This window comes from Quercus robur, chromosome 3 (assembly GCF_932294415.1).
Source record: "Quercus robur chromosome 3, dhQueRobu3.1, whole genome shotgun sequence".
Classification (NCBI taxonomy): domain Eukaryota; kingdom Viridiplantae; phylum Streptophyta; class Magnoliopsida; order Fagales; family Fagaceae; genus Quercus; species Quercus robur.
The window spans coordinates 34,921,245-34,983,353 of NC_065536.1; the positions used below are offsets into that span (position 1 = coordinate 34,921,245).

Genomic DNA, 62,109 nt, shown 5'->3' on the forward strand with positions numbered 1-62,109 from the left:
GCACAGTTAGCCGTTGATGTGACAAGTAAATCGGTTTTATATTATTCCATTTCACATGTTACTCTTTTCCATCTACGGAATAACAAGTATCAAATTGAAACAACATTGAAAAGTTGGGGGCTAAACTGACACAATTGAAAAGTTCATGATTAAATTGAGATACAATGTAAAGGATCAGGACCAATTTTGTAATTTACCCAAAAAAAAAAAAAAAAAAAAAAAAGAGGGGGCTTTCATTGAACCAAGTACAAATTGCCATTTCAAAAATTCAGTGACCAATCCTAAATTTACATTGTACACGCGCATGCATACATCCACTAGTTTACTATTAAATCGATAAATTCAATGAATTATTTTAAAAACAATTTTTTTATAAAAAAAAAAATTAAAATTTAAACATTGAGGATTAAAAAATCCAGAAGGATTTTTATACCCAATTCATATGGCCATGCGAAACACTGGATTTGGATCATTTTATTTAACCTATTGTTCTCTATGTCCATATAAAATCATAGCAACCAGAATTGGAAGGTACGTGCACGTTTTGATACATAAAAAAGTAAACAAAAACCATAGCAAAGAAACATAATCCAAATTTTAAATAATCATCTCTGTTCATCACTATCCATAAGGAAACTAATCTTTAATTTTGACACATGTATTCAACTAATGAATAAAACATTAATCAAATTTGAAGACGGTTAACTGTTTCCAGTGAATATCGTTATAGAATAAGATTAGGAATTTTGAACTATATTAGAACACAAGAATATTTCTATTTCAAATATTCTTAGAGAACAATATTCAACAGACTGCTATAAATTGAGGGAAAATAATGTCAATAGATATCAAAAATTAATTAATAAGGGTTTTTCTGTTCTAAAAGATGAAAGAGGATTATGACGTTTACAGACAATATGGGTAGTCAGCAGCGGGGGTCAAAAACAGACTAAGCAAGCTTACATCAGGTGGCAATGTTAGTTTACTCGCATTCCGTAAGCAATATAAATAGCTCCTCATCAGTAATTGCTCCCATCTCCATTGCTCTTTCCAGTACACTAAGCCCTCCACCATCTTTAATTGATGGACGCGCGCCTCTGCATGACTTATACGTTAGGAGTTATAAAAGAATCTGACCAACAGAAAAGACAGAAGTTGCATTCTATCGCTTGGTCTGTCCCTAATAAAAACAAGAATCCTCTATTTGACAAGTACAAAAGCTGTACAGTAATTTTTTATATGATGCTACAAGTTAATCATAAGAAACAGGAGTTTATATTCATTACAGACAGTTTCTTAGAAAAAAAAGACTTCCAAAACTTATATTCATGACAGATATATTACCTTCTAAGTAGAACCTTTGCTAGTGGGTTGTTCCCTCTGGAGATGCAACGGTGCAAAGGAGTCCTTCCATGGAAGTCGCGCATATTTATATCCGCACCAAATTGCAGCAACAATTCAACCATCAACGGATAGCTACAGTCACATGCAAGATGCAATAATGAACAACCTTGAAGACAGTTCGCTGGCTCATTGGAGTCCTCGATTCCATCACAGTCTGCTGGATCATACTGTTTCCTTTCAATTGCATCTGAGTCTTGTGCATCCACATGGTGATATAGATTGACACCATCCACATGATCAAATGTAGTGTTGACGAGACTTACATCTGACATAACAATAAGGCGATATACTTCTCGCAAATTATTGTTCTTAACTGCTTGCCAGATATTTGTAGCATAGGAAAGAGTCCCGGCTTCAATTACTCCTCGGATGACTAGCAATTTCTCTACGTACTAATTTACGGCAAGAATATTATGCTTCATTTTAGACCTTAGATAGTGGAAGATGGTAAAAACTGGTAATTCAGATTGAGATTTATAGAACATGGATGATATTGCAGATATAACATAAGAATGTTTTCTGAACATTAAAACACACGCACTCAGACACAAATGAAGCTGTACATATAAATGACAAGGACTCTCATGGATGAACCAGTAGTTTGCAAAGCTAAAGGCTCAAATTTACTATTACATATTAATAGTTAACATCTTACCAGATCCACAAACAGCATGACAAAGTGAAAGCAACATGAGATCATATGACACTAGTTAACATTTATGTTACCCTTTAAGCCTAAAGAATCATCTAGAAGGCCAAGATACCTACAAAACATCTCTGAAGTTTGGGAAAACATGCAAAATCAATGCATCACTTTACTGTAAACTTCATATTGACTCATGTAGAAACTGAATAATGGAAGGATCAGCAGTGCATCTCCTCTCCACATAATGATTCAAGGATTAGATAACGAGGCAGTAGATGAGCTAGTGCCACTAGAAAGACACAAGGGATGGGGCTTTAATAACAACTTGATAAATTGCTAATTCATGAATCAAAAAGCATATTCTACATAAAACTATTAAAAGGAAGCTGTTTAAGAGGACTCAAGATGGCATTTGGTAGTGAATCATAAAGCACATTATGCAGAGACATTGAATCATGTATGTTTCAAACCAAGAGTTGATGTGCCTTTCTGGTCTAGCTGACTACTGCAATATGCATGTTAAGTGTACTGCTAGGACATTATACATGTATGATGCCCGGGGGAAAGGATTGGACATGATAGGGATTTTTTTTTTTCTAATTTTAATTTTTAAATAAGGAAAGCTATTTTATTAGGGAAAAAGATTACTTCATGCTCACGATGATGAACATAACATAACCTTAAAAAAGCTGGGAGGATGAAAGTTATGGCTTGGGGAGATGGGTTTGATGATTAATGGTTGTTCCGGTAAGGCAGCCCGTGTTTGTTAAAACAGGATATTGAAAAGTTCAAATAATGCAAATGAGAAAGAAACCATAGGGAGAGGAAGAAGAGGGGAACCCATCATAGTACCATACTCATAATGCCCCCACAGCACCATGATTTGTTTCCTAAAAAACTGTTGCAAAAGAAAAGTCCACTGCATTATTTACCAAATTTAGTGATGAGTCTATTGAACTAGAAAAGAAAAGGACAGAAAGTTAAGTGTGCAAGTAACTTTCTAGTTGGTCCAGCTAAGAAGGACAATATAGCTAAGTCCCTCCAAAGGAAATTGCGAGCTTGCCCATTATAATTATAATGACATTTGTCAAATCCCTCCAAAGATAACTGGTGAGTTTGTCCATTATATTTATAATGACATTTGTGATTTTAAAATTTTTAGTTATTATAATAAAATAAGTTTTGAATTTGACCAGAATAACCTTAGGAGGAAAATACAAAATGAATAAGAAATGCAACCCATGTTAAGGAAGGGTAAATGAAATAACACAAAGATATCAACTTTCGGTTTGATTTCAATTGCCATTTCAGATTTCATTGCAAAAAGTAGGATCTCATGAACAATCTTGGATACTATTGAATGACGCAACACAAAAAAGGAAGAAAAAATGTTACTATGTAAAGGTTGGAGATTATGGTGGGTTCCTTTTTTGTGTCAGTTCGGTGGCAAGGGGTGGGGGATGGTTTTATTTGGGCGTGTTCAAGGGTTTATGGCCCAAATGATAATAATGTGAGGGGCTAGATGTGGGATGAGTTGGTTGGCATTCAGCAATACTGGAACATCCCATGGTGTTGCATTGGGGATTTTAATATCGTTCGTTTTCCGAGTGAACAGTTGGGTAATTCTTATCTTACTCCGGCTATGGAACAATTTTCTGAGTTCATTGAGGATCTTAATTTGATTGATTTACCATTGGAGGGAGGGAGCTATTCTTGGTCTAGTGGTTCGGATCAGCCCTCAATGTCTAGGATAGGCAGAGTTCTGGTGTCTCATGATTGGGAGGAGCACTATCCGGATGTGATTCAACAGATTTTATCTCGTCCTGTTTCAAACCATTTCCCAATTCTATTGGCGAGGGGGAAAAGTCCGTTTAGGTTTGAGAATATGTAGTTAAAGACAAATAGGTTTATAGAAAGAGTTCATTCTTGGTGGAATTGACATTCTTTCTCTAGTATGCCTAGTTATGTGTTTGCCAAAAAATTGAAGGCTTTGAAAGAAGATATTATTCAGTGGGACCGTAGTGAGTTTGGTCATGTTAGACATAAAAAGAAAGAATTATTGGAGGCTTTGAAATTTTTAGATGCCAAGGAAGGGGAGTTTGGCCTCTCTGATGCAGAGACATGTGAGAGAGTTGTTGTGAGATCTCAAGTAGAGAATCTTCTTTCACTGAAAAAAATCTCATGGAGACAGAAATCGAGGATGTTATGTATTAAGAAAGGAGATAAAAATACTAAATTCTTCCATAAGGTGACTGATTCCCGTAGAAGGTATAATCATCTAAGTATTTTGGAGGTGGATGGAGTGATTTATGAGGAGGAATCTAAGGTGGTTGCTCAGGTAGTACAATTTTTATAAAAATCAGTATCAGGAGACAGAGGAGTGGAGGCCTTTTATGGAAGGTTTGGAGTTTGATCAGATAGATACGTTGGAGAGGGGCTGACTTGAAAGGAGGTTTGAAAAGGAGGAGATTCTTCTAACTGTTAAAGAGTTGGAAGGAGATAAAGCTCCAAGTCCAGATGGTTTCTCTAGGGCCTTTTTTCACCATTGTTGGAGAGTTGTGGAAAGAGATGTTTTAGCAGTATTTGAAGAGTTTTATCAACACAGTAAATTTGAAAAATCTTTGAATGCTACTTTCATAGCATTAATCCCTAAGACGAATGATGCTTCCAATATTCAAGACTTCAGACCTATTGCATGGTCGGGAGCTTGTACAAGATCTTGTCTAAGGTTTTGGCAAATCGCTTGAAAGTGATTTTAGATCAACTGGTATTTGAGTTTCAGAATAGTTTTGTGGGTGGCAGACAGATACTTGATTCAATTTTTATTACCAATGAGTGTGTTGATGAGTTTCAGAATAGTTTTGTGGGTGGCAGACAGATACTTGATTCAATTTTTATTACCAATGAGTGTGTTGATAGTCGAGTAAAGGGTAAGATTTCGGGGGTTATTTGTAAGCTAGATATTGAGAAAGCTTGTGATCATGTGAATTGGGAGACTCTACTAGATCTATTGAAGAGAATGGGCTATAGGGAGAAGTGGTGCAAATGGATTCGTACTTGTATATCTACGATTCAATTTTCTATTTTGGTCAATAGGTCTCCACCTAACTTTTTTGGGAGCACAAGGGGATTGAGACAAGGGGACCCACTATCTCCTATGTTGTTTTTGGTTATGATAGAGGTTTTTAGTAGGATGTTGAAAAGAGTTGAAGGTGCTAGCTTGCTTCGTGGTTTTAGGGCTGATGGTAGACGAGGTGGAGGGGAATGTGTCTCGCATCTTTTGTCTGCAGATGATACAATTCTGTTTTGTGATGCAGATGTGGAGCAAATCCTACATGTTTGGATGCTACTACTTTGTTTCCAGGCTATGACAGGTTTGAAGGTTAATATCTTGAAGAGTGAGATGGTTCCAATAGGGGAGATTAATAATGTGCATGCCTTGGCAGAGATTTTGGGTTGTAGGATTGGGACTTTGCCTATGACCTATCTTGGTATGCTGTTGGGGGATACCCATAAGTTCCCTACTATTTGGAATCCTATGTTGGAGAAAACTAAGCGAAAGTTGGCTGGGTGGAAGAAGTTGTATTTGTCAAAAGGTGGAAGACTGACGTTCCTTAAGAGCACGTTATCTTGTCTTCCTACTTACTATTTATCTCGTTTTACCATCCCTACAAGTGGCTAATAAAATTGAGAAGTTGTAAAAGGATTTCTTGTGGGGGATTCCAAGACACAATTGGTAGCGCGGGAGAAGGTGTGCGCCTATGGCGAATTGTGGTTTGGGAGTAAAGAAATTAACTACTTTTAATAAAGCCTTATTAGGAAAATGGTTATGGTGGTTTAGGGTTAAGGAGACATGGCTTTGGAGAAGGGTTGTAGCTTTGAAGTTTGGGGAAGAGTGGGGGGATGGTCTTACAACTGGGTAGGCCCATAGGGGGTATACATGGGTGTGGTTTGTGGAGAAGTATCCGGATGGGTTGAGAGATTTTTAACAAAAATATTCGGTTTGAGGTAGGGGTGGCATATAGAGTGAAATTTTGGACAGATCGATGGTGTGGGTATTTACCACTGCAACTGGCCTTCCCAATTGCTACTAGTAGAGAGGCATTGCTACTAGTAGAGAGGCATCTGTGGACTCTTCTCTTGAACGGTTGGGGATAGAGGAACGGAGAAGTTGGAATGTTCGTTTAATTCGAGAACCAAATGATTGGGAGATGGGTGTTGTAAATGAATTCCTTTGTACCTTGGGATTTAATTTACCTCCAACTGAGAATGGAGACCGTATGAAATGGAAGTTGACGAAGAATGAGAATTTTGACATCTGCTCGTTTTATAATATGTTACGAGGTCCCTTGCCCATTATCTTTCCTTGGAAAGGTATTTGGAAGGTTAAGGATCATCGGCATGTTTCTTTCTTTGTTTGGACCGCAGCTTGGGATAAGATTCTTATAGGCGACAATTTGCGGGGTAGAGGCTTTGATTTTGTTGATTGATGCATTATGTGTCGTTGTAATGGGGAGATGGTGGATCATTTGCTACTCTATTGTGAAAAAGCTTATTAGTTGTGGAGCTTGGTTTTTAGATCTTTTGGGATTTCATGGGTCTTGCCAAGATCAGTTGCAAATACTCTTTTTGATTGGTGGAATTGGTTTGGAAAGCACTCTTCTAGCATTTGGAATTTAGTTCTGTTGTGCCTAATGTGGTGTATTTGGAGGGAGCGAAATTTGCAAACTTTTGAGAATGGTTCACTTTTTGACTGGTCTAGAGCTTGGGGACTCACCTCTAGTGATTCTCTCCCTTTGTTCCTTAGTTCTCTCCTTTGTAAATAGCTTTTTCTGTCTTTTCGTTTCTTTTTCTGTAATCCTTGGTCTGCCTTATGCTTTTTTTTGCATGAGGTAGCTTTTTGAACATACATCTTTCTTACTTATCAAAAAAAAAAAAAAAAAAATAGGATACTACGTTGGTTAATAGTAAGAATTCATTCTAAAAATCTGGGAACAGTAAAATTGGTTGCTATACTCATTTACAAGGCAGCCATTGAATGGTCTATAACATGTAACTGCAACCTGAACTTGTATAGAGAGAATGTAGTATCAGTACCAGCTAAAACAAGACATATCATATCTTAAATTGGTGGTGATTTGTTTTACCACGAAGGCACATATCCCTAATTAATCACCAGCCTAATATTGGAATTATGTGGAAATATAAAATAGGCTAAAATGCAAAACTGACCCTCTAAGTTTTTTCAGATTTTATTTCAGTCATTTAACTTTGATTTCGTTTATTTCAATCCTCTAACTTTCAAGTTTATTCAATTAAGACTTTTCCATTAACTTTTGTTATATATTGTGCTTAATTTTTCAATTTTTTAAATTTTTCTTCAAATTTTTTAAATTAAAAAAATTCAACAAATGATTGAAAAATATTTTGCAGATTTTTTTTTTCAAAAAATTTTAATAAAAGTTGAAGGAAAATCCTTAATTGAATAAATTTGAAACTTAGAGGACTATAATGAACAAAAGTAAATTTAGAGAACTGAAATGAGATCTGAAGAAATTTAGAAGGTCAGTTTCGCATTTTTACACTAAATAAATGCTTCGTAAGCATACTAATTTGAAATTCCTAAATATCTTCCACATGCTCATCAGCAGTTAGAATTACATGTCTATCAATTCTCTATTTAGATTCTAATGAAGTAGAATTAGCATATATCAATACTTATCCAAGACAAAAGAAAAGACGTGCACATATCATCCTGCTTACAGAGTATATAATGGACATACCATTTTTGGTACATATATTACTTTCTCTGTCACATTTTGTTTTCCCTCCTTCCTTTCTCGGAAGTTCCATTAATAGATGTCCACTTTTAATACCAATACACAATATTTATGACTTTCCCGAAAACTTCATCAAAAAAAAAAAAAAAAAACAAAAAAGAAAGAATAAAGCAGCAAATGAAAGAGAAATAATGCAAAAAAGGGTGGAAGAGTATTATTTAGAAGAATATTAAGAAATCTTATTGCAAGTTTCAAAATATCAAAACAGAAAATTTATCACCAATGCCAAGACATGAATTTCCCACATACACAAGATGAGAGTTTAACTGATCAATAATACTTCTATGTATTTCCTTTTTGGGATGTTTCATAATATATGTTGATCTTCCAAAATCAAAGCACAAAATATGTATGACTAACGTAATTCACAAAACCAAGACTGGTGCAACACAGAAACTGAAGAAAATAAAAAAAACCTACGAATCAGAATAAGCGCCTAAGGTCGCATAGAATCAGCATCAAGCTATTGAAGGAAAAACTTCAACAATAAATTTATTACTCAAGGAAATTGTCTCTACTAAAGTATAATAGTGTGCTTATATAGACTAATATTTTTTTTTGATAAGTAAGAATGTTATATATACGAATGGCTGCTCTATGCATAAAAAACATAGAGCAAACCCAAAAAGTACAAGGAGGAAACAACGAAAAAGCAAAAAAGAAAACCAAATCACAAATTAATTACAAAGAGAGAGAGAGATAATGAAAGAAGGGAGAGAATCACTAGTCGTGAGTCCCCAAGCCCGAGACCAATCAAAAAGAGTCCCACTGAAAGAAGCCAGCATCTGATCACCGGAGCTAATCAAATCCTCAAAAGTCCGCCGATTCCGTTCCTTCCAAATACACCAAAAGATGCACAACGGAACTAAATTCCATATCTGAGACGAGTGTTTCCCCAACCAATTCCACCAGCCAAAAAGCAAGTCTGGGATCGAACTAGGTACAACCCAATACAAGCCAAAAGTTATAAAGACAAAACTCCATAACCGATAAGCCATCTCACAATGAAGAAGTAAATGATCTACCGACTCTCCACAATGTCTACACATAATGCACCAATCCACAAAATACACCAGTCTCCTCAATCTTAGGTTATCACCCGTTAGGATCTTATTCCAAGCTACACACCAAACAAAAAAGGAGACTCGCCTAGGGGCCTTTACTTTCCAAATAGCTTTCCACGGAAAGACTATTGAAGGAGAATTCCTTAATTTGTTATAATATGACCGGATATCAAAATCCCCATTAACCTTCAACTTCCACCTCATCCGGTCTCCCACATCCATAGGAGGAATATTAGCTCCCAACATACAAAGAAAATGTAGCCCTTCCTCCATCTCCCAATCATTAAATTCTCGAGTAAAACGAACCTCCCAAGTTCGTCTATCCTCCTCCCCTTGCCTTGACAAGGAGGCTTCAACAGATATCTCCTTATCAATAGCAATACCATACAACCTTGGGAAGGCCAAGTAAAAAGGTTGACCCCCACACCACCCATCCTGCCAAAACCTCACTCTATTCCCCAACCCAACAACAAATTGACAATTCTTACTAAAATCCTCCCAACCCATGCGAATGCCTCTCCACAAACCACACCCATGAACTCCCCTACCCAGTTTTGAGGTCCACCCCCCCCACTCTTCCCCATATTTTGAAGCCACCACCCTCCTCCATAGCCGATCCTCTTCCTTCCCAAACCGCCACAACCATTTCCCCAATAAGGCCTTATTGAAAGTAGTAAGTTTCCTTATCCCCAAACCACCATTAGCTATAGGCGCACAAACTTTGTCCCATCCTACCAGATGAATTCTGCTATCACCCCAAAGAAAATCCCTTTGTAGTTTTTCAATTCTATTAGCCACATGAGTAGGAATTGTGAATAGCGATAGAAAATAGGTAGGAAGACTAGATAGTGTGCTCTTAAGTAGCATCAATCGACCCCCCTTAGACAAATATAGCTTCTTCCACCCGGCTAATCTCCGCTCAAATTTTTCCAGAATAGGATTCCAAATTGAAGGGGAATTATGTGAAGCCCCTAAAGGCATGCCAAGATAAGTCATAGGTAACTTTCCGACTTTACAACCCAAAATTTCAGCAAGGGCATGCACATCATCAACCACCCCTATTGGAACCATTTCACTCTTATGCACATTAACCTTCAAACCTGTTACCGCCTGTAAACTAAGTAACAACAACCGAATATGAAGGATTTGCTCCACATCCGCATCACAAAATAGGATAGTATCGTCTGCAAACAGTAGATGTGTAACACATTCCCCACCACCCCTCCTACCTTCAACTTTAAAGCCACGAATCAAACCGGCTTCCTGCACTCTTCTCAACATCCTACTAAACACCTCCATCATAATCAAAAATAGCATAGGAGATAGCGGATCCCCTTGTCTTAAACCTCTTGAACTACCAAAGAAATCAGCTGGAGACCCATTAATCAAAACAGAGAACTGAACTGTGGATATACAAGTACGGATCCATTTACACCACTTCACTCCAAAGCCCATTCTATGCAACAAATTCAACAAAGTCTCCCAATTCACATGATCGTAGGCTTTCTCAATATCAAGCTTACAAATGACTCCAGGAACCCTACTCTTCCCTCGACTATCCACACATTCATTCGCAATAAGAACCGAGTCAAGAATTTGTCTCCCACCCACAAAACTATTCTGAGACTCAGAGATCAACTGATCTAATACCACTCTCAATCGATTTGCCAAAACCTTAGACAAGATTTTATACACACTCCCCACCAAGCTAATAGGTCGGAAATCTCTAATATTAGAGGCATCATTCTTTTTAGGAATTAATGCAATGAAGGTAGCATTAAGGGATTTTTCAAACTTACAATGCTGAGAAAACTCTTCAAAGACCGCTAAGACGTCTTTCTCCACTACTCTCCAACAGAGATGATAAAAAGCCATAGTAAACCCATCCGGACCTGGAGCTTTGTCCCCTTCCAAATCACATACAACTTGAAGTATCTCCTCCCTCTCAAACTTCCTTTCAAGCCAAACCCTCTCCACATCCCCAATACGATCAAATTCCAAACCCTCCACAAAAGGCCTCCAACCCTCAGTCTCCTTGTACAAAGTTTTATAAAATTGTACTACCTGATCAGACACCTCGGATTCCTCCTCAAAAACCACCCCATCCACCTCCAAAGTCCTTAGATGATTAAACCTTCTATGAGAATTAGCCATTCTGTGAAAAAACTTGGTGTTATTATCCCCTTCCTTGATACATAACATCCTAGATTTTTGTCTCCAGGAAATTTCTTCCAAGGAAAGAAGATGTTCCACTTGGGACCTCAAAGCTACCCTATGGCCTTTCTCCCCATCAGTGAGACCAAAATCCCCCTCCTTGGCGTCTAATTTTTTTAGTTCCTCCAATAATTGTTTCTTCTGACGCTCTACATTACCAAACTCTCGGCGATTCCATTGCACAATATCCTCTTTCAGAGCCTTCAATTTTTTTGCAAACACAAAACTAGGTGTACCCACAAAAGAATGCCGATTCCACCAAAACTGAACTCTATCCACAAATCCCTCCGTCTTCAACCACATATTTTCAAATCTGAACGGACTTTTCCCCCTTGCCATTCCCCCTGCTTCCAAAAGAATTGGACTATGATCTGAGATAGGACGTGGTAAAATCCTTTGAATAACATCAGGGAAGTGGTCCTCCCAATCTGTAGTGACCAATGCTCTATCAATCCTAGACATCGCTGGTTGATCGGTGCCACTGGACCATGTGTATCTACCTCCATCTAAAGGCAAATCTACCAAGTTTAGATCCTCAATAAATTCAGAGAATTTTTCCATAGCCAATGTCGAACGTGCTGCACCCCTACGCTCACTAGGAAAGCGAACAATATTAAAATCGCCAAAGCAACACCACGGTAACCTCCAATACTGCTGAATACCCACCAACTCATCCCACATGTGACCCCTCTCAACATTCTCATTTGGGCCATAAACCCCCGAGCATGCCCATATAAAACCGTCCCCCACCCCTTGCCACTTAACCGAAACTGAGTAAATGCCGACCATAACCTCTACCTTCTCCAAAACCCTTTTATCCCACATAAGCAAGATACCACCAGCAGTCCGATCAGCCTCCAAAACAGCCCAATCCACATATGGACAACCCCACAAACTACAGACCAACTGTCTATTCATGCTAGCAATTTTCGTCTCTTGTAAACAAACAACATCGCACTTCCACTCCCGCAACAAATTCTTCACCACAAGTCTTTTTTGAGGATCATTTAAACCTCTAACATTCCACGAAATCATTTTTATCTTCATAGACACTAAACTAACCCCAACTCATGACACCAACACAAAACCACCCTTTATCTCCTCTCATAATTCACCGAGCATATCAAGTTTTGCAACTCTCTACGTCCCTTGTTTTTGGACTTAGCCACTTTTTTACTCCCCATTTCTCTCCTGTGTAACACATTGGCTGCTTCCATCTCAGTTTCTAGCCTCTGTAAGAGAGCAATGCACAATTTCTCATGTCGATTCGTTGACAACCCAACCAATTTACTGAACCCAGGAATTCTGTGCTTCACCCAGCTAGAAATATCTAACTTATTCTCAATACTCAATACCTCAGTGGCCTCCTTCAATTCTTCCAAATTTGTTGACACACCCGGATCAATGAATTGCAGAGGTAAACAATCTGACACTTCATTTTCACCAAAACCCACAGAAAAATCAGCTGCATCCCTTGCAAGCACAATCTCCCTAGGAAAGCTTGAAAGCTCCTTACTAGAGCAAATATTAACCTCCTGACCCGATACTCCGAAACCCATCGACCCAGCTCGCAGAAACTCCAGAAACTGATCGGGAAAAGGAGTTCCGATCCATCTCGGCACAAAATCGAGAATTACTAACCTCTTAGCTTCAGAAATCAACCCACCCGACAACTCAAAATGACCCAACAAACTGTCCCGACCAGAACTGAGCCTGAAACCCAGCTTCAGAAGAATCCCGGCGCACCCCAACTCTTCCACCGGCGGAACCCAGCGCTGAGGAACAGTCAAAACTCCTTCTGCCGTCTTTTGTACCGGATCCTCTGAGGGCAACACCTTCGCCGGCTCCAGCGAGAGGCATGTCGGAGCTAAGGGTGGTGAACCCAGCTCACGAGTGGCCTTGACCACTTCCGCTACCAGCGTCGGCAAGGTGGGGTGCTGGGTGATCCAGCTCGGGCTCACCTGGACGCAAGACCCACTCCCGCCGTGAATTTCCGGTACCGGTATGGGTGTGCTCGAGCTCAAGTCAGCCACCGGAGCCATCGCCGTCCTCTGTGTCGGTAGAAGATCAATTGCCGAGCTCGCCGGTGGCACACTAGCACTCATACCAACTGATGAGGAGCTCGGGCCTGATTTGTTTGCCTGAGTCTCACCACCTTCCACAAATGGGCCTGTAGAACATGGGCTGGGTTTATTATTGGACTGCTTGGAGCAAGCCCCTGCCTCAAAAGAAAAAGGCCTAGGCAACAGTGGGCCTAAGCAGCTCTTACCAATACCCAAACAAGAAGCCTGGGCTTCAGAAAACCCATTTTCCCTATCCTGAATGCTAACCTGGGCAGAAAGATCCTCCCGTGCCACCCACTTTACAGCTTGCTTGTCACTCCTAACACGTTGCCAAGACACCCGCCTCTTGCCAAATTCATTTACTTCCACAGTCAAACCTTTCCTTAACCAACCAGACCTCCTAACTTGACGCTCCCTACCAAAATCAACCTCTTTCAAATTCAAATTATTCAATCTGAAATTATTTTGTTCCGGGATTTTCTCCTTAACCTTAGCATCTACATTAATATCACGGTGACTCCCCTCCACTCCATCCACGGCAATCGGAATAGCCTTATTAGTCGGAACTTCAAAAGCCACCACCTGAATCCCATCTTCATCTCTCGGAGGCGGCATAGTGTTCTCCACTGCTTGACACTTCTCTGTCTCTTTAATGGAGGGCTGGAAAGCATGCTTCCTTCCCTGCATAGACGCTTTTACCGTTTCAACAAAAGACCGAGAAGGGTGAACCTCTGAACCCAACTTAGACGATACAGCTTTTGGAACACCCAACGCATAATGAGAAGGTTCAAGCATTCTCCTTAATTCTATACCAAAGGCCCTCCAACCTCGTTGTGCCTTGCCTGCAGGAATAATGATCGATCTTCTCATCCCGCCAACTTTTAACTCTGTTACTAACAAATATTGCCCAAACGAGTTAGAGCAACGTTGCACTGTGTATGCAGTGTCTCCTTCCCTGAGCGTGAAGAAGTGTCTGGGGTTACTCCCAATCACTGTGTGTTCCAAGCTTTGCATTAACCATCGTGCTGCACTCTTACCCATAAAAACTGATTGCATGAAATACTTTCCCCGTTCATAAATCCTAAGGGAAAAAAAGTTCCCCCCTTCCTCAACCACCAATTGAAACAGCTTCGATTCAATAAAAAAACTGCGAAATCCACCCATAACAATCCAAGACAGACGTAAAAAAATAACCGGGAACAATATTTCTGACTAATTTGAGGTAGCCGGGCCTCTATACTGTCTCAAGGTTTTGAAACAAATTCTGATACCCTCCAGTTTATAGTAAAGATGTAGCTACTAGGGCTTTATTCTGTGGATGTTCGAACCACGTAATCCCTTGTGTTCTTCTCTCTTTCTTGCTTTCGCTTCTCTATATTATTTTATTCTCATCTTTAACACAACTTAATTTAAATAATACGACCTAAAATAAAATTTGAGTACTAAAATAAACAAAATCAAAATAAAATAAAATTTTCTTTGCACTTTCCACATCAATGACTTTCTTATGCTACCCTTATATTCAAGTAGAATAGAGTGAAAAATCAAATACAAAGAGAAATCATTAGAAATGGGCTGGAGGTAGTATTATACAGAAAAATCTCACAGAAATTTTTTGCAATTTTAAAGATGTCATACAGAATATCAATATTGATGCTCTAAGCAAGATATTGATTTCAATACATATACAATACAAGAGACGGATTAACTAGTTACCTTTGCTTGAATGTATTTCTCCCTAACGTAGTTGGGATCTTTGGGGCATGGTTTTGTAACTGATGCGATCATAGCACTTGATTCATCTATCCTGCATAAGATTACATTGGAATTACAAGGGAATAACATTAAAAATTTAAAACTTCTAGAATACCACAAAATGTATATGACCAATATTCAATCAGCCAGACAAGAAATGATGCCAGTAAGCTAAATTGTCATATAGATGATATTTCCACCAATTCTTAGCTTTAATTCACGAGAATTCACTCTCTTTATTGACTGAAATATATAAACACATCTTTAGATCTATTCAAATAGCAGTGGCTAAAAGCCATAACAAAGTATGGACTAAGATCTTTTTATTTGTTTGAAATCTTGTCATACTCTCTCTCTCTCTCTCTCTCTCTCTCTCTATATATATATATATATATATGCATATTTATTGATTGATTTCTAAGATTTAAACCATAGATCTTCTCCACCTGAGCCAAGGCCCAAGAGCCAAAAATCCATATGCATATATGACATTAATAAGTATAACCAAATTCATATTTCTCTTTCAAACAGCTGTGGGAAATGATAAATTCGAGGAAAACATGGAACTGGTCACTATACCAGGGGAAATGGTAATGACGAGTAAGAAACTAAGAAAGTATACAAAAATTATTGCATTCAGAAAATAAACTAGATGGGTAAATCTGAATTCTTGCTGAGAATACTCAAAACTACCCAGTACTAAAAGTATAGATTACCATGTAGCCACTGAACCAAAGATTTTATAAAACCATATTTCAGAAAAAACATATCAGTTCCCTCAATCTAAAGGAATGTTATTGTAAAAGTTTGTGTAAGGTGACTTTGTAGAAAGCAACATTAAACTGTCTTAAAACAAATGGCATTTTCTTCTCCCATAATATGGGATGGAGAGTGAGGTCATGCCATCATGGATTCAAAAATCACTGTGTGTGTGTAACTTATCAATAACAGTAATAATAATTTTTTTTTTTTTTTAAACATTTTAAAACAAGTCTCAAAGGTTATTCCTAGTGCAGAAGGCTCCAATTTCTATAGAGCTTCAAAGAGGTAATCAATAGGCAACCTTACCCCCAATTTTTGGAGAGACTGATTCCCACACTCAAACTTGCCACACATTGCTTGGAGCCTTGGACAGAGGGCACTTGCCATTGCTCAAAGGTCTGGCCTATATCTTAAACAAGTCTCAGTTCTTATATATGTTGCTGCTGCAACCTTTTCATTAATTCACCAATATCTCTCATTAATTGCAGTCTCAAAAGTTGCCAGATTAATATTTTAAATACCTCAAATAGAAGGGTTTATTTAATAGCAAAAGATCCTCCATGATAAATGTAAGAAAAAACCCCAAATTTCATTTAAAAGAGTTAGAAGAATCTCTTTACCAAAAGTTAGGGAGAGCTTGTTGCCAAAAAAGGAGATAAAATCTAAACTAAACCTTTTTTTTCTTTTACAATCTTAGGTGAAGTGTACGGATCAAAAGGTGCAACATAGTTAAGGCAATAAACAAACTAAGTTGTTCATAAATGGCTTAGACTTTGCTTGAGAAAAAGTTTGTTTATGTTCATTTCATTAGGAAAAAAGTCAAGTTCTACCCGTATTTGAAGCTTGATTCACAAGTTAGTAATGTTTTTAATGAACAAGCTCATGCACAAAAAGGTTTATATATGTATGGGTCTAGACCAGTGTAACTTTAAGTAACGTTATACCAGCTAATAACTTTAATATTTCAAAAATCTCACCACTGGATTCAATATTCTCAATGATCTTAACAAGCATGCCAAATTTTGTGCCAATCAAATGCTATTTACCATTCTATTCATAAACACATCTTTTATGCATAATTTTAACATTTTATAGATAATATGGTTATTGATCTTTGATGATCTTGAAATTTTGTAAGCATTGAGGGCACAAGAAGAAATGTAATCCAACAGTGAATTTATCAAAATTTGCATTAAATAAAAAATATTGAGTGACGTGATATTACTTAAAGTTACACTAGATGTAATTTGAACCCAACCCTATACATATAAAGCAGGTGATCCTAAATTTGAACTTTGTCTCTAGTCTACCTCTCATTTAAAAAGTTAAAAATCCAACATGTTGGACCCCACTTATTAAGGGAGGGTTTAGACTCACAAGTCAAGTGGGAGTCTTAGAATAATAGTTAAAATGATTAAATTCACCATTTCCCAATAGCTTAGGCATTTGGGACAAGTAGTAACTTATCACATTCATTTACATCAAATTTTCCACATGCCAACAATCACAACAAAGATAAAATAAAGAAACTAACAGCTACTAGACAAACTCAATAATATAGCCTATCTGGTATACAGCTCAAGGAAATCTTACCTTTCATTCTCAAGTAGAAGCAATCCCTCCCACACAGAGTTACAAAAAGAGTTACCCAAGTTCTGGAACAAGTCCAAGACAGTAGGTTCCCAAACCTTGACATCTAATGTTAGAGATCTCACCTGCAGTAGATAGGACAAAGTATCACTTTAATAGTAGGCTCTCAACAGGGAATTGACAATCATGACACAATTATGGAGGTTATTATTCACTGTGATTCTTTAATACATAAGTGCTGACTCTAAAGAACCTGAACCTTTTTGGTTGACATAAATTTTTAGACAAAACTATATCTAAATCATTAAAACCAATATAATCAATGTTCACGTGAAACTCAACATAAGACTTCAAGCAATCATATGAGCTTCCAATTAGGCTCTTGGCAAGAGACTCTTAGGTATGCCTTTAACATTGTGAAGAATAACTTATGATGGCCATTAAATGACTTCCTAGTAGAACATATCAAGTATCCTACTTAAATTTTATATAGTGTGACATCTCAGATGCCACTCAAAGTCAGGTTATAAGCAGGAATATTTTCTTGTAATACGGTCACTTCAATAAATAAATCATACTAGAAAGAATTAGCCTGGCTTCAATAATACAGTAACTTCAAAGAATTATTTTACGGTGTTTATTACACCTATTTACTACGCACCACATATTGATTCATGACATATATTTTCTCAAGGAAGTTAATAATTTTAGCATTAACATCTGAGGCCTTGAAAAATGTTCCAAAAGATAAAAAAGAAGCAGCTACTCAGTCTTACTATTATAATTGCAGAGTTCTTTCACAAAGGATTTAGCTATCATTGGAAGCATATAATATTCTTTCAGCCATCATCCGTAGTGTTTCTATATGAGCAGTTTCAAGAGCCAAAACAGATATTTGTAACTATAAATTCTATAACAAAATAATAGCAATAAATTTTTTAATTTACATTCCAAATATAAGGCACCTTTGAGATATGAACACCAAGATTCCGATGAACACCAGAGCATTCAATGCATAACAATATGCCAAGATTAAGAGATGCCCAATCTGGTTCAGAAGTGCTGCACTCTGCACAAATATCATTTCCTGGAATTCCTCTGAGAATTCTAGGAACATAATCAGCTCTGTTGAATTTTATGTCATTGTCTAAACTTTCATGGCTACCTAGTGATTGAACATCAACAGAAGCACCACAGATAGAGTGACTGTTCTCAACATGTTTTATTCCAGGGTGCGGCTGCCAAATAGACAACAAATTCTTGTCAGTGAAAGCTATAATGATTGCATGCACAACTTGGTATAATATCACACAGGAAGGAAAAAGGCATTGTATGGACAAACCTGTTGAAGAAAATGAGAATTGAAAAGAGATGCAATAGCACCTGTGATTTTGTTTATCCATTCCATCCTATCTGCCTCATTTTCAGCCTGACCAAACAAAGGTTTAGGAAAAAAGTTGGCACAATTTTTTACAGAATACTTCAAGTATATTGATTTAAAAAGAACCAAAAAATAATAATAATTCACGGACCAACTCCTTAAGATAATATGTTGCCAATTATCATTAACCAAGATCACATTGTGGCGATTCCCAAGAAAAGATAATGCAAAAATCATTCGTACCATAGATAATTGGCACTTAGCCAACCATTTAAAAATAAAAAATAAAAAGCCTTTGATAATTGATGAAGTAACAATATTGTCCTGAAAAATCCAATTCGATAATCAGTATCCAATATCCATACTGAGGTCGCACAAAACTAAGGATCCATTTGGTATAGTTTTTTGAAGTTCTGTTTACAAATGTGTGGTTTCAATTCTTCCTGAACCCCAAAAAAAAAAAATTTTAAATCAATGAAAAAGTGTTGTTTTTGATAATTGAGCATTTTGACAATGGTGTAAAGCTGTTGTTTCATGGGCAAATTACCAAAAAGGACATGACTACATCATAATAACAAGTTTCTCTTTTCTTTTTGGGCACTTTATGAAAAAACGCAACACGAAAATTGAAAGAACAGAAAAAATAGAAATGACCTAGGTTTTTGCCACGGTTCACTAAATGGTTAAGGGTAGAAACTAGAGAGTGCTACCTTTTAGTAATAATCTTGATTGGCTTCCCAAACTCTGATGTTAATAGAGCAGTTTCATTCTCCTTGATCTAGTGTGTAATAGTTGCTCTGGTATTGTTGCCAGACTGTGTATAAGTGTTAACTATATTGATTTCTTGATTGTATTGGGGCTTTGTTTGCTTACAATGTACAATGGTCGTGTTGCTGGTTTTCCTAGCTTAATTCAAGAATATTGAGTTCGAGTTTTAGATTGATACTAAGCTTGCATTTTAAGCTTGAGCTCAAAGGCTTGACTGAAATGAAATATAAGCTTAACAATCACGTAAGCTTTTTCTTTCTTTCTTTCTTTTTTTACCATTTTCATTGTACAAAACTAGGAGTATAAAGGCTTATTTTGGATAGTTGGCATTATGGTACACAAACCCCAAAAAAAAGGAAGTTGGCCTTTTGCTTATATGCATTGATGCACAATCCAGAAGAAGAATATTATTTAAATATTGAAAAGCCAATCGATCAATCACCTGCAATGTGTAAGTTTTTAAAGGAGAAATTATTCTGAAGCAAAGACGTAGATCCATGTCCTCTGCATCCATCTTTATAGTTGATGTATGGAGATGAACAGTACGGCAGCTCAGAATTTCTTCACTTAATGAAGATGTCCTATTGTGTCTTGAACGGAATCTACCAAACATACTGCTATTACTTTCAGCTGAACGAGTATAATGGTAAGATTGAAGGCCCTGTTGGGGGTAGGGAAAAAGAAAACTTAGGATTATTTCATGTAGCTAGGCCAAAACCATAAGTCAGTAAGTCTGGAAGCAAGCTAAAGAAACATAAATTAAGCATTGCATCACTAAATTTTATAGGTCAAGACAAGTTATAACAGTATTATATACCACAGGTTTGGTACCCTTCATTCTGTAATAACTTAGAGTCCCTTGACTGTCAAGTACAAAGAATCTCCTCTTCCAATCTCCTCTCAAACTTGAAGATCGTTTTAAGAGATATCCCTGTTTGATAGTTTGGACCTAAAAAGTGAAAAAATACAAAATAAAATGTCACAATGGAACCCTAATGAAGTCAGACACAATGTTTAGAAAATTTGGGCTGCAATGATGGAAACTGAAGGCAATTGCATAGTCTGTAACTTAATATAAAACTACCAAAACCGGTTAATTACCTCCCCATTGGTGGACTGCATAATTGCTTCGACATTTTTGTATGGACTCATACCAACAACACGAATGCTATCAGTACCTGCTGAATGCTCCAAGCTACTTAAAGCCCGCATATTGTCCAGCTCAGCTTGTGTCCTGTATTCTTGAATCCTTTTTGCAAGTTTATCTTGTTCAACATTGGCCATTTCTTTAGATTGTTGTGCGTATGTTAATACCTAATATCAGGAATCAATTCATTTAACATTCATAATTATATAACGCAGGAGCAACTCTGAATTAAGTATGATGCTTCCAGTACTTTGATAAAAAAGAAAATTTTCAAAAGCTGATAAGCAAGGAAATATTCCACCAACCCATACATACCTGGTGAATAAATGGTTCCATCTGGCTCAATAGTTCATATCCCTAAAGCACATATAACTATCTTTAGTCCACAAAATGTTTGACATGTAACAAAGTGTAGATTTAAAAATTTAAAAAGCACACCAGTTTAAAATATCTCAGATGACCGTCCATAATTGCACTTATAGATTCCAAGAACTCATACTTCTTCTTTGCTTCAATATTCATGAGGGCATTTACCTGCACTCCTTAAAACCAGAAAGGAAAGTCTACCACAAGTAGAACAACAACAAAAAGTGATTTTGTACAAAAGCATAGAAGAGATCCACATAAGTAGAAGGCATACTAGATTGAAGCGGCTCCTCTCAAATGCAGACTTTGAGTTCTGCAGATCCTGTCCAAAAAATAAAAAAGGATGATAAGGAATGTAAGATCCTTAATTTTTCCATCAAGAAGGTGTCAGCTCCTAGAAATTTTATTTTAGGAAAGAATATGCACCTGGCTTTTAAATACCAAAACAAAAGTTTTACTGAATATGTTTTTTTTTAAATGACGTGCAACCTCACCAAGGCAGTGCCCTTTGGATCCACCCTTGGGGAGTAAACCACGGATACACGAACCCACCCACCAAAACCGTGTATTAAGTAATCCAGGAAAACTCCTAATGGGGATCGAACCCAACATGTTTAGTTCTACAACTCATCACAAGCCTCCAACCACTAGATTGTACCCTAAAGGGGTAAAAGTTGTGTTGAATATGTTTACCATGAAATATAGTTAAACTCTTTTCTTCTTTAATGGTAAGATATACATGCACCCAGTGGGTTTAGAAACCACAATCTCACCCTCCACGACGTTCTTACAGAGAAGGAAATGTCATTTAAGATATCATTGCCAAAATGTAGTAACACTATACAAATTGGTTAGGAGGAAAGATACGGACATGACCCGGCATGAGAGACCACAAAACGACAATTCTTGAAAACAAGGAAACGACATGGCATGGACTGCAGTAAAATAAATAATTAATATTAATTGTTAGATATATTTATATATATATTTGGGCATAATTTATGTTTATTTTAGGGTTTTAAACATAAGTAACAACCAACAAAATATTTGAAGTCATTATTAAAATATTTCTCAACCAAAAAAATGTTTGATGACAAATGTCTTAGAAAAATTATTTCATTATACATGTCTAAAACATTTTTATAGACAATACTTTAAAACTATTATTTAGAAAATACTGCACTCTTTGGACAAAATGTGATGAAACAAATTTACGCAAAATGGTGTGCAAATGTGGGCAAAAAGAGCATGTTGCACTCTTTGGACAAATTCAAACAATATTTTCAATAAATAAATAAATAACATGGTCTACATTGCCATCAAGCTCAAACCATACGCCTTAAGTTTTTCTTTTACATGGTCTACATTTCTTTCTTTTTTTACCCATAAGTAATATAAGTATTTCATTCATGATAACTTCTTTGGATATGATTATATGACCTTTTGGAAGGCATTAAAGAGTGGTGAATTTGAAAGGACAATTTGGTAGACAACATTACGCAGGACAATACTAGAACAATTGAACAGCAAAATTGAAAGACAAGAAAATAAAGGGACATGGCCTACAGATCAGCACCTAGGCCTGGCTTAGAGTTGGCACCAAGCATTTCAAACCACTAGGAGTTAGCACCTAGGGTGGAACTAGAGTTGGCACAAGACCAAAGAAATGAAAAGGCTATTGTTTCATTCATCAAATTATAATATCCAAAATTAGTACAATAGTTTGCTTATGTAGGATAACTAATCCCTAATTTCTAATTGGCTTAGGAAACCTTAATTACCTCATTACCAAAATAACCTTACTTCCAAATATTAAAATACTAATAGCCTAATAAACTACTAGGACTTAAAACATAAAAATACAACTGACGTGCAAAAATAAATAATAATATTAAATTAAAATAAAAATATCCTTGTGCATCCCGCATCATAGCATAATGTAACTGTATGGAATGCAAACCTTTTGTGTCTTATGTGGTTTATTTGGAGATTGAAATGCTTAAAACTTCGAAGGGTGTGAGGAATTGGTCTTGGATTTGAAGGTTTGGCATTAAGTCCTTATATGATTGCCTGGCTGCCAACGTGTGTTATTCTTTCTCTAATTTATTTAAATTTCTAGAGCTTTTAGTTTCCTTGATAGCTTATGGTCCTTTTGTGAACATCTCATGTACATGAGTTGCACCCCTGTTGCCGTTATTCAATGAGATATGCATGTAAAACACTCAAACAAATTTCTTTTGATTTGCATGAATTAGCAGACCGATCACTGAGTAGGGATGCTACCTCCAAAGATTATCTACCCTAGGCTCAAAGCTTTTTGAGAAACCACCTGGCTGGGTTCGTCTTCTGCATAGAGGTACTAGTTAATTCTAACTTGAGAAATTTAGTAAATACAATGGAGTCAGAAAAGCAGGTGCAAATCCAAATGCATGGACAGGACAGGAGCAACCAAGGAGAGAAAGCCAGTGTAGGTTGCCTTGAGTGACTCCAGCTTAATACCAAGCTTTTATTAGAAAAAGATGAAACCATAAGTACACAGGCTATACAAAAGGTTCACTTAAAAATTACAAATTCTAATGTAACAAATCAACCATGCAAGAGAAAGAATAAGAATACTGCTATAAGCATGTATTCACTCACATAAATATCTTATAAATAAAGATTTAAGCTTAACCATCTCAACCCCTAAATGCACAACCGTTCCTCTTTCTAAATTTCCCCCAGCACTGCATTCCAAATAAGGCTAATACATTGTCAACAAACATGCCTCTCCAAACTATGGTAAACCTCACCATCTCTTTAAGATATTACCCATTTAACCCCAAAGTGGAAAAGGTAGAAGACCATGACTCTTGCAATAAGTCAATGAATCAACAGAAGATCAACCATATCATCACTGCCCTTACAAATGCAACACCAATCCACTTAAATACTAATCCTCTTAACAAGGTCATCTACCACAACGATTTTAAGCAAAGCAGCTGTCCAAACCAAAAATGCAACTTTTAAATAGACTTTACAGTGCCAAAATTCTCTTCCAAGTTAACTGCCTAACATTAGACCCTATTAATGCTTCATTTTTTTATAACTTGATAGTTACAACAATGGAGGAGGGAGGATTTAAATACAAGGTTCTTAGCGACCCTCTCAATGCCTCATTCTAGGATCAGATGTCAAATTTACCCTTCTCAGTAAGCTTCCAAAGCAATCTATCAGCCCTTTCTCCTGAAGGACAATCAGATTACTTATAAAAATAAAAAATAAAAAAATAGAAGCAAAAATCAAAATCACAAAAAAATTATAAATAAATAAAAAGTGTGTTCTTCAGTCCAGTTCGACAAATATTACGTCACTTCCCACTAACCTAAAACTAACCCTTGCATTATGAAGGCAATCTAGAGAAGAATTCAGAACAAGTTAGTTATGTTGTTGATAAAAAGGCTTCAAGGGAAATGTCCCAGCCCCCAGTCCATCATGGACATGAAAGGGGTAAAACTGTTGAAGCACAGATCTTCAGCCAGTAAAGCCTCCATTTGCAATGTGCAGTGATAATCACATCCCCACACTAAGACAAATGAGCTATAGCTCAATTGGTACTTCCTTCTTCCATGATAATGGGATGAGGGTGAGGTCATGAGTTCAAGACCCATTGAGCACATTTGTAACATACCAGTCCCAAAAATAAATAAATACTAGCAATCAGTGCCAGGCTTTAAGATAATTGACATCATACTATCTATGACTACTAATTATTTTCAAGAAAACACGTCTAATTGCCAATGCAATTAAACACATAACTGGTCAAGAAAAAAGATCCATGAATACAGATATAGTTAGATATAAAACAGTATGAAGTTACCACAGCCAGATGCAAATGCTTGTTCAGAAAAAAAATTAATAAGCCACTGATTACAATATAATATAGAAAATACCTCTTCTAGTTCTGCAACAATGTCTTCTCTTGTATTTTTCTTCAAAGACACAAACTTTTCTCGTGCCTGGCAATGGAAAACCACAAAATAAAAGAGATATATACAAGAGAGACAACCTTATGTAGCTAGATGATGCTACGAAGATGATGAGTTTGTTTAACAGCAGGATAAATCCTAAGAAGTACTAGGGTAGAAAAGAGAAATCATCCCATAAATAAAATATGTTTTCTATCAAAATTTCTCACTTCTGAGATTTTCATTCATAAATCATAAAGAATACAAATCTTAACTTATAGTTAATGATCTTAGACAACGTGAAATCCTCAGTCTTGAGAAATTTATTTAAGTGATCTCGCACTCTAGGGTGTAGTGATATGAATTCTCTTGTTGAGTTCATTGATTTTTGGTTTTTCTTTTTCAATGTTAATCTAGTTACTTGTAATTCTTTTGGAGAAATTGGAGTATAAATCCTGTGTACATAAGGCTTATTCCTTTTGCAACAAAAAATATTATTTACCAAAAAAAATTTCCTAGTAAATAATTCTTAGTTTCAAGAACACGCAATCAAAAGTCAGATAAGAATGATGAAATCCATAATGGAAAGATGATATGAGGAGGTAGAATCCCCATCTACTCATATAAAGTACTAAAAGTGTGCTTCTAAACTCTTAAGAATGCTCCATTGTATAAAGCGTTCATTAATTGTGTGCCACCCATAAGAACTAGGCCAGGCATAAAAGAGAAGCTCTAGACTTGTTTACTGATAATACTGCCAAACCTCTCATGCCAATTAAAAAGTACCTCAAAATTTAGTTGCCCCAAATGGGCATAGGTAGAATATTACAACTCCCAAGCTACTGAAAGAATGTAAGAAGATTTGGTTCACTAACTCTATCATGTTCTCTAGCTAAGCAACATACACATGGCAAGCTTTCACAGTCTCTCTAGTGATCCAGGATTTTGATAGGTAAGAATAATTTTATTAAAAAAAGACAAATTCATGTACAAAGCACATAAATAGGCCTCAAGAATGACAACAAGAAAGAATTATATACGAAAAGGTAAGGACTCTATGAACAACACAATGGATTTCCTCTTCATAAAGCTCCATGCTTGAGACCACTAATATAAGGAATCAAAGGTTGCTAAACTAAACCCCCGCGCTTTCCACATATTCAAAAGTGCATTAATTGTGTTCCCTCCATATTATCATCAAACATAATGGAACAAGGTTCCAAATATCCAACGAATGCTTACCAACCCAACTCCTCCATCCAAACATAAGGTCAATGACCTTATCCAAAAAAACCCATTGAATCCCAAAGGATCTAAAATCAAAGCTCCACAACTCAAAAGCAGCACTGAAATGTATCAAAAAATGGTCCACCATCTACCCACTACATCATCACATGCAAAACCAACTCACTATCAAATTGTTATGATCCTAGTGTCCCATATGCATTATGACAAATGGTGAACAAAATTTCAGAGGATGTCAAGGATGTTTTAAAGAAGGTCAAGGCCTTGGCTGAATCTAAAAAGGCCATGAAAGAAGAGCTCTCAAGATTGCAAGACGGGACGTTGATTTTTGTGTCAAAGTGGATGATGATATCCCTGTACACACTGCCATTAAAGTTCAGTCCAAAGAACCAACATAGAAGGTGATGATGATCCAAGAATCCACAATGCATAAAGTTGTTGCTGTTGGCATGGATACAAGTGATCCAATGGCATTTGACTATGGCCAAACTCATGCTTCAACAAATGGGGCTGCTCATGTAATCAAGAATGAAGGCTTGAAATTAACAGCCACACACACTGGTGGCAATGCAATTAAATTTGAACTAGATGATTCTTTCTTGGTGGCTATGTTGGGATAAATGATGGCTTCCATAACCGAGCTGATCATAATTTTTATAAGAACTTAGGTGTGAGTTGGGATCTTAAAGGTTGTGAAGATATAGAAACTGCTCTCAAGAAACTCTCTCTATCCTCAACATCGGCTTCATGGGATCTTGATCAGTTGGATCCATTTACTAGATTATTTGCAGTTTGTGGACAATCATCTCCTTACCCACGTGAGTTGCATGGGTGGTCATTGGTTTGAAAGTTTATGGTCAGGGGGGCTTCGTATTTGATAGAAAGGCAGGCCAAGTCATAAAGATTTCTTGGTGCTCCTTTGCTGATCTAGTTAATGATGGGACCTACTTGCACAAGTTATGGGTTGTGACAAAGTGCTTGGAAGTAGTTGGTGTGTTCAATGTTCAAGATGCTTTGAAGTATTGGGTTAATGGCCAGTTTCCCCTCATGAAGGTGTCATTTCACAACACCACCTTGTGTGCAAGGCGTCTTCAAGGGGAGGGAAATGTTAGGAATATGAGATAATTATTGTAATCCCTTTAGTTAGGTAGTTAGTTAGTTGAGATTAAGATAAGTTAGTTAGGATTTGGGCACATGTAGCTCATTTAACACATGGCTTAATTCATAAAGCACATATTGAATTAACTAACCAATTATCTTGAGCCATGTAGGCCAATGAGATTAGAGCTAGTTTCCTTTAAATACATAATTGTAATTCAACATTAGATATCATTGAAGAATAAACCAATTGATTACTTAGTACATTTCCCCTCTCTCTCTCTCTCTCTTAATATTTCTCTATGAAGGGTGACTACCTCGAATTAAATCAATTACCCAACAATTCTCATACGTTCCCCTACAATTCCTATCCATCCCCATTAGGAACCACTCCTAACATTTGGTATCAGAGCCAACCACTACATCGAATAATTGGATGTAGCTAATTAAGTATGGGAACAAATGAGTTGCGGCTTTGTGGTCGGGTCTCAAGTCTTGGAGGGGGGCAACCTAGAGGCTAAATTAAAATGGCTAACTAAGTCATTGAATAACTGATAGGTCAATGGAGCTGCCCAAAAAAAGGGGGGGGGGGGGGGGGGCTACTATCGGATCAATGCCAATAGAGAGTCACCGTGGACGTCAACTGCAGAGAGTGGTGGTATGGTATGATCCTAGTGTCTCACATGGATTAAGTGCAAGCTTAACCATGTGTTTATAAGCTCTTTGGCACCCTCCTCTTGCAAGCTAGTTTCCCATGGGTTTCTAACACAAATATCCCCTCTTGATAAAATTGTCACGTTTGAGAATCTTCATAGTGACCTAGGATGGCATGAGGGAACAGGGAAGTTAGGGAAGGATAGATGCAATGCAATCAAAGAAAGAAATATAGGAATTTGGTAAAGATATACAAAAGCAGTTTCTTGGTATTCCCTCAATGCCTCAAAAGATTTTGAAAGCTCCTCAAGCCAATAGTAGAAGGAAACTCCTTGAAAATATAAAAATAAAATAAACATATATTTTCTAAGTACAAGCTTGAAACTCAAGCATCTCATCAACTAGGGGGGGAATATATAGACAGATTCATACAAGAAGCTTTTAGTAGGATATTCAATACCTGATCATAAGCATGTATAGCTTTGTCAAAACGTCGACGGGACTCCTGCAAAGTAAAGAGGTAAGCATGAAAGGAAAAAATAATTGAGAAGAACTTTCAAGAACCTTATCTCAATACTCACACTAATTTCTAGTAAACAAAACCAAAATAGAAAAGTTTAGTTCTTCACTTATGTTAGATTAAATGATTAAATTCACCATTTCCTACAGCTAGCAACCAATCAAACAAATAAGTATGAAAAACAATTTAAGGTTGAGGACAGTCCGTTCACAGCACTAAAAGCTTCTAAACCCAAATCAACCACTGGTGACCAAAATAGAACCCAAAACCCCTGCTTCCTAGCAAGAACTTGAAGCTTCCTTGTTTCCTGCCAGTCAATGACCAGCATCAAACTTGAATCCTTCTTCTTCTTGTTTTTGGATAGGTAATAAAACTTTTATTGAATGAAATGAACAACGTGTTCACGATGATGAACACTCTGAACTTGAAACCTTCATTTCCTAGCAAAAATCTGATACTCCCTTGTTTCTTGGTAGGAGCACAAAGCTCCCATTGTTTTTTTTTTTTTGATAGGTAAGAAAAAATATTATTGAAAATGGAGTAGCAGGAAAAATACATAGGGTTCACAATAGTGAACAAAGAGTAAAAAAGAAATCAAAAAGTAACAAACAATCACTAAGCTATTCTAAGAGACAAAAGAAAATCCATAAGTGCAAAACAATCTAAGAGACCCTAACACCGAGACCAATCAAAGAGGGTCCGTTGGCATAAATCTAACAACTAAGCCAAAGATTTCCCAGTATTCTCAAAAGAACGCTGATTCTGTTCAGTCTAAATAGTCCACATTAAACAGCCTGGAACCAAATTCCAAATATCAAAATTATGTTTCCTAAGCCAATGATACCAACAAAATAATAAGTCTACAACTAAACCTGGCATGACCCAATCAATCCCAAACAATTGAAGCATATACATCCACAAGGAATGAGCTACCGAACAAAAAATCAACAAGTGATTCCTCATTACTATAGCACATACAACAACGATTCGCCAAAGGGCGACCACGAAGTACAAGGTTATCCAAAGTTAGAATCTAGCCATAACCTGCTGTTCACATACAAAATGCCACCCTTTTAAGAACCTTTACTTTCCAAATGCCCTTCCAAAGGAAAGTAGAAAGAGTTGCATTTCGAATGATAGAAAGACCGAATGTCAAACTTCCCACTTCCAGTGAGATGCCAACAAAGTCTATAACAACCTCCACCCCTAGGAATCCAAGTTTGGATGAAGTGAAGAAAGGAGTAAGAAGCCGCTAACTCCCAATCATTGAATTCCCTATAAAATCTTAAACTCCGCACACTATCATTATCACCAACTAGAGGACTTAACACTTCAGATTTACAAGCTCCCATTGTTCCAACAACTAATATCAACCTGATAGGCCGATACTATTGCTACTTGGTTGAAACAGTGCCAATTCAAAGAGATAATGGTCATTACGTTGTTCTCACCTTGTCGTTGTTAAGACATACCAATGCCTCTTGACCGCAACTTGTTGCTCATCTATTTCAAATTTACAGGCCCAGTTGCTTGAAACAATTCTCTCTTGCTTGTCTTAACTGCTTTTCTACTAACTTGATGGTGTTATCCATTTATCCTAGTAGACAATGGCTATATATTTTGGTTTCCTGTGTTTCTTGATTTGGTTGATTGGATTATGGAATTGCGAGGTGATAATTATAATGCTTGTCTAGTTTGGTATTTGTTATAATGGACCCAAATTACCGATTATCCTTAAAAGCTTAAACGGTTAGAATATGGTGAATTTAATCATTTAACCAATATTCTAACACTCCCCTTGCATATGGGCCTAGACTCTACCTTAATAAGTGGATCAGGGGAAGTATTGAACTAATGAAGCTAAAAATCCTTTTGCCACATTGCTTGATGTGGTGTATTTGAAGAGAAAGGAATGCTAGATGCTTTGAGGGATGTGAGCAGTCCTTGTTAGAGATTAAGTCTTTTTTCTTGCATACTCTCCTTGTTTGGAGTGTGGCTTTATCACATTTTTCATGTTTTTACCTTCCCGCTTTACTTGATCATTGTAATTTTGGTTCTTGATTTTTGCCCCCATAGTATATCTCCAATGTACTCAGGTTGGCTAGTTTTTTCTTAATAAAATTTTTTTCGTTATCTATCAAAAAAAAAAAAAAAAAGTCCTTTTGTGGAATATTCGGGGGCTTGAATGACAAGGATAAATGTCAAAGAATGAGGAATTTGCTAAGAAGTCGGAGGGTGGATGTTGTTTGTTTGCAAGAAACAATAGTGAAGAACATGTCCCAAGGGATGGCCCAAATTATTCGGCCTAGCCAATTTGCTGATTGGGTTTTTCCGTAGATTCAGCAGGATCCACTGGGGGTATTCTTATTCTTTGGGACACAAGAGTGGTGGAAATGATAGAGGAAGCAGTGGGGAGGCACTCTGTTTCCTGTAAATTTAGGTGTATCTCAGATGGTTTTATTTGGCCTTTTTCAGGGGGGGTATGGTCCTCACAAATTTAGGGAAACCTTCACAGGTATTTAGTTGTTGAGGCTCCCATCTACTGAGCCTTCTTACCTGCCTGCAGATCCATCTCCATCCCATCCTCCACCTGTCTAAAGTTATTTCTCCTACAGAGGCATCATCTCCGTGCTTTCACCACCCCTATCTCTTCTATGCTTGTTCTTAAGTATGTCTAGGAGGCCCTGTCTATAAATGGTTGGAAGACAACCACGGGAAAAAAGATGTTAGCCCTTCACAAGAATGGTGCTCAGTATTTAGTACCTTTTCCCTCAAGAAAGTCTACTGCTGGCTGTTGTTGGGTATAAATTGTGAAATACTTACCTGATGAGTCTATTGAGCACTTGAAGGCTTTTCACGTGGCGAAGGAGCACACCCAGACATATGGTATTGATTATTCTGAAACCTATTCTCACCAGTTGCTACGACTGCTTCTATTTGCTATTTCATATCCCTAGCTACTAATCTGGATTGGCCGTTATTTTAGTTAGATGTCAAAAACACATTCTTACGTGGTGAGTTACAGGAGGAAGTCTGCATAGAGCAAGGTTTGTTGCTCATGGGAGTTAGGGAAGATTTGTAGACTACGCAAAGCCTTGTATAGACTCAAACAATCTCCTAGAGTGTTGTTTGGCAAGTTTAGCAACGCCAGTCAGTTTTGGAATGCAAAATTGCCTATTTGACACTTTTGAGAGAGGGAAAAAAATATTTATAGTTTATGCTAATGATATCATCATAACTAATGATGACCAAAAGCAGATTACTGAGTTAAAGACGTTACTTCTTCATTCCAAACTAAGGATTTGGGAAAGCTATGCTATTTCTTGGGATTTGAGGCATTGTGTTCCAAGCTAGAAATTAATCTATCATAGAGGAAATATATGTTAGATATTTTGGAAGAGATTGAACTGATAGGATCAAAACCTGTGTATTAGGATTAATAAGATTATTAAGTTGAAGAAATACAATTAATCTTTCTGTTCACACTTACAAAAGGAGGTGTTGCAATTTGAACTAAGGGAGTAGGTACTATTTGAGCTAAAGCTCATAGGCACATTTGCCTTTTCAATTTATTGACAGTTCTAATTATACTTACTAAAATAAACAATAGAATTTACAACATATTAGTATCTGGCACATTATATTACCACTTATTCCTTCTTATACCAGCATAACGTAAATGCAAATTGGGGCTGCAATTTTGTATATTCAGGAGTAATTTTAATGTTTTATTTCCTAGATTATAGAATACGTAGTCCAGAGTAAATAACAACCAGGACATAAATTATCATCTACACTATAGTCATATTGCAAAGCCTTTGTCAACTTCCAAGAAAGTATTATCATCACAACTAAAGTGGAATAAGAGTCTACCTTTGCATCTTCCAGATCAACAGTCATAAAGTGCATAAGCCGGTCAATCAAGACATGTTCTACCTGTGACACAGATTTTGTCAACTCAATATAAAATAAACATTCCAAACAGACACCAAAATGGACAAAAGATTTAGCATTTTCCCATCACTTTAATCAGGGAAATTTTTTTTTTTTTTTTTGGTTGGTGCGAAGGTAAAAATGCATTGGCCTTCAACTAATAAGGAGATATAGAAAGTGACAGCATCACCTACAAATGCAACTTCTTCCCATCACACTTTGGTGTAACAAGTGATACCTACTAATGCAAAACTTTATAATTTTATATATATAACCCTCTAACCCACTATAAACACTTGCAACAAACACCCATAAAACTTGGCACTAGTTCAATGGCTTACAATATATTCTTGTTATCTTTTTGTATAGACAGCAGCTTTTAATTCTACACTGACAATAGATAAACTTGTTAAACGGAAGCTAGTAATTGTTTATAGATGTTTTATGTGTAAGAAAAGTTGGTAAACAGTTGAGCACTTTTTGTACTGTCCATTGCTAGGAAGCTGGGGTCTTTGGCTTTTCCGGCTTTTGGGATTCCTTAGGTTATGCCACGCCAAGTAATTGATTTGTTGACTATTTGGGGAGGGCTGTTTGGACGTCACCATAATAGGGCAGTGTGACAAGCTACTCCGCATTGCATTATGTGGACCATATGGAGAGAGGGATCACCGGACTCTTGAGAATGATGAGCAATCTATGCAAGAAATTAGAATGGTTTTTTGAGAACTACTTTTGAATATTGTATGGCAATTTGAGGGTGTCTTGTAGTTCTATCATTGATTTTTTGGTCCTCTTGAGCGTTCATTTGTAATTCTTTAAGGACGTTCGCATTCGAGCAATCTTCTTTATAATAGATTATTGTCTTATCAAAAAAAAAAAAGGTAAGATCAGGTTTAAGAAAATAAATACAAATATCAAGAGACAAAGCTCGTAGTGAAAGGTAGTATGTTAAAAACAAATGTATATGAACAGTAAGAGAGGCAAAAAAAGTGTCTAGACCACTAATTTATCATTGCTTAGTCTGAAGGAAGAATGATGTTTTGGATCCACAGATACTAACTGTAGAGACCCAAAAAAGGGAGTCCTACAATCCATGGAATCCCATATCACCTAGGAAAGCACATGGAGATGTGCTTATAAGGAGTGATCTCCCTTCAATGTGTAAATGTCTTTTCTCCCACTACTATATGCTTTAGGGGAAAAACAAAACCATGAGGGGTATGGATACCAAAGTGAACAATATCAACATAGTTTAGGTGGGGTCATTACAAATGGTATCAAAGTCATGCCCTAGTCGGAAGTGTGGACACCACATGCGTGCCAATAAGGGGGGTGGATTGTAGAAACCCAAAAGGGGGGCTTGCAATCCATGAAGTCTCACATCGCCTAAGGAAGCACATGGGGATGTACTGATCTCCCTTCAATGTGTAGAGGTCTTTTCTCCCACAACTATGTACTTTGGGGGGAGAACAAAACCGTGAGAGTATGGGTCCCAAAGCGGACAATATCTACATAGTTGGGGTGGGATCATTACACTAACAACGTAAATGGCATCTCTCATATTCATAATACAATAACATTTGGAAGAACAATTTCATTGATTGGCAGTTTGAGGACTCACTTGGGAACGAAGAAGCTCTTTATAAGTAGCAAGCTCATGAAATGCAGTAATAAACTTGGATAAGACTGGACCTGGAATAAAGGAACAATTTCACATTGGTTATCATCAGATTAGCAGGCAACATAGGTGGGGAATTCTCCATTTTTCAATATTGCTAAAGCCAATTTTGAACATGATTAGTAACTCAACTGTCCCATTGCCATGTAACTGGGACCTGATATTCTATTAAAAATAAAAATCAACAAATATTAAAGTATAAAAATCTACATATTCAAAGTAGTGCATATCCTCTCAAAATTCTAAGAATGATAATTCTTTTGCAACTCAGACAATAAGGGACAATAATTTTATTAAAAAAAAATGATAAGTATATCAGAAAAATAATTAGAATAACAATAACAACATCAGTAATATTAATCATAATTATCTATTGAATCGAAATAAATTTTTTTTTTTTGACAAGTATTCAATCGCAACTAATAATAGCAAGGGTAAAATCCACCAACACCCCTTAAATTTTCATTTAGTTGGACCTAATACCTCTTATACTAATTATTAGAAAATTCAATACAGGTTCAAAAGGTACCACTTACCAAAACCGAAAACAAACTATAGCAAATCAGTCTTTTAGAGTACTAGCATTAGGTGTGCTAAATGCTACACCTAATGCTAAATTTTTAGCATTTAGCACACCAAAAACCCACCAACAGCAGATGGTCCAAATGCCAAATAACTTTGGCATTTGCTACAGTACACTTCTACTATTGGTATGGTACGGATACACATGCTATAATTTTTCTATCTTTTTTTATTCACTTTTCTCTCTCCTCTCACCTCGGTCTCATCTCACGTTTGCTCTCTCTCTCAGACAGCACCGGCTGTCCTTGCCACGCCATGCCACCAACCACCACATCGTCCACTCTCAGTCTCAGAATTAGATTTGGGTTTTTTCTATTTCTTCAGATTTGGGTGATGAGGTCTTTTAGTTATGTTTTGCAATGATTTTTTGATTTGATTTGGGTTTTGTGAAGGCTTGTGGTGGTGGTTGGGTGATGGGTTTTGATGGTGGTGCTGGTGCTGGTGCTGGTGATGGGTTGTGGGTTGTAATTGTGATGATGGTGGTGGTGATGGTGATGGTGATGGTGATGGGTTTTGATAGAGGTGGTGGTGGTGATTTTTGTGGGGATGGTGATTGTTTAGTTTATGAGAGAGGTAGTGGTGGTGATGATGGTTGTGGGTTTGATGGTGATGGTGATGGTGGTGAAGGTGATGGGTTTTGACGGTGGTGGTGGTGGTGGTGGTGGTCATGGTGGGGATAGTGGTTGGTTGGTTTATGAGAAAGATGCAATCTAATGAAGAGAAGAGAGAGTGAATATAGAGAAGACATAAGCCGGAGAAGAAGTGTCCATGGCAGTTAATTAGGTGTTTTTATATTTTATTTGGTTATTCTAGAGACAAGTTTTTTTTTTATATTGCACTTCCCCATCCCCCTTAAGTATAGGCAAATGCAGATGCAATTGCAATTTTGATAGCACAACCATAGCATGGCACAAGAAAGAATATCCTCTTTGGAAGCCTAAGGCTAAGGCAAAGCCCAAGAATAAGCGTCCATGGTAGTTAATTAGGTTTTTAATATTTTATTGAGTTATTCTAGAGTCAAGAGTATTTTAGTAATTTTACAATTGTTAGGTATAGGCCATAGTTATGAACCATGGGTTTTATTTTATTAATAAGTCTTATTTTAGTTTATGGGTCTTCATGTATGGGCTTTGGTTTAATTCAATTAGGTTTTGGTTCACTAGTCAAACTATGAATCCTAGTACTAGTAGGATTTTTTTTTTTTTTAAAGTAATAAAAATTTTATTCAAACATTAAAAAAGGGTCACCCAAGTATACACGACATATATAGCTAGGGATTAATACAATCAAGAACACAAATTACAGGCATCCATCAAATCATAAATTGAAATGATAGAATGGCTTTCTACGATAGACATCCAATCTAATAGTGTTCTAAAGAATAAAAGTTTTAGATCTAGTAGGAGTATTATTACTACTAGTACAAGAAAAAGTCTTTATATATTGTGCTCAATGTATTCCAAAGAGGTAGAGTATTTTAATAAAATTATTGTATTTGAGCAATATGCACATTAGCCTTTGTTGGTTCTTCCTCCATTTCTCTTCTTTCTTCTCTTCCTCTTCTTTCTTCTCATGGTTACTATTCATACAGCACTGAACACCCTAAATTTCTCTCTAATTCTTCTTATTTCCTAACCACCTAAATTTCTCTCTAATTCTTCTTATTTCCTAACCCTAAGCCCACCACAAACACACATAGACAAACTCCCTAATTTGTCCTTCATCAATTTCATCCCTCCCTTAGTATTCCATCAAATTAACCAAAAAATCAATTCTTTTTTAAAAAAAGTCCAAACACACAGGTCAATGACCTTAATACCCTCCAATAACAAACACATCATATGCACAATGATTGCCTAAATACCCTCTAAAAACAAACACGTCACATGCATAAAGAAGGTCCTTCAAATCATGCATGGGATGTGTTTGTTATTGACGGGCATTAAGGTCATTGATGTATTGGTCTGGACACATTTTTCACAAAACTAAAAATTGAACTTTCCATTAGTTTGATGGAAAATACTAAGGGAGGGGATATGAAAAGATAAAGAGGGGCATTGTTCCATTTTAAACTAAAGTGATGATATTGCAACTGCCCTATGCTTAAGAGGGAAACTACAATTTGCCCAAACTTTATATCAATGCTAAAAATTCACTTTATAAACCCCCTAAATTTAGGGTTACTTCTAAACAAGGCCATTGATTTTCAAAACTTGCATTTTACACCCTAGATTATTACAATGATGTAAATGTACCCCTTCCGTTATGGTCCATCAAATTTTCTCTATTAACCAACCTAAAAACGATTTTTTTCTGTTTTTCTGTCTAATACTTTTTTCTTTTTCTTTTTCTGTGTGGGTTAACAGCAAGAATCTACCAAAAGTTGACAGAAGTGGCTCGATCATATTTTGTTAATACCCGACCCGATGGTGTGGATTGTAAGTTTACATAATTAAAGGACCCATTTAGAAGCAACCTCAAACTTAGAACTTGAGCCTGCAACTTGTCACTTTTGGTGAAATGCACTTGTTAAATACAGAAAAAAATAACAAGGTGCTTGTCACATAGTAAAGAACACCAAAGGGCCAAATTGTTCCCAAATAATACCATCTAATTTATCTCAAGTATTAGGGAATGGGAACAAACTTGATATATCTTCAATCAGTGCAACATAGATTTGACCAAGATTGGAAGATATTGGTTGTGATTGGAAGCCTAGTAACTCATTCTCTAATGTGCTCCCAATCAATAATGCTTAAAGTGAGATTGGTCAAATGGTATTACTTGGGAAAAAATGGGCCTTCAGTGGCCAAGTTACAAGCATGCTCACTTCCCATCATTGATCTTAAAAAAAAAAAAAAAGTACCTATTTGCTACTTCTCAGCAGTAGAAGGGAAAGAAATGGATTAAAATGAACTTTTAATGAATATTCCACATATTCCTTTCTTTGGGAGTTTTGTGGGAAGGAATGACATGCCTCTGAACGTTCCATTTCCTTATACGCAATCCTCCCAAATATATATATGAGCATAAGAGTGGAAGAGCATAAGAGTAAAGGGGAAAATGTTCTTATCCTGATGTCTTTAAAAAATATATATATATGAGCATAAGAGTAAAAGTTTATATTCATTTCATTTCCTTCCCTTCCCTTCTTTTTATAAACTCCCTAACACACTAGAAAAGGAATACCTCATTCTTTTCCGCTCCGTTCTATTTCTTTATAACAAATCTATTCCATTTCATTCTTTTATGAACCCATACATAAATGTGCAACTAAGTAAAAGTTCACGGGTTATTGGTGCAACTAAGTAAAAGTTCAGGGGTCTGAATTTTGCCTGAGTAGTAGTAGATAACAATAATAGTTAACAAACAGAATTTTCTTAGTGTTTACAGCTTATATAATGATTTTGTTTATGTTATAGAGAATTGTTTTATTATTTTTTATCAAAGCACCTATGGGTTTCTAACCATTTTCCAAGAGATGAGGAAGAAAAATTAGAATATAAATATTGATCTCAACAACCTCCAATTGATACGCTAACAGGATCATCCAGCCCCCCACCAAATGCTTCTAATGAATCTGCAAAGGTTTCGTCTCCGATACATGCTTCTCCAAGAGCTGCCCTGTAAAAAAGTAAAAAAAGAAATCAGCAGCTTTCCTCTGCCATGTCTTCAACCTTAATTCTAAATGTGTGCAAACATTTTCACAAGGATTTTAAACAATAAATAAAAGAATAATTGTAGGACAAATACTTATCAAAAAATAATAATAATCATAGGACAAATAGGATGTTCATTGAAAAACATTCATTTCCTTCCGCCCCCTAATAAAATAAGATAATGAATCTACAAAAGGAGAGAGGCTATGGGCAAATGATAAACCTTATGGCAACTGCTAACAGGAGATGACAATATAAGGTGGGCTGTTTAATTTTAAGATGTTACAGAAGTCTTTCCTGAATGATTCTTTTCTTTTTTTTCAGGTCTTTCTTGAATGTACATAAGTGAGGATTCACCATCTGAAATATATTGTGGTGTAGTCATTCCATTTTGACAGGGGCTTCATATTTGTAGGGAATGGGAATTCTATAAACAACACAAAAGTCCTATAGTTCTCAGTGACAAAATATTCTGTATTAACATAAGGGTATTCTGTAATCTCGTTATATCAGTCTAATATAATATGTGCTAAGGAGAGGGATTGATTGATCAAACCCTAAAACTGATTTTCATCTCTCTCTCTCTCTCATACTTCATATTTTACGACTTAATTCAGTATCAAAGCGTGTAACGATCCAAGCCTAGAAGCATCTAGAAATAGTTGTCAGATAATAAAGGATGTTGACATCAGCATCTATCTGATGATGTCATCATGAATAACATCAATGAGACACCTTAGCCTTGCAACCACATGGTTTGGTTCACCTCTCTGTCTTGGTAATCATGGTGATTTTTATAAATAAAAATAAAATATATATTTTATAACAATTTTCAGATTACCAGCATATTTTTTCAATATGGATTTTAGTGCTCTCTTGGTAATTTTGTTAATTGGGCTTGGAAGATGCATTCAATCATCAGTTGGTGGGATGGGATAGGTTTTACTCCTATTGCTAATGCAGGCTTGGGTATTGGAAGTTTACAATCTTTAACCAAGCTCTGATGGGGAAGTGGCTTTGGTGTTTGATACCGGAAAATAAACTCGGATACCAAATTGATACCAGAAGTTGGAAGGATGATTTTTTTTTTTTTTTTTTTTTTTGATAAATAAACTCGGATAATTTTGATAGATGAAATAAATCAAACACATAAGAATGATAAATAGCTCACCACCAAGGAAAAATTCCAATGGGATACAAATTATCACCACCCAAGGGAGTTTTACCAAGGATACAGGGCTTTAATAAGTTCACCACTCAATGGAATCCACCAAAGAGATACAGAACAAAACTCGCCACCCAAAGGATAAGAGTTAAGGGTAGAAGAATCACTCTTCTCACAAGCCAATAGCTAAATTTCTATAAAACACACTATATTCTTTTGATTCCTCAATGATATATATAGATAATTACATTGCATGATAGTTAAATGATTACAATAAATACTTTGACAACTTCTAACACAAAATTCAACTTCCTAAATAGTCTTTACATCACTCCATAATCAGATTACTAGGATATAGCAACTACCAACAAGACTCTGTAAATTAAGACAAACAGACACTAAAAAGACCACACATGCTGCCAAAATGGCTGCCACATATGTTGTCACTGAGCTACGGCATCATACTCCCCTTCTTGAAAAGAACTCGACCTCAAATTCAAATTCAAATCCTTGCCTCGATCTATTGGATGTCCAATCATTCCTTTCCATCCCTTTATTTATTTTTTTTTATTTTTTTTTTATAAGTAACAAAGATTTATTGATATCAAAAAAAGAGACACCCAAGTAAACAGAGAGTATACAAGGGTGTACATATCATATACAAAAATTACATAAATCAAGTAAATCCAAAATTGAAAAAAAGGGTTGGTTTAACCACACTGAGAACCAATCCAATAAGGTTCTAAAAAATAAAAGCTTGAGATCAGGCATAGAACGCTCACTATCTTTAAACACCTACTATTTCTTTCCTTCCAAATACACAACATCAAACAATAAGAAACAACAATCCATATATATCCATTACAATGGCGACCAAATCAACCTTGCCAGCAAGCAAGAAGCTCAACAACAAACATTGGCATAAACCAAAAACCATATCCCATAGCTCCAAAGCAACTGGACAATAAAGGAATAGATGGTCAACAGTTTCACTATTACACTTGCACATATAACACCAATCCAAAATGCATACCTTTCTTTTCCTTAAATTGTCAATTGTCAGACATTTCCCCAAGGCAACAGTCCATACAAAGAAAGCCACTCTAGAAGGAATCTTCTGATTCCAAATGGAACCGACGTGCTACTTAGCAATACAAGTGGAACCAACGTGCTACTTATCAATCTTTTCTCACTCATGATAATCTTGCTAAACCAATTTTGATTTGTAACTTATTTTGCCATAGTGTAGCACATGAAGCCAATTCTATGAACAAATCTGCATATTTACCCATTGATCCTAGATTCCCATCTTTACAAAATTGTTGAGATTTATTTACAAAATTGTTGAGATTTTATCATTTTGAGCAATGAACCCATTTAAATTACTTCTAGATAAGAAGCCTTAATCTCCATTGATGGACCAAAATCAACGTAAAGTTTATTATCAAGAAATAAATCTTTGTCAACCCCAAGAAAATCAAAATGTGGAGTTTGCTCCTTAAGAGATAATGTCTCAACACTCAATTGTTCTACGACTAAAGCAATGAATCTTACCTCTGAACAATTCCCTTCTGTAAAATCAATGGCCTATTATATTTGAATAAAGAAAGTTTCATCATCATTTTGACTACTTGTCTACTCATGTACAATTCACAATCTTCATCAAGGTACTTGTCATAGAATGGTGAAGAATTCCGATCTATAGTAGTTTCTTCTTTAGAGCATTCTTCACCATCTTCAAATATGTTTCAAACAAAACAATTCATAGATCATTGACTCACAATAGTAGACTCTGGAACAGCACTTGAATAAGTTGAACGGTCATCATTGGAATCGTCATTTTTATAGAAAATTGCAAACTTTCTCCTACACCTCTGAATTGGAGAGTTTGGAATCCCATTAAGGACTATATTCATCCTTTGATGAAGCGCTTCATAAGATTACCTCAACTCAATAAGTTCATATTCATAATGTACATCAACACTTTTAGTGTTCCCTTGACATCTTGCAACCATTCTAAAAAAGAATAAGAAAATTCGTAACTTTCTAACAGATTGACCTTTTTTCAGTATATTGTGAAAATCTCACTCTAGAAAATTCAAAATCACAATCCCTTTTTTTTCTTGGAAACTAGAAAGATAGATCTTTCCAACCATACATGGCATCTACAAAGAAACTTTACAAGAAAATACAAAATTCACAAAGAAGATGAACAAACTATTCTGGATCTGAATGAGAATTTGGATAAATCAACAGGAAAACTAGCTTTGATATCAAATTGATAGTGGAAAATAAACCCAGATACCAAAATGGTATCGGAAATTGGATGAATATATTAGATAGATGAAAAAAGGGTACACACAAGAATGATAGATAGCTCACCAGCTAGGTAAAAGATCAATGGGATGCAGACTATCATCACTCCAAGATAAAAGACTTGAATAAGTCCCCCACTCAATGGAATCCACCAAAGAGATACAGAAAGAACTTCGCCACCAAAAAGATAAGAGCTAAAGTAGAAAAATCACTCTTCACACACCATCACAAGCCAAACGCTAATTTTCTGTAAAACACACTATATATTTCTATTGATTTCTCATTGACATGTGTGTATATATATATATATGACTACATTCCAAGAGAGTTAAATGCTTACAATAAACACTTCGACAACTTCCCAAATAGTCTTTACAGTCACTCAATAATCAGATTACTAGGTTACAGCAACTACCAAAAAGACTCCATAAATAAGTTTGACAGGATAGTAAAGAAAAATGGACACACTAAATAAATGACACATGTTGCCAACATGGCTGCCACGTATGCTGTCACTGCACTCCCACATCAGCACTTTGGGCTGGACAAAACATGTTTATGGAGGAGTGTAGTAACTATGAAGTATGGTGAGGAGTGAGGTGGTTGGAGTACAAAGCTCATTCAAGGAACTCATGGATGTGATTTATGAAAGAGCATTAGGATGGGATGGGTAGGTTCTTACAGTACACCCATTTTGATGCTGGCACTGGTAGTCAAATCTAGTTCTGGCATGACTACTGGTCTGGAGATCAGCCTTTGCGAGTGGGTTTTCTGTCTTGTATGATTCCTAATTGCTCCAAAGATAGAAAAGCATCAATGGAGTCTTTGTTGGTGCAACAAACAAAAAGGGAGATAAGGAGCTGGGATGTTAGATTCCATGAAGGCTCTAATGATTAGGAGTTAGAATTGTTAGGAAAAAATTCTAAGTGGGCAATCTAATTAAACAAGAAATTTTCATGGTGGATAGGTGTTGCATATGTAAAAAAAGCAATGAAGACACTGACCACTAGCTACTGCATTGTTGAATGGATGAAATTTTGTTTCTCTAGCTTTTGGAGAGAAATGCGTAATTGGTGATCCTGAAAGAATGAAAGGCATGCTGCAATGTTGGCAACAAAATCCAAAAACTTTTAGAAGTAGAGTATGAAACATAATCTCATATTGTCCGATGTGGCAATCATAAAGGAAGTGGAATAGGACTTTCAAGGGGTAAGAGCTATCTATAAGGAGAATAAAACCTCAATTTGTTGGGTCTCTTCTCTATTGGATGTCACTGGATGGGAGTAGACCATAAAAAACGTATGAATTGATAGATGAATCCTATCCCTAATCATCTATAGGAGAACTTGTGGAATATATAGCTAGCATATATCAGTTATAGCCTTCGTATTCTTTGTAAAATTTCAATAAAATTATTGTTACTTATAAAAGAATGAAGGAATTGCCTTCCAAATTTCAATACCATATTGTTTGCCGAACGCCCTTCCAACACACCAATAACTAAACCACTGATCTCAGCATAACCCATCTAGCTCCAAATAAACAGAAAAAAAGAGTCCACAAATCGAATAGCTGTATGTTTCCATTTTGTCTTAATCCCATACTTAACAAATATGAAAATCTATTGTGTGAGAACAAGAAACAAAGAAATAAGAAAAGCTGCCAATAAGCTTGAACTCAAATCAAAACTCATCCACTAGTAAGTACAGGATGGAGGTGGCTGTCATGAGTTCAAGACCTTTATGGGTAAGAGTGTAGCCTCCCAGCAGAACAAAAAAAAAAAAGTAACAGGGTGTCTTATTGTTTTATTAGAGTGTAGCACTCCAATTCAATTCACTTTTTCTACAACATTGATTCAAACCTCGTCAATGAGCTCTAGTTCAATTGGCACCTCCTCTCCTTATAAGTCCTATGAGAAGGGTTGGGTCATGGTTTCAAGACCCATCACCATTAAGTGAGTGTGTAACTTACCATTAAAAAGAAAATTCGTTAAATCAAACCTCATTTCTAGTAGGAACACAGTAGCATAATCTAATCATAGATTATGCTAATGTGAATGAAGTAGATATGGAATAAGTGAGGGACTTACATTAACTTCTTAGACCCTTGATATAGCCTTTGGCAGCGATCTTTCACTACATCAGTCGTCTGTTCTAGCGTATATATCTGACCATAATGGAAAAATGAAAGAAGTAAAATAAGAAGTATGGCCACTTTTTCTTTAAATACAGAAAGAGACAGTGACAAAGAAAAATTACATGGGTTCGGCAATTTCAACCATAAAAAACTTTAAATACAACCTCTTGATTACTATTTTTGTGGAATCCAATTCCAATAGATTAAATATAGAATCTGATTCTATAACAAGTCAAGAATAGAAATAGTAAAAAAAACAGATGTATGATAAGAGGGTCCGATTGGGCTTGTACCTGCTTCAGAAACATAGGGGAATCGTCCAGCTTGATAAAGGCACCCATTGTTTCTCTCGACTCGAGTCTCAACCCAAAAACGCAAAACCTCTCTCTCTCTCTCTCTGAGTTTCAGATCGGAGTGAAAGGAAATAAGATCACAATCGGAAGTCGTTTCACACTTCACGTGAGGTGAGGTGAGGTGAGGTGAGGTGAGAGGGCAATATGGGCAATTGGATGACAAAATACCGAAGGTGCACCTTTTTTTCTCCTCGTTCAACAAACATAAATTATTATTTTTTATAGGTTCAACAAACATAAATTGAGTGTTTATATTAATTTAATTTCGTGCGTTACAGACAGTTTCTTCAACTAATACTAAAGTTCCTGAAACCAAAACAAAACAAAACAAAACAAAACTAGTACTACCATTTAAGGAAGGTCTCCTAGATGTGATTTTTTTTTTATTTTTTAAAGAAGAAAGTCTCCTAGATGTTATATATTTATATCTATACTACTATTTAAGGAATTTCACCTATTTGAGATCCTCATTTTTTTTTGTTCAAAAATACCCCTACACCCCAATGTTTAAGTAAAAACAAATCTAAAAAACAATCCGGTAACATTTACAAAAAACGTGGCTATAGCTAACCTATAGCCGCGTTTTTAATAAATGTGGCTATAGACTTAGCCTACAGCCGCTTTTTTAAAATGCGACTATAGGTTAAGTATATAGCCACGTTTCTAAGTGTTTTTAGTCGCATTTTTTTGGATAGGGTCTATTGTCACATTCAAAAAACGTGGTTATAGGTCCAGCTGAATAATATATATATTTTAGAGCAAGACCTACAGCCGCGTTTTAAAAACATGCATGCATGATTCCATGACAATAATTAACATCATATTATTTGAAGTCCTTGGATTTCTTTCATTTTACTTTTGGATAATCTTTAGTTTTATTCAAATGAACAGTAGTTTCTTTTTGCTTTTCTGTGTTTCTATGAGTTCAATTTTTATTTTGTAGCTTCTATTGACTTCAATTTTTATCTTGTAACAAACCTTTTATTTTATTTTTAATTAATAAGTTACACACACAGTGGGTTTTTTTTTTAATGGTTTAAGCCCATCTGCTCTTGTTGCTTAATGTCAACCTCCATCTATTGTTTCTTTTTTATTTTTTATTGGACAAAGTTTAACTACAAAACTAAATGTAGCCTAAAGCTACAAACTGCTCTAATAAACTGACTTGTGTAAAAAATGGCATGTGCATTGTACATGATTACTTAAGTAAACTTAATCCAACTAACCCTAGTTAACTACACCTCCTATTAAAAAAAAAAAAACTAAAAACCTAAACTAACAAAGCGTATAATCTCTCTCTCTCTCTTTCATCGAAGAAACCTAGCTCCTACCAGTCTCAAACTCTCCTTTCTCCACCCCTGGCCCACCACCTCAAATTCTCCTCTGTCTCTACTACCAGCCCACCTCAAATCCTCCTCTACCACCATCAGAGGCCCACCTCAAATCCTCCCAATGCAGCTGTACTATGGTTTTGTTTGTGTACTAGACTCAAAGGTAGAGTTGGGAATTGGTGTATGGATTTAAAACTTGAATTGCAATCTTTAAGGAATGCACTTCTTTCATGGAAGCAGTAATTGAGAAACATCCAGTATACACAGAAAGTGTTGTTGGAATTCTAGCAAAAAAAAAGAATGGCCACTTAGAAGTAGAAGTGAACAGCCATCTAATCTGATCTGATCAGAAGCATCAGATTTGACTTCTGAGGGCGATTATTACTACGCTCTCTCCTCAATCCGCTCCACATATATATAGTAATACAAAAATGTAGAGCACCCCAAATATCCACATTTTAATGCCAACCCCACTGTCCAATACTCTATCAAGGCCATAACACGTCACCCAAACACCATATATAGAGCAAATATCATTCATGCCATACTTGCCCTTAATAGCATTTTTTTTTCTTGGTCCGCTTCCTTAGATAGGATCCTCACTACAGACAACCTTCAAAAGAGACCAATTATATGTGCAAAAGGTGTGTTCAATGGTTTTTGGTTTGTTTGGTATTCATTGGGTTTTGCCGGCGATGGAGACAGAGGAGGATTTGAGGTGGTGGGATGGCGGTGAAGACATTAAAGGATTTGAGGTTTGCCGGCAGTGGAGATAAAGGGTTTGGCTTGGCTAGCCAGTAGTGGAGACAAGAGAGTTTGAGACCGATAGGAGCTAGGTTTCTTAGATGAAAGAGAAAGAGAGAGAGATTATACGCTTTGTTAGTTTAGGTTTTTAGTTTTATTTTTTTAATAGGTGGTGTAGTTAACTAGGGTTAGTTGGGTTAGGTTTACTTAAGTAATCATGTGCAATGCACATGCTATTTTTTACACATGTTAGTTGATTAGAGCAATTTGTAGGTTTAGGCTACAATTGGTTTTATAGCTAAATTTTGTCCTTTTTTATTTCATTTACTGTTCAACTGAATATGCTTTTGCAAACTGAATATTTGAACTAAAGGCTTTGCTTCTTCTTTCACAACAATGAAATCATAGCTTTCGTAGATGTTATGTGAGATGAGTTAACGTTAAATGCTTCTGCCAATTTTTTGGCTTTGCAGTCAGCCTTGGTCTGAGAATTTAGTGTTTCAGGCTTCTTTGGCAGCAACTCCAGCTACACTGGTGAGTTGTGTTATTCTGTTTCTAATGCACTAATTGATTCTCAATACAAGAAATTACAGTGTATCCACAAGAAATTCAACTTACTGCAATGCATTGGAAGGAAATTAGTTGTATTGTGTTATTTTTTTGGCTATTTCATAAGAAGATTGTTATGTGATATTAATATAATGGCTTTAATATATTTAGGATGACAATGAAACACTATGATTGATGAGAACTCTCTGTGGATATTGATCAAATCATTTTGGCTGATCATGAATGACTGTTGTAGATAGGAATATTGCTGTGTTAATTTGAATGTATATTGTAGACAGGAGTTTAATTTTGATATGCTGGTTTGAATGTATATAATATTGTAGACAGGTTGATATTGCTATGTTAATTGTAGACAAGAATATTATTTTGAAATGTAGGTTTGAATGAATATAACACTGTAGATAGGTTGTATGTAACATTATAGACAGGAATTTGTGATTGGCCCAGGGAAAAAAAAAAAACCTATAGCCGCGTTTTTAAAATGTGGCTGTAGGTTGATGACCTATAACCGCATTTTTTAAACGCGGCTATTATACATCCTATAGCCGTGTTTAAAAAATGCAACTAAAAAGGCACCTATAGTCACATTTAGTCTAAAATCACTTTACCTTCCTGTGGTTTGAAAAGTATCACTTCACCCACCTAAGGTAAGCTCTATTTATATTCCATAACCCACCTCTGCCTATGACATTAGAAAAACACATTTTAACCCCAAAATAGAACATAACACGAATCAAAACTCTCTCTCAAAATATTTTCACGAGAGTGACCACTCATGTTTTTTACATTCGAATCTCCATTGATTGACGTTATTAGGCTTAATTCTCTAAAGTTTTTCGAGTTTCGAATAAATCAAAGCTAGGTTTGTAGTACAGGTAAATAAAAACCAGGTATGTATGTTTGTTCTTCTTTTAGGGTTTGAATTTTTTTCAAAATAGCTACGATTGTCCGGTATGAAAATGGTGAATTTGTTGATACCTTACATGTTGTAATACCCAGGAAGCAATTGTTGAAGTTTTTGTCAATTAATCTTTTGCAATGTCTTCATCTGGTGGTAATTACCCGGGTTCAAGTGGGCATATGTGTAATGAGCAAATATGTGTTTTGAGAACAAGTTTGACGCTTGAGAATTTTGGGAGGAGATTCTTGGGTTGTAGCCAATAAAAGGTTGGTCTAAAGTGTCCTTTCTTTGATTGGGTGGATAACCTAATCTGTAATCGTGGGAATGAAACTGCGCCCTTGGTTATTCAAAAGATATCTAGGCTTCAGAGTGCTATCCAACTTGCAAATAAGAGGCAAAGGGTAACTCAAGAAATGACAGATGAAGCTAGGCAAATAGCAAAAAAAGCTCTAGAAATGAAAGCCAAAGCCAAGGAGATAGAGAGAAAGGTTCGTGTTGTGTATGCAAAAGTCAAGGAAAAAGCCATGATTGCTCGTGAGAAAGAGAGAATGTGTAGGTTTGTACTAATTTTGTCATGGCTCTTCTTTGCTATTGTTATGTTTTTATTTTGTTTTGGCTCAATTAAGCACTTTGGAGTGAAGAGATTAAGGTTGCCATCAAGTAGTTAATTAGTTAGTAGAATTAGTTATGGCATTGTTATTGATGGATTTGCATTGTAATAGCACTTACCTACTTAGCTAATGTTCATTATCACTGGATATTGGTAATGGAAGAAGTGTTTCTTAATTGTGTGTTATGTGTGAAGTTGTGTTGAAGTTGGTTTGTTGTTATTCACACCACCTATAAATTGTGAGATGTGTCACGGTTTGATGCTCAACTAGCATAACCACATAATGTCAAGAACACAGGTTCAGCATTACAACAATCTATTCATACCATCATAACAACTTCAATTTGATTATACCATAACAACCATAAGGTGGGTGCAACGGGGGGGAGTACACCTTGGCCGAGTTGACCATGGAGAAGGAAAATGGAGTCACCACCTAAATTAGGTCTAGGAACCATAAATATAGCACCCTTCATGAAAGGATTGATCTACTACCAAAGCACGTGTTTGGAGTTTAGGTATGGAGATGGGAAGGTGTTAGGCACCCAATCCCATCCCACCTGTAGGTCAGCTTCCATTAATTGTGTCTTACATCTTAATCTTATTAAAGGCACATTGAACATTTATCATTCTAGACTCACACACACACTAGCATACATCTAAGCATACAACATGGCACTTTCTTCCCAAACCTTAACATACATCTATCATGCATCTCATCATATCTCAAACCCTAGCATACATCTATCATATATGGCATTATATCATATTCAAGGAAAAAGCATAGACATGGCAACAATCAAACAACATGTTATAGGCATCTAAACATCAAAAACACATCATTCAATAAAGCATGTTCATACTCATCCTCAAGGTAAAACCATATGCATGTTCATGTGAATGCATAACTTACTTCACTTACCTTACTACACCACAGCACCTATGCATCAATTTGTTTAGTGTTCTAGAAACTAAACATCCAGAACTTTCCAAGGACACCAAAATCAGCTCAATTGGAGTCGTGAAGACCATCAAATACACGGTCCAAGTCAGAACCAAAAAAAGTTAAGGCTATTGACGCCAAGGCTGGAGAGGCAGAGAGAAATCGATGTAGTGGCAATGATTTGTGGTGGTGGCGGCAGCAGTGGGAGGATCTAAGTTTTGGGTTTTGATTTTGGGGGAAGGAAATGGTGAGTTTTAGGTTTGGGGGAAGGAGATGTTAGCGTGAGAGATGAGAAGAGAGATTTTTTAAAAAACTTTATCGTGTTTTTGTTTTTGTTTTTTAAGAAGTATCAAGTTTTATAATTTGTATTTGGTAGGGGAAAAAAGATATATATATATATATATATATATTTTTTTTAATAATGCTGATGTGTAAAAATGTGAGAACTCTAAAAAAAGTCAAATATTGGTCAGAGGCTTTGGTTTTATAGTATATATAGATTAGAATTTTAAGTTTGATAAAGGCTACTCACAACTCTCAAACTCAAAAATCAAACATTCATCTATCATCTCTATATATAATAGCAAAAATCCAATCCTCAATTTTTTCTCCCGCTATGTCGTGTGTCATATCTAACACATACTTACAATCCTGAACCAACATAATTTTTCATTCCCAAAAACACCGTATAATAAGACAACTACTCAGATACACCGTCTAAACCAATCGTTATGGCTTTTGTCCCAACACTCCTATTACGAATACACTACAAAGCCAACGTTTCAACTTTGAAAGAGAAGATTTTGAAAATACTAAATACAATGTTTGGCTATCTTATAAGAGAAGTGCTATGTCCACAATATTTTCACAACATATTCACTAAGTGAAAATGTTGTGGACGTAGCATTTCTCATTTTCTAAACATGTTGTCACACTTTGTCCAATAAACTTGCCAAGAGTCCTACCCATGTATAAAAGTCAATGTTACAGTCCTATTTAAAATAAATAAAAATAAAAATAAAAAAGCAAAACACAGTGCTTACAAAAATTTTCTTCCTACCATGTCTAATCTTAGAGGAAGAGGGGTTATTGAAAATGATACATGCGAGGCTTGTATTGTGATGGTTTTTGAATCGGTGGAGCGTGTTCTTTGGAGCTGTCCATGTGCATCAAATATTTGGGCTTTAAAATCTATTTTCAACTTTGCTGGCAGTATCCTAGTTGGTGATTTCATGGACTTTCTATGGTTTTTAATGTTCACTCAACAATATGGTGATGACACTATGGAATTAGCTATGACTATTTCATGGGTTAAATGGACTAACAGGAATGAGAATAGGCATGGGGGAAGACCTAAATCTGGGCTGGATGTTCTACATTTGTGTGAAATGTTAATATCAAATTTTAAGTAAGCCAATTCTAAGGTTGACACTGCTAGACCTGTGTGTGTTCAAGGCTAAAGGCCACCTATTCCTCCTTCGTATAAGGTAAATGTGGATAGTGCTATCTTTCTATCACAATATGAGGCAGGGGTTGGGTTTGTTGTTCGTGATGGTCAGGGGTTGGTTATGGCTGCACTTAGCAAAAATATTAAGCAACCATTGAGTCCTTTAGAGATTAAAGCTAAAGTGCTTGAGGAAGGAATTCTCTTTGCTAGGGATATTGGTATACAAGAGTTTGTGCTAGAAGGGGACTCACAGGTGGTTGTAAATGCTATTACAGGTTGCTCTCATCCTCCTTCATCGATAGCCCTTGTTTGTTCTTTTTTGCATGAGTTTCGTGGGGTTGAGGTCTCTCATACTCGTAGGGATAGAAATGTAACTGCACATTTGTTAGCAAAATATGCTCTAGGTGTTAAGCATTATGTTACTTGGATTGAGGAGAGCCTTTGTTTATTAGAATACGCTATCTTAAATGATGTAATTTCTTTTTGTTTTGTTTAATGAAATTCTAGTTTTTCTATACATATATATATATATATATATGATGATGCAAAAAGTCAACAGTTGAGTTCCTCGTCTCTGTCGATGGACGAAGTGAGTTGAATACGTCGCTAATGTAAAACCTGCAATAAGATTCAAACTGGGAAAAGAATACACTGGTGTGGTGTTTGTCAAAAACCCTCCGATGATTAAGTCAAAAAGAAGCTTAGAGAGAGGATTTGACTTAAGAGTAGTTTTTGGATGAAATTTTGTGTGTACCTTTTGATTTTGTTTCCCCTTTCTTTTATAGTTGTTCATTGCCTTAAAGGCCAATGAATCTCTATATTTATGTGTAATAGCTAGTACGTTACAAATGGGTGCTCTGGTGTGTACAACTCCTTTGTTATTGTTGCTCCATTCATTACTCTTTGTCATAAATGCTTGTAATGAATGTGGAATGCACCCTAGGGTCGTCATACTTAATAATGACAATTTTATTATTTTTTCTACTCATCAGCTACCCCCCTATTCGTGTCTCTGTCATATTGGACAAGATAAGAACACAGATTCTTGTTGCTTCGTATTCCGTGTTTGACGCATTTATTATGAGTTGATGTTTCGTCTACCATGTGACATGTGTACGGTCAATATGACTTCGTCATGTCAATTTTTCTCAGTTTTCCACACAAGATCTTCTATTTGGTCTGTGTTTTTCCCTCCTTTTTTTATTGATGTGTTATTGTTTGTAAGCATTTCATTTCTTTGGAGCTCTCTTCTTTTTCCCCGATATTCCTCTCATTTTTGGTAAGTCCTTTTCTTAATCTCCTTTCTTTCCTTCATCTTTTCATGGTGGATTTTTCTTTGGTTAGAACAAGTTGTCCCCTATCTCTTTTTTCCTTGCTCACCTGTGTAGTTTGCTTGAGTCCATAGGTAGAAAACGTCCTGGGGTTGGGCTTTTTGTAGGGAGAGATTGCCCCTATAGGTTTATTCTGCCTTTTCTCTTCCCTTTAGTTTACTGTTCAGTAGGAGTTGCCCAAACTTCGATAATGTCTGGTGAGGAGATAAGATCTAGCGAGCTTGAAATAGGTATGTCCTCGTCTGAGGATTGAGGACTTCTTGAGGTTTCATCCCTGTCTACGCCTTATAAGGCCTGGAGCATCCGCTATGTTCTAAAGGAAAAGGACGAGAAAAGATTGGTGAGGATGTTAGCCAATGATGGAGATTCCATTAGGATAGATGAGTTTTTGCACCTTTATTGTCTAAGACGATCTAAGATTCGTGGTTACTGGGAGTTCAAGCCTTAGGATAGGAGTTCAAGGCTAATTCTGGATTCCTCCTCTTCTTTTCGGAACTAGAAGACGAGTTTTTTCTTCGTCTCTGGTGAAGGTTGGGAGACTATTCCTGGTGAAAACTAGGATGACGCCCCCAATTTTCTTTGCAGCTTGGGTACTCCTATGTCTGGTGCATCTTTACATACATGTTTATTTGTACATATTTCCTTGCATATGTGGGTTTGACTCGTCGTTTGTTTTCTTTGTGCAAATAAATTCTGTCCTTGTATGAAGAAACAGTATCACAGTCGTTTGGAAAGGGTCAGAGGATATTTGGAGATCGTTTCAAATTTTGACAAGTTCATCTCCCCCCTAGTCCCTCTTTATTCACTTTCTCGGTCTAGAGCCGTTGAGCCAAGTTTGAAAGAACGTTGCGGTTGTCAAGAAGAGTAAGTACTTTGGCTTTGTGGGTTTCGAAAAGGAATGACAACTTGGGCTAATCATCTTTTTTTTCTCTTTTTTTTCTTTCTTTTTTTTTTTAAATTTTAGGAATGACGACTAGGTTCAGCAAGGGTAAGTTGGCCGAGGTTCAAGAGAAGAAGGCCATGACGGGCCTAAAGAGTGGCCTTCTGATGAGGAAGCACCAAAGGGATAGTAAGCCGACTAAGGACGATCCCATGGTAACCTCCCCTGTTGGTAACCTCCCCTGTTAGTACCTCTGTGTCTCATCGTCTAGCTTTGCCCACCTCTTCCTTAGAGTTAATCACTCCTTCTAACAGAAGTTCTAAGGCCAATGGAAGGGATAAGGTCTCAATGGGTTCTTTCTGGGAAGACGCAAGTGCTGCGATTCTGAAGGCCCACGAGGCAATTTCTGTTGACAATCTTCAGCCTCTGGGAGTGAAGTCGTCTCATGAGCTAATGTCTTCCCATGTACATAGGGTTATGAAGGTGCGAGTTAGGAATTGTGTTTGTGTGAGGATCTTTTCTTGGTTCTTCTTTTGAGCTTCTTTCTCAATGTCTTTATTTCTTTTTCTCAGGTGTTAGGTGAGTCCTTGTACATTTCTGGGAAATACCTGGACTTTGAGAAAAAATTTGTCATAGCTCAGTCCAAGGTGGAGGCCCTCTCTTCAAAGAATGAGTCTCTTAAGAAATAGATTTATTCTCTCTTAGAGGAGGCGAAGGTGGATAAGGACTGTCTAAAAACTTTAGAGAAAAGCATTGACACTGAAAAGGCCTTCTCCGAGCTGAAGGACAAACAAATAGACGAAACCCTCCAAAAGATTGAAAAGGCTAGCTCGAAGGCAGTGGATAAGTTCAAAGCTTCTGACGAGTACTTGGACAAACTATGCGATTACTACGTGGGAGGTTTTGAGCTCTTCCGAAATTATATGGCCAAACACCACCCCAGTCTAGACTTTTCTAATCTCGACATGGAGGCTGTTGAGAAGGAGATATTAAAAGATTGTCAGACCGCTGAGGGGATTGGAAAGGGTGGTGAGGTTGCTAGTGTTGACAGAGCCACCGTTGATTTGTCTTCCTCCAATGCGGTTTAGGATATTTCTTTCCCTTTTTAAAAAAATTAAAAAAAAAATTCTTTTTAGGCTCGCTGTTTTGAGCATGTACTAATGACAGTTTTATATTGTGTGCCGATAGTACGTTGTGCATCAATGTCTTTTCAAGTCACGTGTTGATGATGACTTAACCATTTCTTTTATGTATGGATGACAGTATTGATAACTGTTTTTTGGTTCATTTGTGAATGATGGTTTATGTATTAATAACTATATATATATATATATATATATTCTAAAATCATGTGTGAATGACGATATAGTTATGTATTAATAACTATTTCTCAGGTCATGTATGAATGACGATGTAGTTACGTATTAGTAACTATTTCTTAGGCCATGTATGAACGACGATGTACGTACGTATTAATAACTATTTCTTGAGTCATGTATGAATGACGGTTTGGTTGTGTTTTAACAATTCTTGTCATGTATTAATGACGACAAAAATTATGTATCAATATTTTTTATAAATCATGTATCAATGACGATTTAAATCATATATTAATGACTCTCCAATTCATATTGCAATGACGGTGGGAATTATGCATCAATAATTTTTCCAAGTCATGTATCAATGACAATTTGAGTCATATATTAATAACTCTTTGAGCCATGTGTCAATGACGATTTAAGTCATATATTAATAACTCTTTAAGTCATATTTTTATGATGATGTGAATTATGTATCAATAATTTCTCCAAGTCATGTATCAATAACAATTTGAGCCATATATTAATAATTCTTTGAGTCATGTTTCAATGACGATTTAAGCCATATATTGATAACTCTTTAAGTCATATTTCTATGACGATGCGAATTATATATTAATAATTATTTTAAGTCATATTTGTTTGTAGGCAACACATAGATAATGACAATGATAATGTGTGAATAATACGGTTCCTCGCACTTTATTGATAGAGTATGAAAAGACTAGTGATAGGGATACATCAAAGAAAAAGTTGTAAATTACTTAGGGTTTCTTATTGGTAGTACTTCTTCAAGTGTTCTATGTTCCATGGATGGGATAATTCTTGTCCGTCCATTGCCTTCAAGTGATATGATCCTTGTCTAGAATAGCGAACAACTTCGTAAGGTCCTTCCTATGTTGGTCCTAATTTTCCTTGAGATAGGTCCTTGGTGGCTTGCGTAACTCTTCAAAGGAGGAAGTCGCATGGGTTGAACCTTCTGATCTTTACTCTCCTGTCATAGTATTTGGCCATCGCTTCCTTGTACTTCATCATCCTCATTTGGGCTTCATCCTTGACTTTGTCAATTAGATCTAAGTTGGCGTTGAGTTCCATCTGGTTCTTCTGTTCGTCAAAGGTCTTCACCTATAGACTCATCGATCCTACTTCCACTGGTATGATGGCTTCGATGCCGAATGTAAGTTTGAATAGCATTTCTCCTGTTGGTACCCTTGTCGTGGTCCTATATGCCCATAGGATGTTTGGCAGCTCTTCGGGCCATGTGCCCTTTGCCCCCTCAAGCCGGGTTTTGATAATCTTTAGTAGACTTTTGTTCGTCACTTCAACCTGGCTGTTTGCTTATGGATGCCTAAGGGAAGAGTAATGGCTCTTGACTCCTAAGTCTTTACAAAATTTTCAAAACTCGGAGCTATCAAACTGCTTCCCATTGTCCGATAAATGGTGTTTGGAATGCCAAACTTACAAATTATGTTCTTCCATACAAAACTTTGTATCCTGGCATTTGATATCGTGGCTAGCAGCTTGGCCTCTACCCATTTAATGAAGTCAATTGTGACGACTAAGAATCTGACCTGCTTTTTTCATGTTAGGAATGGGCCTATGATATCAATTCCCCATTAGGCAAAAGGCCATGGAGTGCTTATTGGTGTCATCGGCTCTCATAGCCGCGCCTGGTTCTTGGTAAAGAGTTAGCACTTGTTGTAGACATCACAAGTTGTACCCCTTACGACTTAGGCTCCCGTTCCCCAACGATGCTAAATTTTAAGACCCAAGGTTGGTTTAGGGCCCAATTAGATGTTAAATTAACTTGAGAAATTTTAAAATGAAAAATATAACTTTTAATGAGCAAATAAATATATTTTTGGAAAAGTGAAGCTAAGGAAACCCTCGCTATGTGCACACAAGAATCAGCTTGCACACACATCTTTTTGCATGCGCACGTAGGCATGATTCTGCGCACGCATAACGAATTTCAGAAAATAAACAAGACAAGATTTCTACATTAATGTTTAGGTTTGGAACGAATCCCACATCGTCTAGGAGTCGTTCTAAACCCCTATTTTCACAATATAAGTAGCTTTACATGGTATATTTTCAAAACACATAGAAATCCCATGGGAAAACATTAAGATTCACTAGAAATAGTGAATCAAAGATGGAGTTTTTCACAAAACATCCTCAAGTCAATTTTCTTTTGATTAGGGCCTTCTCTAGCCTTGATCTTCGTGTTTAAGATTACTAATCACTATTTTTTTGAATTGTAAATAGATTTAATTGAGGGAAACAATAAAAAATCAAGCTTGAAGAGCTTTTGTTTGAGGTATCTAGTCTGAACTTTTCTTTTTCTTTTCTTTTCCTTTATATGCTTTAATCTTTCTGTTTGATTTCGTTTTCCTGTGTTAGTACGTTATAATATGTTTATGTAGTCTAGGTTTACATTGTTGTATGTTTTAAAAGCATGTTAGGAGGTTAGATTTATCATTTTCAAGTTATGTTATTTCTGCTATGTTTTTGGGTGTCTAACACCTTCCCAAGACCATACCTTAAACTTTGAACCCATATATCTGGTAGTAAGATCAAAAGATCATTTTTCAAGAGGACGCTATATATATGGTTCCTAGGCCATTGCAAAAACTAGGTGGCGACTCCCCTTTATGTCCACACACTTTGACGAGGTCATAAGCGTCCTTTTGAATTGTAGGCCAGTAGTACCTTGCCCTAAGCACCTTTCTTGCTAAAGATCTTGCTCTTGCATGGTTGTTGCAGATCCCTTCGTAAATCTCTCGGAGTACATAGTTGGATTCTTCTGGGTCAGTGCATTGTAGGTACAGATAGGGATATCCTCGTCTGTACAGGATGTCATCAATGATAATGAAACGTGCAAATCTGATTTGGACTTTCCATGCTTCTGACTTATCTTTCGGTAACAGTCCTTCCTTCAAAAAAAGGATGAGGGGAGTTATCTAGTTGTCCTGCATCTGTACTGTTAATACATGTTTCTCTTCTATGTTGGACTATTCCCTTCTCTCCATAAATAACTCGGGGGATATGTCATGGTCATCGGACGAAGCTAATCGTGCCAAGAAATCGACTTCTGCATTCTTCACTCAGGGTATTTGTTGGAAGTTGACACTATCAAAGCATGGCATAAGTTGTTGAACGATCCACAAATATTTCTACATCCTTTCTTCTTTTACATCATAGTCTCCTCTTACTTGGTCAATTACGAGTTGAGAATTAGCTTGGACAATTAGATCCTTTACTTCTAACACTTTTGCCAGTTTCAAGCTGGTTAACAGTGCTTCATATTCGGCTTCGTTATTTATTGCAGGGAACTGCAATCTAACTGCGTACTTCAAGGTCTCTCCCTCCGGTGATATGAAAATTACACCTGCTCCTCTAGCTTTCTTGGTGGCGGACCCGTTTGTTTGAACCGTCCATGTTCTCTTTAAAAGGTTCTTCGTCATCTTCAGTATAAGTGAATTCCAAAATGAAATCCGCTAGGACTTGGGCTTTTATCACAACTCGAGGCTAGTATTCTATGTCAAACTACCCCAACTCTATGGCCCATTAGACGAATCGCCCTACTGCGTCTATCTTGTTCATCGTCTTCCTTATTGGTTTGGTTTGTCATAACGATGATAGGAATTGCCTGAAAATAGGGACGGAGTTTTCTGGAGGTGACTACTAGAGTGAAGGAAATTTTCTCTAGCCTTGGGTAATTTGCTTTAGCTCCTTAAAAAGCTTGGCTGGTGTAATACATAGGCTTTTCTACTTCTTTTTCTTCTCTAATCAATGACAAGCTTACCGTCGTGTCGAATACTGCTAAATAAAGGTATAACTTTTCCCCTGTTACTGACAGACTCAATAATGGTGGTTATGCCAAGTATTCCTTCAATTTTGTCATGGCATCTTCACACTTGTCTGTCCATTGGAAGGCTTTCTTCAGGACTTTGAAGAACGGCAAGCACTTGTCTATTGCCCTAGAGATGAACCTATTCAAGGCTACCACTTTTACCGTCAAGCTCTATACCTCATTCACAGTTCTTGGTGATTTTATCTCAATTATTGCCTTTACCTTGTCCAGATTTGCCTCTATGCCCCGTTGAGACACCATGAAACCTAATAATTTTTCTAAGGCAACAACAACAACACCCTTTGCTGGGTTCAGTTTCATGTTGTACTTATATAATGTGCCGAAGGTTTCTTCTAGGTCGTCTAGATGGTCTGCTTCGTCTTTACTCTTCACCAGCATATCGTCTACATATACTTCTACATTCCTCCCTATTTGCTAAGAGAACATACGATTCACCAATCTTTGGTAAGTTGCGCCTGCGTTTTTCAACCCGAAAGGCATCATCGTATAGTAGAAATTCCCAATAGGTGTTTTAAAGGCAGTCTTTTCCTCATCTTTTAGTGCCATCTGAATCTGATTGTATCCGCCAAATTCATCCCTAAAGGAGAACATCGCATTCCTCGCGGCAAAATCTATCAGCAGATCCATGTTGGGCAATGGGAATTCGTCCTTGGGACAGACCCGATTAAGATTTCTAAAGTCGACGCAACATTGTATCTGTCCGTTCTTCTTTTTCACAAGTACAATGTTTGATAGCCACTGTGGGTGTTGAATTGGTTTGATAAATTTGGCTGCTAACAGCTTCTACACTTCCTTTATTATCTGCCCTTCTATTTCGGTGTGGAACACCCTAGCAGGTTAGGCCATTGGCTTAGCCCCAGGATCCACGTTGAGCGTGTGTACTACCAATCCTCGGTCTAGCCTAGGCATTTCGCTATAATCCCAAGCAAAAACATCTCTAAACTCCTTCAACAGAAAGATCAATTCCACCTTTTCCTCCTCTTAACAACTTTAAACTTATTGAAATTGGTCTTGGCTTTTGTGGATCCATGCCCAAGTCGATTTCCTCTAGTTTTTCTTCTATCATTACTTGTACTTCTTTCTTCGTCGTAATCTTCTTTTCGCTTTCGGTGTTACTTTCTTCCCCTAAACTTTCTTAGGCCACGTAGCATACTAGGGTCTTATGCTGTGGCTCTCTTCTGGGGCCCCCTTGCGTGCTGCAAGTAGGCAACGCGCACCTTTTGTGATTTTGGGCTGGACTACCTCCTACTGTACTGGGCCCAAGTGTTCTGCATAAGAGAGTCAGGACCGGTCCAGTTGCAACTCATCCTAGTCCGGCTTGCGCACTAACTATGCCCCGTTTGCCGAAACATTTAGTCACATGCCATGGTAGGCGAAGTTGCTACAGAAAATTTATGGCAGATAAATGCAATAAAATAATGATAAAAGAAATATGTTTCTTGTTAGGCAAAACAAGTAAAGGATCCTTAGTTAAAACAGAGAAAAAGAACACATTATAGGCGATATTGCAAAGACAAGATAAGAAACAATAGCAAGAAGTGATAAAATCAAAGAATGAAAGATCAGTTTGCCGTGTTCAATTGTATTCACGGGGCTGAGGCCAAGGAAGGAACCATTTCCTTAACGCGAATAACCTTACAAGATAATCATGCCGTAGAAATTATCCACTTTGAGGGAACGGGCCTGAATGGCTTGTGCCCAAACGAGTCCTTTATCCTTAATAGAAGGTAGGCTTTTAGAGGGAGCGAAAGTATTAGGCTATTGGTGCATGCATGCCATTCTACACTCTGTTTCTTTTCTCTTTTCTCTTTGTTTTGTTACTTTGATTCTTTCCCACTCTTTTCTCTTCTTTCTTAATGCTTGCTCATGTGGTGTTATGGTGATGGTGGTGCTGTGATTCTCTCCTAGCGGTTGTTATTGTTCCAATCCTTATATTGTGCACGGCGAGGGCCCTTTATATACTACTTGCCGTGACTAATTTTATCATTTTAGTCTTTAACTACTTTTGTCTGTTTTAGGGTGTTCCTCCCGACCACCCACTGGTTTGTCAGCTGTCCAGCCACCACCACTTACCTGTGCTGGCTGTGCCATTCCCCATTACCAAACAAAGAAGTCTATTTTGTTTGTTTGCTCACTGTGGAATTCTCTCCTGCTATCCCTTATGGCATGCACCTAGTGGTCCCAACTCATCTTTCCTTCTTTTGAGTGGTATGTCATCCCAGTAGGACATCACCCCAAAAGAATATGAGCGGGAATGCCAGAATAGGCTTTCCCTTCTCCCCTCCGCCAGACCATACCCTCTCTTACCTCTGACCCACGACCCACCACTCCTGTATTGGCTGGGTACAGGTTGGTGGTGCCTGGGCCTTGCGCATACTTCACTTCCTGTGCACGCCAAAAGCGTGTCCGCTGCTTATGTGCCTGCCGTGGTCTAGAGGCTCATCTGTGCATTCTGCCGCTTATCTTTAACCTCGTATGGCGTGAACTGTTTTATAATTTTCCATTCTTTATTAGCTTGTTCCTTTCAAGCGCTGGGCCTTGCTTAATTGTGGGTTTTCCCCCTTTTAACCCATTCTTTGCTCCTTCCGCAATCTTGTTTCCAATCCTACCATACCACTCTGCTATTCCTGTTGTGATGTCATTTAACTCGTGCTTGCTGGGCCTCTTTGGGCCTGCTGCCTATTCTTCTCTCAATGACTTAATATGGTCATTGGACTTATACTTATGCTACTTTGGGTTTACTATTTCTCTTTCTGGGTTCTTTTAGGCCCGTTAGCTTTCCTCAAGGCCCATTTATGTACTTTATGGGCCTATGAACCATTGTTCCTATCATTCAGGTTTAACGGTTTTTTCTAACAATCCACTAACTCTTCTCTACCCATATTGCTGGGCTTCTTTCTGCTACTGGGCCTCAAAATGAGCATCAACAGTATTTTTTTTCGTAAAAGTCTCCACCAATTCAATTATGCATACAAGTGCATAAAAACACTTAATAGAGAAAAATGATTAATAACAATCCAAATATTTCTTCCAAAAACCTAAGTTCTCAATACAAATAATCAACTTTTGGTCAATTTTAATACAATAACACACACATATATAAACTATAGAATCTTAACCGATCCAAATAAGACTAAAACTTCAATATGATGTGACTAATAAAATAATGAATTTCTAGTTTAGACTAAACTAAAGACCATATATGAAAGCTGATTAGCTTTAACTAAAGGTTATTTCCTCAATCATTATTCAAAAACGGATGTCCATTCTTATCCTTTAAGTAGATTTAAAATCAATTCATGGGTTTTGTTGATGTCTTTTGATGTTTCCCCATAGAAGTATTTTATTAGATTGTTTTAAGTTGTTGATGATGGTACGAAATTAACTCTAGTAAGGGCATACACTTTTAAGAGGTGTGGTAGGCCTTTTTATGTTGTTGGGCTTCAATCCCTCCTGCAGCACTACGACTCGTAGATCTGAGGTAAGAGAGCTGGGATTGGCTTAAATGGGACTACACTTTAGGCCAGTTTATGTGCAAGTTAGGCCATCCCAATATAGATGCATTCTGGCAGGAGCACCGCGGGCTAGGCATATGATATGGGCATGGCAGGAATAACTGTTACAGATGTTATAGCAGGAACACAGTACGACAAAATAACTAGAATACTAAACGAAACGAATAAGACTAATGCCAATAAGGAAAGTAGCTAATAAAGTTACAACAGAATAATATAACAAGTGGAAATAATCGCTACGGCAAGCAACTTAATAACTAAATGGTAAACTAATCACCCAAAAAGAACAAATAAATAAAAAAACTTGTCTGCCAGAAAAGTAAGCTTAGCTTTTCAATGGAAGCGAGTCCAAGAA

At 36.7% G+C, this 62,109-nt stretch overlaps 1 protein-coding gene across 4 annotated transcripts; it reads right to left on the reverse strand.

Annotated features, from left to right (window-relative positions):
- Positions 1–706: 706 nt before the first annotated feature.
- On the reverse strand, positions 707–44,466 carry LOC126717899 (ADP-ribosylation factor GTPase-activating protein AGD4-like). 4 transcript variants are annotated; one of them, XM_050419859.1, is made up of 19 exons: positions 44,227–44,456; positions 43,887–43,963; positions 38,181–38,281; positions 34,019–34,089; positions 32,338–32,400; positions 28,405–28,449; positions 24,933–24,998; positions 21,275–21,322; positions 21,073–21,168; positions 20,950–20,991; positions 20,589–20,801; positions 20,305–20,436; positions 19,930–20,148; positions 18,681–18,767; positions 18,304–18,576; positions 17,342–17,463; positions 14,948–15,038; positions 1,345–1,796; positions 707–1,097 (listed from the first exon to the last, which is right to left on the reverse strand). In XM_050419859.1, exons 1-19 carry the CDS (start codon positions 44,272–44,274, stop codon positions 983–985), a joined length of 2,361 nt encoding a protein of 786 aa, XP_050275816.1. In that variant the 5' UTR covers positions 44,275–44,456; the 3' UTR covers positions 707–982. The 4 variants fall into 4 exon arrangements, 3 of the variants coding, with proteins under 3 accessions (XP_050275816.1, XP_050275817.1, XP_050275818.1); XM_050419860.1 differs by lacking the exon at positions 20,305–20,436 and having other exon boundaries at positions 44,227–44,458; XM_050419861.1 differs by lacking the exon at positions 707–1,097 and having other exon boundaries at positions 1,681–1,833; positions 44,227–44,463.
- Between the last annotated feature and the right edge of the window lie 17,643 nt (positions 44,467–62,109).

What these genes read in the sequence shown, in the direction of transcription:
- LOC126717899 (XM_050419859.1), bottom strand. Translation starts at nt 44,274, where the DNA reads ATGGGTGCCTTTATCAAGCTGGACGATTCCCCTATGTTTCTGAAGCAG. An exon ending in AAGAGCTTCTTCGTTCCCAA is followed by an intron (nt 32,401 to 34,018) that starts GTGAGTCCTCAA and finishes TCTGTGTCACAG; the next exon opens with GTAGAACATGTCTTGATTGA. An exon ending in CTATACATGCTTATGATCAG is followed by an intron (nt 24,999 to 28,404) that starts GTATTGAATATC and finishes TTCCATTGCCAG; the next exon opens with GCACGAGAAAAGTTTGTGTC.